Consider the following 56,547-nt stretch of genomic DNA (forward strand, 5'->3'; position numbering starts at 1 on the left):
AAATTCTTCAAAGTATTTTATATTGACCATCTTTTTTTCAGGGCACCATCCTGATCACTTGTGAAAACTGGTAAAGTAAAGGGTATAATATAAAACCTGATCATTGAAATTTGGAAAAGAGTGAAACAAAGAAAATAATCTGATACTCCTAGAAATGTCCAGTATTGTTGGCTTGCATGCTTTTATCCATATCTATTGAGAAGGGCAATATGAGAAAATCAAAAAGTATTTAGCTCTTGAGTCAGAGGAACTGGGTTTAAATCCTGTCCATTTTTATCTGTGAGACTAGATACTGATAAGGAATATAATTTTAGTAGCATTGAGTGCTTCTAGTCATCTCCTTTACCAACATATATTTGTTGGCATTTTATCTGCCACTTATAGATGCAATGAGTTGCCTAGAGCATTGAGAGAGATGAAATGGGGCACTGAACCAGACAGCATAAGTCACAGATGAGACTTGGCCACAAGAGTCTTTGGTATCAAGGTCAGATCCAATTTACTATGCCACTATGCTGTCTCTAACTTTCTGGATTTCTGTTTCCTTATCTGTAAAATGAAGGCATTAAACTAGATAGCTTTTAAGAACCTTCCAACTCTAAATCTATTATCTTCAATGGGAAATATATCCTTTTGAAGTCTGAGTAGGGTTAAAACAAGTCAAATTCGGAGTTTCCCAGGGACAACTCTGGTGAGGGCATGAGACAAAAAGAAATTATATAGACCCTCTTAGACATAGGGCAGAACTATGTAAGGTCAAAGTTCTGGACCCTATTTCATAGATTTCATTTCTGTCTAATCATATTTTGTAGCAGAAATTTGAGAGATGAATAAGGACATATAATTACCATAACATATGTCTAACCAAAGACTATTTCTAGCTTAAGTATGGTTTATAGATAAAGTGACTTTTTTTAAAAAGAGTAATAAGGACTTATGGAGTCCTGGTTTTGATTCTGGAATTTACTGTCCCTTGTTATCCATCCTAGCACTTAGTAATGTTGTTTTGGTTAAATGAGATAATATATGCACACATATATACATATATAATTAGTTATTATTTATTATTAACAATGAATATCAGAAATAGTAATATTAGTATTAGTATCAATAGTAGTAGTTGAAGAAGCAGAAATAGTAGTAGTGGTAGCAGTAGTGGTGCTAGTAGTAGTAGTAGTAGTAGTGGTAGTAGTAGTAGTAGTAGTAATAGTTGTAGTAGTGGTAGTAGTTATAATAGTAGTAGTAGTAGTGGTAGTAGTAGTAGTAGTAGTAATAGTAGTAGTATTAGTGGTAGTAGTAGTAGTAGTAATAGTAGTAGTAGTAGTAGTAGTAGTAGTAGTAGTAGTAGTAGTAATAGTATTAATAGGCGTAGTGATAGATAGAAGTCTTAGATGGAAGGGCTTCAAGGAATAGCAAACTTTTGGCCAAATCATTTTCCCCTTCCTGATCTCAGTTTCCTCATCCATGAAATAAATGGTTTGGATTGGATAAATTCAATTATTATTCCATCAAATTCAAAGATAATTCTATCTTCCAACTGTCACCCTGTACTTATACAGTGTAAGAAAGAAATATATCCCTTTCTTGAAGGCTGGCAGCTAAAACAGCAGATCTACCTTTTGTTTGGAGAATCTGGAGGGAAAAGGTATTTAATTTAAAAATCTTTCTTTGGAAGTTCCTGAGAGGTTAAAACAAGGTTTGAAAGAGTAATGAGTTATATTACCCTTAACTTAAAGACAATAACCTAAGAATACCAAAGCTCTGATTTTAAGTTTGTCATGTTTTCTTCTCCCAATTTTCTTCAAGCAAAAACTACCAGCTGTAATTGGCATTGAATATTTTCCTCACTGATGGTTCTGCCCTCCTTACACATGATTTTAAGAAAGCTTGACAAATTTAATTAGTGCTTATCTTTCCCATTTGGTTTTGTGGGAAAAAAAATGATGCTGTCTTTACTGTATCCATTGTCACTGACCAAGTTGAGGAATATACTTTTCAATTTGTAGCTCATCATATATCTCTTGTTGCTAACATATGGTGTGGATGTGTAGCTACATCTCTAATGACATTTTTATTCGTTGGTATAAAATTATAGATAAAGGCTATTCAGCCTCTTCAGTCTTGGTTCAGAGTACCATATCTAGAAATAATCTTTCAAATAGTGTTCAGTCAGCTTTAAAGAGAATGTCATAATGAGTTTGTTTTCAGATTTCTGATCTTTAGGGAACAGGATCCCTGTGGATTTAGAATTAGAGAAGAATTCAAAGGTAATTTAGTATCTTATTTTACATATGAGAAAATTAAGGCCAAAAAGAAGAGGTTTCTTGCCTAGGGCCATGTAGGTAGCAAAGCAAACAAAGACTGGAATTCAGATTTTTCTGACTTCAGATATAGGGACTTTCCCACTCCCATTGGTTTCTGTAACACTTTTGGCAGGAGTGTCATTAGCACAAAGAACCTGGCTTAACGTTAGGAGATAATTCATCACTCTAAAAACCCAGGGAAATTTTTTAAGTGGATAGTTTAGTGTGATGACACTATTCTAAACTTATAAATCTGTTACTTAAAATACGTGGAAGAAAATGTCCAGAAAGAAAAACGTGATCTAATGCAGTGGTAACAAACTCAAAAAACTCCCATTTGTTTGGGAAAGAGATTCAACATATTAGATGAATGACAGTTAAGATCCTGAAAGATTTGAGAGGCTAGAACATAGTGTCAAGTCTAATAAAATCAAGTTTGAAAGGGATAAATCATAAGATCATAGGTTTATGGGAAATTTAGCAATTGTCTAAAGAGGGAAATGAGTTCTATTATTTTACAAATGAGGGAATTAAGGCTTAGAGAGATGTGATAGTATGTTTGAGATTACATAGGTAGTAAAGACAAAGGAGAGATTTGAATTCAGCTTCTCAAAATCACAAAAAACAGCCTTCAAGTGGTAATTTTATACCAACGAATAGTGAGGGCCACTAAATTGTGCATAAGGATCTCAGTGGAATCATATTGACTTAGAAAACCACATTTTGAAATTATCTCTTTTATTGTATTTTTATTCATTTATTTTTGACAAGCATTTGCAAATTATTTTTTAATTTGGATCTGTAGACCTGGGAGACACTCAGAAGTATAGTGAGCTATATATGACTCAGGGCCATGTTTTTGTCACCTCTGGTAAAGTGAAAAATCATGCTGGAATTGCAAAATGAATGATTAAAAAGTGTATATTATACATTCTTTGTGGTAGAAACAAAGTACTGTACACAAAGTAGGTGCTCATTAATTGGGAAATAGGTGAACAAGCTGAAGCATATGAAAGCCATGGAATACCGTCGTGTTGTAATTCTGAGGAAATGTGAGGAATTCCAAGAAACATGAGATTTGTAGAGAGTGATCAGACTCAAAATAACAAATATGTATAAATATATGTATGTGTGTATATATATATATTTATGTTTGTATATATAATTAATACAAAGGCATATAGTGATTAAAACCATGTAAATTTAAAAATATTGCTAGAAGGAAGCCACTGTGAGAAATTAAAAAAAAAAAAAAACACACACGCAACAATACTGAAGAATGGATTTAGAAATACCCTATTTACTTGTAGTCCAAGACACCTATTCACTTCAGAGAGTTGAGGGCTACTTTGAGCAACAGGTGAATAGCTTATCAGACTTGGTTACTTTTTGGTATGTTTTGCTTATTTTTTTTTCTTTATTCAAAGGGAAAATTTAATGGTAGTGTAGATGATAAGGGTTATGGTATTGGGAGGAATTTTCTAGAAATGTTTGTTAGAAAAAGACCAAGGTATCAATAAAAAGTATAAAGCTTTCTAGCTTCCCTGGATTCCTTCATATCTCAGGTAAAGTCTCATCTTCTGCAAGAAACTTTTAATAAACCCCCTTAATGCTGGTGTTTTTCCTCTATTGATACATATGATTCATGCAGAGTTGTTCTTCCCTGTTAGACTGGAAACTCCTTGAGGGCAACACTTGCCTTGCCTTCACATGTCTAGGGTTTAGCACAACTGGCAAGTAGAAGATAAATTAACAAAATATTTATTAACTAAGAACTTTTTGACTGATTAATTATCTCCCATAGTTGGAATGGTCTTCTTCTTTCCTTATTTCTATATCCCAGAATCCTTGATTTTATTTAACATTTGACTCAATATTTGTCTTAATTAAAATTCACTAAAGAGCTACCCACTTTCTTTGTCTTTTCAGTTACTCGTGTTACCTTTACACACATACACACATACACACATTAGAATGAGAATGTTAGCTCCTTATGAGAAGAGGATGCTTTACTTTATTTTTTATATTCCCAGAACCTACCATAATGCCTGCCATATAGGACATACTTAATAAGTCTGTATTTGCTTCATGGCTAATATGTACACCTTATTGAAGTTCCATGAAAATCCTCAAGATATTAGTTAGGATACCAAAAACACTTAAATCCTTTTTTCCTTTGATAACTGAGATAGGTTTTCCCTAAACAAGGAAACATTCTCAAGTTGTCCAAAGATATGGCCATTTCCCATTTGTTTGGGAAAGAGATTCAACATATTAGATGAATGACAGTTAAGATCCTGAAAGATTTGAGAGGCTAGAACATAGTGTCAAGTCTAATAAAATCAAGTTTGAAAGGGATAAATCATAAGATCATAGGTTTATGGGAAATTTAGCAACTGTCTAAAGAAGGAAATGAGTTCTATTATTTTATAAATGAGGGAATTGAGGCTTAGAGAGATGTGATAGTATGTTTGAGATTACATAGGTAGTAAAGACAAAGGAGAGATTTGAATTCAGCTTCTCTGAGCATAAATACCTAGCAACATATCTAGATAAAGCATTTATTAAGTTTTTACAAATACAAGTAAGTAAAATAGTCCCTGGCCTCAAAAAACCCTTATATTCTAATGGAAAAAGACAATACATAAAAGGGCATTGGAAAGGGGAAGGAATATACCACCAAGCTTCAAGGGAGAGAGAGAAGATTTCTTATCTTCTGCAGAAGTAGCCAATCCTAGGCATAAATGTAAATTTTATTTGTATTACTATTTATATTTTAATTAACTAGTTAATTAATATTTTTGAGTATGAGGCAAAGTATCTACTTACCTCATCATATTTTCCCCCATTTTTAATGATATTATCTGTAGTGCCCTATTGTTACTTCCATATTCTCCATGGCTCCCCAAAGTTCATCCTCTTTTCTCTAGGTAACTCCCCTTATCCCATACTTTTCCCAACCTCTGCTTTTCCATCCACAATAACTGTTCCCATATCCCACCCTCCTAAGGAAACAGCTTTTTGCTAAGCAGGGAGTAGTAAATCTCATAAGATCATAGATTGTCAAAATTGGAAGAGACATTGGATCTTGTTGAATCCCATTATTTTGTAAATGAGAAAAATCAGAATCCCAGCAATTATTTGAAAACTATAAGAATGTAAAAAATAATGGAACAGAATCTATATGATTTCCCTTACTTTATCTAACCATTGTAATTCCCCTGGGGAATAGAATATTTATTTGCCTCTTTTCTGCATTTACTAAATATTTAATTCAATGGAACATTCAATTTTGTTAAGAAATTGGTTCTGGCCACGCATGAGATTTAGTTAATTTTATTTATTCTCCAATCCTGGAAAACAATGTTTTTAGATTAATTCTCATAACTTAAAACTGAGTTTTTAGTTAATTTATTTTATTGCTTTGATTTCAAAACCAGGAAAGAGTCCAACTTTCTGGACTCTTTCATTGGAATGAGATTTGCAGCTTGCTCTCTCATACAAAGGATGCTGAGATTTTTAGGAATTTTTTTTCAGTAATTGGCAGATCTTTGATTAGAATACTGTATTTAAGAGCACTGAAAGTCATATTATCTCAGAATTAGATAGAACCTCAAAGATTATCATTTCCAATGTATATCTTAACTTTCTGTAATATTCCCAATGAATGTCCTTTAGACTTCACTTGAAGAGCTTTGGTGAGGAGAAACACGTCAATTCCAAGGGTGTTTCTCTTCCTATTTAGGGTATTTCTAATTGCTAGGAAGTTGTTTTTTTTAAACAAGTAACAACCTACTTTTCTACAATTTCCACCCAGTTGCTCTTACCTAGTTCAGCACTCTAAGACCAAACAATCAATTAACTGATTAAACTCTAATAAAGCATCATGCACTATGCATGTGCTAGGCATATGATACAAAAATAAAACCATCCCTGTCCTGGAGTACCCTACATTTTATCTGTCTGTCTATCTATCCATCCAACTCTCTATCTTATGTTATATATATATATATTTTTTTTTGTGTATATATATATATATATATACACATATATATATACACATATATATACATACATATATACGTAAATATATATGATAAATGCAAAATAATTTGGCAAAAGAGAGTTTCTAAACTGTGACTTCTAGATGTGGCCTGATTGGGTCAGAATACAGAGGAACTATTGTGTCCTCATTCTTGACTCTAGACAGATATTAAAGGATATTAGGGCTTACTCAGTGCTGTTCTCATGGAAATTACTCTTGAGACATACTATAATTCAAATCACAAATTCATAGGATATCTTGAAAAGTCACATAATGCAAGAAGAGTCAAGATAATGTTAATATAGGTCAATATTATGATGGACCTACTTAGAAAAACCTGTCTCAGACATCTACTCTCTATATGACTTGGACAAGTCATCCTTTTTATTCTGAACTTGTTTCTTCACTTGGAAAATGGGGGCATTATATTCAGTAAACTTTATGTCTCTTTCAGCTTTCAATACATGATTTAATTACATTTGAGAAACAAATCTCTTTCTACCTTTCTGCTGTCCATTTTGATTTCGTTCAGCATGAATAGCATTGATACTTACTTAGCTCAAAATCTTGATGTTCTCTGTTTCTTCCTCTCATTTAAAAAAAAAAAAAACTTTATTTTTATTTTCAGTTCCTAATTATTTCTATCCATTTCCCCTTTGCCAGGAAGTAAGAAAAACAAAACCTATACAATGTATAGTTCTACAAAACAATCCCTACATTAACCATGTACCCTCTATTCCCTCATTGTCTTTCCAAAAAAGAAAGAAAAGAAAAAAGCCAAAGAAAATGTGCCTTTATTTGTACACTAAACCATCACTTTTCTATATATAGTTTAATCATGTTTCCTTTGGAGCTGTGGTTGGTAATTGTATTAATCAGAATTCCCAAGGCTTTTAGAGGGGATTGGCTTTTTCTTTCATTTTATTTCTTTAATTTCTTCACTTGACATGCTATTGCCAGCAGTGGAGAGCAAACCTTCATCAGCTTCTACATGTGCCATTGCAACAACCTCTTAATCTGTCTATGACTCTCTATGTAATACAATCCATTCTTCACATTTTTGTCAGATTAATCTTCTTTATTCATGAACCTAGTCATGGTACTCTGCTCAAAACTTGTAGTCTTCCTATTGCAATTGAATACAAGATTCAGAGGACTCAGTCTGACATTCAGGATCTCGCTATAATATGGTGTTATTCCTTCTTTCCTGTCTTTACTCATATTACTCTCCTATACATTCTCTATATTCCCTCAAAATTATAATTTTCACTGTTTTTCATGCATGTTTTATTCTTTTCCACATGTGCTTTTGCTTATAATGTTTCCTGTTGAGGAATGTTCCCCTGTCACTTATCCTTTCAACTCAATTCAAGGAACATCTCTTCTATGAAAATTTACCCTACTAGTCAGTAATGATCTTCCAATTAGGTGGCACAATGGATAGAGCATTGGGCTTAGAATCAAGAAAATTTTTTATAAGTTCAAAACTGACCTCAGATAATTATATGACTCTGGGCAACTTACTTAATCTTGTTTGCCTCAGTTTCTTAGCTATAAAAATGAGCTTGAGAAAAAATTGCCAAACCACTCAAATATCTTTGCCAAGAAAATCACAAATGGGGTCATGAAGAGTTGGAATAACTGAAATGACTGAGCAACTATTGCAATCTTCTCAGATCTCATTAGTACTTACCATCTCTTTCATGACTTCATGTTTTCTTGCTGATTACAGTTATTCTGTAAGATATGGGTATGATCTAATGAGTACAAAGCCCCTACCTTATTTAAATTTAGTATCTCTCACAGCAGCACTGTGCCTATATCAGGGTACTTCACTAATATTTATTCAAAGGAGAAAAAGAAAGAAGAAGAAAAGAGAAAATGAAGGAGAGGAGGAAGGCACCAAAGGGATTATTTTAACTTAAAGCTAAATATGCTCAGTTACAACATAAAACAGGAATTACCAAGTGACAAAGGGTATCCTATTAATTCCAGATCCTTTAAATTTCTTCTGCCCTCTACACTTGATGTTTTATTCATAAGCAACAATATTCACATAAATAATAAGAAAGAGATTAAATACAAATCCTATTATATGGAAATTGGCTTATGTTTTAGCTAGGGCTACAACATTGAATGTTTAAGTCTAACTTGTGATTGGTGTTTGCCCAAGTTGTTCTTCCTCTAGGTTTATGTTGACATAAAGAAGAATTTATCCTTTCCTTTGGGGAAAAGAAAAATAGTCTTCCATTCAACACTATAATTCAAAAGAAGCTTTTCTAGAACAACTCTATCTGTAGCAACATTATTTTCCCCCAGAGCAGTTGGCTAGATGATTTTAATCAGTGTTTGTAAGACCCTTTGGCAAAAAAAGGGGAGCATTTGGTGATTTTCTAAAAGGGTTTATAAAATACTTGTAGCACTGGGACCCTGGATTTATGGCTTTGATCTGAGTCATAATGTTTAGAGGGCTGAGTGTATGGGAAGCAAGCAGAGGCAGCCTTAGCCATAGATAGTATAAATAGTAGAACTTTTCAGCAAAATCATTGAGGAAGGGATTGCTTTGAATTTTGTTTTTCTATTCCAAATACCTAGAAATGCATCTGAACATAAAAGGTAATCAATAAGTATTTAACAAATTGGACTGGTATACCAAAAAGTCTTTGCTGTCCAACCCTCTCCCCACTCTCAGCCCCCCCCCAAAAAAAAAATTCCAAACCCAATCTCTTCTCAAAATTCCTTTAGAAGTGATAAACTTTCTTTTACATTTAGAGATTGGCTTGCATCTACTGACTTTCAGGAGTCTGATTTCCCCCTTGGGAATTGTTAGTTGGGAAAATAGAGAAAAGCTCAGAAGGAATTGTAAAGAACCCAGCTGCAGCTCATATAGTGATAGTCATTTTCTTTCCAGCTCGCTGGTTATACTACTAGTATTAATAGCTAAATTTTCTAAGGATTGCAAGCACTTAACTGAGGTAGAGCGGGGTTAAGTATTTTGACCAGGATCATACAGTTAATAAATAAATGTTTAGATGGGATTCAAACTCAGATCTTTTGTCTAATATCTATACATCATGTTTTTTTACTATGGTCCTGTGTGGTTCAGAAATGGTGAGGGGTCCCCATTTAATAAAAAAAAAAAAAAGCTGAAGAGATCTCTAGAAGCAAAGCAAAGTTTATTATACATTGAAGGGAGGAAGCACCTTCTGGGGCAGGGTTAACATTTTAATCCCTAATGCAAATACCCACTCCCACCACTGACCTTCATCCTCATTTGCTGAGGGTCTCACATTCTAAATGGTGGGAACCACCCAAGAAATTGAACTTGACCAATAAGTACATAGCTACCCATATTTGATTGAAATAGGGAGAAAATGATGTCATAGGAGGATAGTAGGAAGGGGACTTAGGTATGCCTTTGGATCAATGTATAGGGAATGTTTAGGGGTGAAGGTAAGACAATGAGTCCAGTTTGCTGGAAGCATATTGCTCATTTGTTTTCAGCCATGTTTGACTCTTTATGACCCTGTTTAGGGGTCTCTTCATGAAATACTGGAGTGATTTGGTATTTCCTTCTCTGACTTATTTAACAGACGAGGAAACTGAAGTAAACAGCGTTAAGTGATTTGTCTAAGGTCACATAGTTAGTGAGTGTTTAAGGCTGGATTTGAACTCAACAAGATGGGTCTTTCTGACTTCAGGCCTGGAACTCTATCCATTGCCCCCTTCCACCTAGCTGCTGATGAAACATAGATTATATGGGAGAGAGAAATGTGAGAGTAGCCTAGGGCCTGGATCTGTGATTCCAAAGTTATTCCAAACTCCCAAGAGAGGAAATTCCTTCTGCTAATGATAGTTAACACCTTTGCAACTTATAATTTTTGACAATTGCCTAGATAAGTAAAATGACTTGTCCTTGGTCACAAAGCTAGAATGTTTTAGAGGTCTTCCTGGTATTGAAACTGTATCTCTAGCCAGGATGCCACATTGAAAATTGGGTAGCCTAGAAAAAACAATACAACATTATCCTCCCATTCTGTGGATCTAGCCTTTCTGGCTATTTTTGGTTTTTCTATAGATACTCCTTTCCCCCTACCTACTAATCTCAGTCTTGTCCCTTCTCCAGAATTCCCATTCCCACCATATATGGAATGAATCTTCCTTGCTAGAAACTTGCAGTTTCCTTTCAATTCGACAATTACTTGTCTCTTACACTGAAAGGAGAATTAATCATATGTTCCTAAATGAGGCCCTGTTCTTCACAGAACATGTAGCCCTTTTCAGCATGGCAAAGCTATCTTGTCATATGGAAGACCCTAGGTTTCTTTACTGACCAAGGATAAGTGGACATTCTTATATAATTTGGTTGTGGGGTCTGCTAGAAGTCTTGCATAAGCATTAACCCCCTTCTTTCTCTTGCTGTGACCCTAAGGTTGTCTTAGGCAAGTTCCAGACTGAATGGAATACATTTCCTTCCTGCTTGAAGAACCTGATGTCACCTTGTTCTTCAGGAGTCTAACATATTCTTGTCCTTTTCTTGCTTCTTTTCTTTGTTCCTCCCAAGGGTATTTCAAGCAACTTCTATTGTGTAAGGTAAAATGTTCCATGATACAATAGGTATTTATCTATTATATATTTATTTGATAAATTTATAATTTGATAAAATTATATTTGATATTATTGGCTGATTTGCTTCTTTTTTTTTTTTTTTAAACAAATCAATCCATCAGTTAATCAACAAGAACTTATAACATGCCAGGCACTGTGTATACAGAGAAGTGCAAAAATAATCCTTGACCTCAAAGAGTTTACATCTTAAGTTCCAAAAAGCAGCTATACTAGATGAAGATAGAGATACCAAGTACCACCAGATGGGGTGATGCCAGACTGTAAGCAGCCTGGAATATTGGGTTAAAGAATTTGATCTTTCTTTGGTATGGAGAAGCAATGCAAATTCAAAGGAGCAAAGTGATCTATGTATCTATCTATGTATCTATGTATCTGTCTACGTATCTATGTATCTATCCAAGAATTTATTATTTATGAAAGAGATTTAAAATTTCCTTAAACTGGCCTTTCTTGCAACTCCAACTGCTCAGTTTAAATATGTCTTACTGACTGCAGGAGACTATTTTTCTTGATGGTGACTGAGAAAATCATGATTTGTACATATACGTGCATACAAACACATACATATATAGACATGCACACATATAAAAGTGCTGAAAGTAAAACTTCTTCTTCAGTCATTATTTGAATCAGTTTTTCTATTTAGCTAGTTCAAATGGACTCTTTCAGGTGAAATAAACATTTTGTTGCCTAATCCTAATAATTGTAAATGATTTTCTACAAAACTCAATGGTTCCATCTGCTGTCAGAATCATAGATCACACCCTATTTATCTTACAGAGGCTTGGATAGCTCCATCTAGTGAAATCGTTTAAATCAATCAACATGTTTTTCCAACATTGCACCTCCTCTCAACCCCTCTCCCTGTTGGCAAGAAATCTCTCAAAGCATATCAGCAGAGTTTTTTTCTTTAGCATAATCCTAACACAATGAATCAAAGAAGTGTATTGTGTCTTTTGATTTCTAGGATTTCACTTTACAATTGAACTCAAAAGAAATGTGGAAGGCAGATTACTAACTGGATATTTAATGTGGAACTTCACATTGCCCACCTGAGGTCTTGCCACTTTTCTCCCATTCAGACACATATCTCCAGAACTTATATGCTGTATTTGTTCTCATAGAATCATAGGATGTTGGATTTGGAAGGAATTTTAGAGATGACTTAGTCATCTGGAGATCTTCAATTCTTACTCTCCTTTGAAGATGAGGAGTTCTATAATTTACTCAAGATCACAATCTAGTCAATGACAGAGGTAGTATTCAAAGCAAGATCTTTTGACTCATAAATAATGCTTTTACCCACTAAGCCATATTTTTTTTCTCTAAGCACTTAATTTTATTTAGAGAGAACAGATTTAGTCTGCATGTGGGTTCTACCTTTTAGAAGGACATGAGTAAACTGAAAATATACAAAAGAAAGTAGAGAAGCTAATGGAGGAGATAAAAAAACATGATGATTGGTTGAAGGAAGAAAAGAGTGTTTTGCCCACAAAAAAAAAAGAGAAAACTTGGGGTTGTCTTGGAGTTGAGGTTGAGACAAGGAAGATCTTTTATCTTCATGTATTTGAAAAGTTGTCAAAAAAAAGATTAAATTTGTTTTGTTTGAAACTAGAACTAGGAAAACTATGTAGATGTTGTTGAGAGATCAATTTTGATCCAATACAAGGGAAACTTCCTAATAAATAGAGCTGTTCACAGTGAGTTTCCCATTACTGGAGGTCTTCAAGTACATTTGCTAAGTCACATTTATTTAATTATTTATACTTTACCATTTATTGTAGATGTTGGAGAGTAATACGTTGTATTAGATAAACTCTAGGTACCTTCCAATTCTGATATTTCATAGCCTTGCTCTATAGGGAACCCCTCTTTCTTCTTCCATCTCTCTTTCCATTTCTTTCCTTCCTTCCTCCCTTCTTCTCTCCCTCCCTTCTTTCTTTCTTCCTCCCTCTTTTCCTTTTCTTCCTTCTTTCCTTCCTTCCTTCTTTCCTTCCTTCTTTCTTTCCTTCCTTCCTTCTTCCTTCCTTCCTTCCTTCCTTCCTTCCTTCCTTCCTTCCTTCCTTCCTTCCTCCTTTTCTTCCTTCCTTCCTTCCTTCCTCCTTTTCTTCCTTCCTCCCTTCCTTCCTCCTTCCTCCCTCCCTTCCTTCCTTCCTTCCCTTCCTTCCTTCCTCCTTTTCTTCCTTCCTTCCTTCCTTCCTCCCTTCCTCCTTTTCTTCCTCCCTTCCTTCCTTCCTTCCTTCCTTCCTTCCTTCCTTCCTTCCTTCCTCCCTCCCCTCCCTCCCTCCCTCCCTTCCTTCCTCCCTCCCTTCTTCCTCCCTCCCTCCCTCCCTTCCTTCCTTCCTTCCTTCCTTCCTTCCTTCCTTCCTTCCTTCTTCCTTCCTTCCTTCCTTCCTTCCTCCTTTTCTTCCTTCCTTCCTTCCTTCCTTCTTTCTTCCTTCCTTCCTTCCTTCCTTCCTCCTTTTCTTCCTTCCTTCCTTCCTTCCTCCTTTTCTTCCTCCCTTCCTTCCTCCTCCCTCCCTTCCTTCCTTCCTTCCTTCCTTCCTTCCTTCCTCCCTCCCTCCCTCCCTCCCTCCCTTCCTTCTTCCTTCCTCCTTCCTTCCTTCCTTCCTTCCTTCCTTCCTTCCTTCCTTCCTTCCTTCCTTCCTTCCTTCCTAATATCAAGTAAGTCTAAAGGTAGATTTTGATGGGCCTCTTTTTTAAAAATCTGGTTCTATCTTGGAAAAAATCCATCTCAATCTTCCTTTTTTCTTCTTGGCCAGCAGAGTTGGCCCTTGACAAAACTGAAACAGTACAACCTGTTTTTGGTACACTCTTCTTACTTGCACTTAAACTTTTTTGATGCTCTCTTCCTCTTCTTCTGCTTTCCTTTTTTTTTTTTTTCCATTCTGTGCTCCTTTTCTTTTTTCATTATCATTATATCATTATACTACTTGTAGAATATGGCTAAAGGATCCTACTAAGGCCTCCTATTCAGGCCCCTTATTACTCCTAGAACTTGTGGCTATCATGCTCTTAATTACACATCAAATTTCCTGCCTTTTATCTTATACTTTTCACACTAGATAAATTGAACTTTCCAAGGCAACAAAGCTGAATGCAACAAATGAAACAAAACAAAAGATGGCTATGGGACTTCTAGAGAACACATATATTTTAATAGGAACATTCTGCAAACAATGCCCTCATCTTTGTTGCCCGATCTTTAGTAATTCCAATATTGAAAATTTCAGGCCAGGTAGGAAGGAAGAAAAGCTCTATGGTAAGGGATAGTAAGGCAGATATGTTTGGACAATTTCCTCAACTCATCCTTGTAGGGGGTGGTGTGACATCCTTTTCCTGTTTCTTCCTCTGTTTCAGGAGTGGAGTCCCCTTCCTGTAGTGTACTTGCTCCTCCATGGAATCATATGCAGTGTTCAAACTCAGAGTCCACTTCCCTCCTTCTCCTCCCAGGCAGCATTCTTTGAGCTTATTTAGAACCAGGATTATTTAGAGCAAGTTGACTGAACCTGTAATTAAGGGGATTCAGAATGCAGCCAATCACATTAATTTCGAAGTAACCAAAATTGGCCTCAGTTAAGAACAACAGCAGCATAATTGTCTTTCCTGACTTAATGCACTGCAGAGATCTTGCAGGCTAAGTCAAAAGGAGGATTAAAATTAGTTATGATTTGTGATTTGGCCTTCCTAAGCAGCTTCTACTTTGGCAGAAACCCCCAAAAAATAAAGGGTCCTTTTCTTTTTTCTTTTCTTTTCTTTTTTTTCTTTTTTATAACTTTTTATTGATAGAACCCATGCCAGGGTAATTTTTTACAGCATTATCCCTTGCATTCACTTCTGTTCCGATTTTTCCCCTCCCTCCCTCCACCCCTTCCCCCAGATGGCAAGCAGTCCTTTACATGTTGAATGGGTTGCAGTATATCCTAGATACAATATATGTGTGCAGAACTGAACAGTTTTCTTGTTGCACAGGGAGAATTGAATTCAGAAGGTATAAATAACCCGGGAAGAAAAACAAAAATGCAAGCAGTTTATATTCATTTCCCAATGTTCTTTCTCTGGGTGTAGCTGCTTCTGTCCATCTTTGATCAATTAAGGCTCTCTTTATTGAAGAGATCCACTTCCATCAGAATACATCCTCAAACAGTATCGTTGTTGAGGTATATAATGATCTCCTGGTTCTGCTCATTTCACTCAGCATCAGTTCATGTAAGTCTCGCCAGTCCTCTCTGTATTCATCCTGCTGGTCATTCCTTACAGAACAATAATATTCCATAACATTCATATACTACAATTTACTCAACCATTCTCCAATTGATGGACATGCTTTCATTTTCCAGCTTCTAGCCACTACAAACAGGGCTGCCACAAACATTTTGGCACATACAGGTCAAAGGGTCCTTTTCTGAGGCAAATCTTTTTGTTCTTGAAAGAGAGGAAGAGAATTCCAGGATTCAAAAATATATCATTTGTTTTTCAGTCATCCACAAACCTATCACTCCTAGCAGACTTGTTTGCTCATCTTTCAACCTTCTTGTCTTCATTCTTTCTTTTCCTTCTCATTCTCCTTTTTAATTCTCCTCTTTTTCTTGCTATTATTCTTTTCTTATTTCTCATCTCCCTTTCCTCAGTCCATTGCATCTCAATCATTCAATATTCATTCTATTAGGGGAAATATCAAGCTCACATATACTATAATAGGTGAATAAATAAAAACTAAATGAATAAATAATTTTCCTCTCCTCTCATCTCCTTTTATCCTTTCCGCTTTTCTGCATTTTTTTCTAGCTCCCATTCTCACTTCCCTCTTCTAATCACTATTTTTATCTTTATCCCTAACCTATCCTTTCTATTACGTTCTATAAGATTTGCAAACAGAAGGAGAAAAGATTGTTTTACTGTTTCCTTCTTTCTCTGACTACCTTCTAGTGAAAAAGTGATTTAAAGTGAGAAATATAAGGGGATTGTAAGGAATTGGGGCCCACGATAATTTGCAAACTAGAAAAGTGAGAATTTGATTGCATTTGGGTTGTAGAATAAAAGGATTATTTTGCTTATGAGTTAGTAAAAAATCATTTCCCAATGTAATCAAAGAACTTGGACTTTTTTTCTTCATTTTTTTGAAGAGTAATAAAGATTCAACCTTTACTGACTGATTGATTGTATTTTGTACTTTTTAATCTTACTTTTGTTGTCACCCCTTCAAATGGAAATAATAATTATTATTGTTATAGTAAATGTAATAATTATAAAACAATTCACATTCACATGGGTTTTCATAGAAAATTTGAGAAAGAGGCCATATCTAGGATCTTTTTATTGTCCTCTAGAAAAGCATATCATTATAAGTAGTGTGGCATTTTAATGATACTTTCCAATGAATGGAAAAGAAAGCATTTTAAGAGTTTGTTGTGTATCAAGCACTGTGTTATGTACTGAGCATACAAATAGAAAAGATAATCATTGCTCACAAGGAGTTGATATTTTAATTGAAGGATAGCTGTACATCAGATGGAAGGATGGCTTTAAGATATGGTGGCAAATTGATGGTAGTAGAAATTAATGTTTCTACCTTAACCATTGCTACCACTTCTAGAGCCACAAGGGCTTTAAAATCTTAATATAATGATACAGTTAAGATAAATAGAAAAAACATTCCTGCTCAGAACACTTACACTTGTGGTTTTTAGTTATCATCCTTTTAACTCAGTGAGATACTTATAAACAAGGAAGTATATATAAAAGGAAGCACAATTTTGTGTAAAAACAAAGGAAATCAGAATAGAATATGTAATGATATATGGTTCATTGGAAAGAATTCTGGATTTGAAGTCAGAGAATTTGGGTTCAAATCTTGTCACTGCTGTTCTGACATTGGGCAAGCCATGTAACTTTCTTTCTTCCTTTCTCCCTTCCTCCTTCTTTCCCTCCTCCCTCCTTTCTTTTCTTTCCTCCCTCACTCCTTCTCTCCCTCCCTCCCTTTCTTCCTTCCTTCGTTCCTTCCTTCCTTTCTTTCTTTCCATCCCTATCCTTCCCTTCCTCTTTCTTCCTTCATTCCTCTATTCCTTTCTTCCCTCTTCTTCTTTCCCTCCTCTTCTTCCCCTCTTCTTCTTCTCCTCCTCCTCTTCCTCCTCCTCCTCCTCCTCCTCCTCTTTCTCTTTGTTGTTGTTGTTCTTCTTTATGTTAAGTGAAGTGAAAAGTGTTCAGACTAGATGTCCTTGAAGGTTTCCTTCCATCCCTATACTATGAAATATATATTGATTCCTAGACCATTCTTCCTTCTTCTACATGATACCTCCTATTTTTATAGTTATTATTGCTGCTATGTGAATTGGAATTATTAAATGGTCACTGACTAATTTGATGTTCTATTTTTAAAAAAGTTAGCATATCTTACTGCCCCCCCCATGAGTTCTTCATTAGTTTCTTAACCAGTGAAAATGCCTAGCACTTTTTTCTTATGATGATTGTTTCCAAGTTCTTAGGAAGCATTAGAGTGTTGGTATTTTAAGTTGGTTTATATTAATCTGCTGAGAACTGTTTTGATTTGCTTTTCAGATAGATAGTGTTGGCACAAGAGCAGCATGGCATTAAACCACAGTGTCCCACCTCAAGATGACTACATTCCACACTATCTTCGGGATGGAGACCCTTTTGCATCCAAACTCTCCTGGGAAGCTGACTTAGTGGCTGGTTTCTATTTAACCATAATAGGTAAGATTTCCTGATTCTTTTGTGAAAGGGAAGCAGGAAACATGAATAGATCATGAAAAGTCTTAGGGGACAAGTCAAAAGTCTCTTTACAAAAACTCCATTGTGGTGTATTATTGTAATTTGTGGGGGAAAAGAGGTGTGTGTGTGTGTGTGTGTGTGTGTGTGTGTATGAATGACAAATTAAAAAGAGGAGAACAAAAAAGAAAATTGGCATACTAGTCTAATGGGAGAGAATTAGATTAGAAAAGCATTATGATAACAGTAGGAAAAAGTCAGATATTGTTGTTCAGGCATTTCATCTGTACCTCCTAGCTGCCCCATTATGAAGTCAGAGGACCTAGGTTCAAATCCCAACTTTGCTTAATAAATGCTTGTGGATTGATTGAATGTTGACAATATCAATAACAGTCACACATCGATTATGTATATAATATAGATAATTTTATCCAAGTACTTTCACATGGTGTCAGAGAATCACAGAACATTAGTGCTCAAAAGGGAACTTAGATATTATCTAATTTAACTTCCTTATTTTAGAGGGCTAAATACTAAGGAGCAACTAGGTGGTACAATAGATAGAATGCTGGGCTAGGAGTCAGGAAGGTTCACCTTCCTTAGTTCAATTTTGGTTTCACACACTTAATAACTTACTAGCTGTGTGATGCTGGGCAAGTCACTTAATGCTGTTTGCCTCAGTTTCTTCATCTGTAAAATGAGCTGGAAAAGGAAATGGTAAATCAGTCCAGTATTTTTGCCAAGAAAATCACAAATGGGGTTACAAAGAATCAGATATTACTGAACAGCAACAAAAAATTGAGGAAAAATATTTTGGTGAAGGTCAGTAAACTACATATTACTTTTGTTTAGATTAATGATAGGTTGGCATTCAAATTCAAAAACATACTAAGTGATAGTTGAATCAGAAGTATTGTAGGAAATGAGCAGAAGACCTTCTAAGGTTAAAGATTTGTTATGTTCTAATCTGAAAAGTGGACATCCTGCCTCTAGATCATATGTAACTAACCATAGAGATCTCTAAGAATTACTATCATTATTTTTAAGTTCAGAGAACAATGAAAGGGTAGACAGTGCCTATTAAGTTTATCCTCTCCTGAGCCTGTCAAAGGTGCCAAGAGGTATATTCAGTTTTGGAGAGGGACCAACTTGGAATTTTTCCAGGTCTTTGAATCAATAAAAAGCACCACAAAAAGTGTTTTCAGGGTCTCTTAGGCCTCAAGGACAAAGCAGAAATATTTCCTTGAATTTGACTTAAAAAACAAAACAAAACTCTTTTACCAAAGTGATTTTACAAAATCATTGATATAAATTTGGAAGCAACTTTAGAGCCAACAAGTCATTAGATATTAAGCATTCATTATGCTCCATATCCTGTGCTAAACACTGAAAGTAGAAATTTTAAGAAGCAGAAAGAAAGATACCTGTTTTCAAGAAGCTTATATTCTAATAAGGGTAGACATGACATAAAAAGAAGCTGAAAATGAACAGGCTGATCCTGGTAAGGTACCTGTCTGAGCAAGGTTGGAGAGTCAAAAGTGAAGTCTGGAGGAAAATGGGGACATTTATATTTAATTCTTTAGAATTAGAGTTGGTCATTAAGTTGGTCATAATTCTTAAATCCTTCAAAAGAAGGTTTCTTTATAAAATTATTATTGTACAGTGTTGTATGAATTAATATAGTTCTGTTTACTTCATTTTATAATCAATTCATACTGGTATTCCTAAGATTCTCTCATAATTTCTTATGTTACCATAGTATCTATTACATGCATATCTAATAATGTATTCAGACATTCTCCAATTGAAGGGCACACCTTTACTTTTCATTCTTTGCAACCACAAAAAGGTCCTATAATTATTTTTGTATTTATAGGTTCTTTTCTTTTTCTTTTGATCTCCTTAAGGCATAGGCCTAATAGTTCTATCACTGGATCATATAGCAATGGTGGTAATGAAGGGTACTTTTCAAGAATCTTCATATTTTGCAGAATTTGTAAAAAACTGATTTGTTAACTGGGTGATTATAATCACATAGCTAATCAATGTATCAAGTCAATTGTAAATGGGCATATGGAGGGGTTGGGCAGGCAGCAACATATCAAGGAATTATGACAGTGAAGAAGGGAAAAGGATGAAGTTAAATAGATTCTTATGGTAGAAAAATAGAAGAAAAAAGACTAGTTGAGAGATCCAGTGATAATAGGCTCCATTGATGTGTGTGTGTGTGTGTGTGTTTTAAATTGGGCATATGATTTAATTACTATAGACAATGATGAGAAAATGATATTAGTGTAAATCAGTATCCATTCTGCAATTTTATTAACTTATTAACAAGCCTTTAGTAAATTGTGTGCCCCCCAAACTATTTTATCAAATTTCCTATTGTTGTGAGAGATTAAATAGTTTATTCAGTGAAACCACACAATTAACAGGTGTCAGAAATTACCTAAAACCAGGTTGAAGTTCAACTTTGAGGCTGGCTTTTTATCTACTATTCTATTCTGCCTCTCATTCTCTGAATGTCAGGATAATAAGATTCCATCTGGCTCAGGGAGTGGAGAGGAAATGTGAAAAAAATAGAAAGAATATTTGATTTGGAACCAGAGGACCAGGAAGTCACTTGCTATCTGTGTGGTCTTGAGCAAGCCACTTTACCTTTCTAGGATTCAGTTTACTCATTTGTAAAATAAGGAGGTTAGACTAGATCACCTCTCAGGTGCCCTTCAGTTCTAAGTGCATGAAGTTGTGTCTCTATGAATACAAAGAGAATATTCACTGTCAAGGCTTATTTGTGGGAAATTAATTCAAATGTTTACTAAGGACATTCTATGTACAAGTCACTGAAATTCTTCTAGCTCTATATTTATGATCCTTAAGCTCCCAATGGTGAATGTATGGGAGGGGGTGGATGAGAATCATAAAGTGAGACAGATATGGATGGGTTGAAATATGTATTTTTGGAGGGAATATTACCATTATCAGATTCAAGATAATAAAGTGCAAAATAATTTGTACTGGCAGACACTCAGTAAAATTCCATATCTATGATGAAAATTTGCTCTTATGATTCATAATATTGAAAAGCATCAATTAAATAGTTGCATTCATTTAGCTCAGAGGACATAAGTCAAGGGGGAAAGTCTATGGTGAAATATAAATAGAAGGAGGTCTAGAAACTATTGAATTGAAACTGCAGGTACCTTAGCTTTATCTTCCCTACAGCATTGATGCCTCGGGATGCCAATTCATGCTGGATAGCTACCTAATACAAAGTATACCCCAGGCCTTTGAGATGCCTAAGAATGTCTAAATACTTTAAAAAGCTGACAATTATCAAGCTTCTCTGAGACTAAGCTCTTTCACCTATAATTTCTATCCTTCCTAGTCTACCAGAGGGCCATTATGATAGCCAAGTGAGATAATGCATTTAAATTACTTTGAAATACGCAAAGTGCTATATAGATGTCAAAATCATAGTATCATAGACTGAGATGTACCTTAGGGATGTTCTAATCATAGGATTCCAGGGTTAGAGATGGAAAGGACCTCAGAGTCTGGAATAATTCATTTTATACATGAAGAAAACTTAGAGGTTATTGAAACTAATTCTTTACAGATGAATAAACTGAGTCTTACAGAGATTGTGACCCAACCAATATCATACAGAGAATGTAAAGAAGTTCAAGGTCACAAGATGGAGAAGTTAAATGACTTCAAATTCAAACTCAGATCCTCTGATTCTAAAGAATCTGTAGTTATTATTATTATTATTTTTATAGCATTATGATAATCAACTCATCACTCAAGTAATTCTGAGACAGTGATTGGAACCTAGTGAACCAGGCCAAGTTATGCTATAATGTACCTCAGTTCTTGTGGGTGTTTACATCTCATTCTTTTCCATTTCTTTTACAAAGACAGTCGTGGTCAAATAAAAGGTCCAGAAGACTAAAAACAAGGCTCTACAGTTTTTCCAATAATATTTTATTTTTCCAAATACTTGTAAAAATAGTTTTCGTAAAACTCTGCATTCCAAATTTTTCTCTTTCTCTCTCTTACATACTGAAGACAGCAGACAATCTGATATAGGTTTAAATATGTGCCATTCTTTTGAACATATTTCCATATTTGTCATGTTGTACAAGAAAAAATCAAATCAAAAGGGGAAAAACCATGAGAAAGAAAAAAAACAAGCAAACAAGCAAACAACAACAACAAAAAGGTAAAAATACTCTGCTTTGATCCACATTCAATCTCCACAGTTTTCTCTTTGGATGCTGATGACATTCTCTATTCCAAGTCTATTAGAATTGCCTTGAATCACAGCATTATTAAAAATAAAACTCTACATTTTAGATACTTATTTGGATGGAAGAGAAGTCAGTAGGGTGGTTAGATTAGATAGTAGTGGAAAGAAGATGATTCTGAAGACATGTAAAGGAACTTATTACAAATAAACAAAGGAGAGAGAATAAGTCAAAATCCATTTTTCACTCTCTTCCAAATGACCATTGGTTTTTATTTATGTTGAATATAATTGATTTTCAATTATCTACATTAATGAGAGCAGGGATGGTGATAAACAATTAGTTTATATTAATCTTTGAAAAGTCTCATTTCTTTTTTTCCCTTAGTAAGATTCTTTCCTAGTCTCATTTTCCTTAGACTAATATGAATAAGGACTTTGCATTCCTTTGGTTCACTCCAGCTGATATTTGCCTAAGAGCAAGACTTGAAGCTAGTCTGATGTTTCAGATATGCTTCTGCTAGTTCACAAAATCTATGTTTTCAATACTTAAAAAAGCAATAATTAATGATTTTTATAAAAGAAAAATGGACTAGAAGGATTATTTCTTAGTCATGCATTGTGATTCTAATCCCAGAATCTCTTAAGAAGCAAAAAATGATAAGATCAGAGATTTAGCTCTGTAAGGGATATTAAAGGCTATCAAATTAAACCCACCTTATTTTTAAATGTGGAAACTGACGCATTGAAGGTGGAATGATTTGCCCAGGCTTACACAACTATTGAGCATGTGAGTTAGAATTTGAACCCTGTGTCTCTTGATTTTCAGTCCAGTGACCTATTTATTATACTGTGTTGTTTTTCAAAACAGGCTTTTTCAGGAAGCTTTCCTTAACCTCTCAATTCTAATGCTTTCCCTCTTTTAATTATTCTCTATTTGTTTTGTATGCTGTTTGTTTTTACATATTTGTTTGTTTCGTGTTTCTCCCCATTAAATTGTGAGCTCCCTGACTCAAAGGCTGTCATTTGGCCTTTTTTGTATCATTAGTGCTTTAACAGAGAGCCTGGAATATATTGTAGGCACTTACTAAAAGTTTAGGAAGCAGCCTAAGTGATTGGAGTGGAGAGAGTGGATAGATCTTTGAACCTGGAGTCAGGAAGACCTTAATTAAAATCTAGCTTCAGTCCTGTGTGACAAACTGGACAAATTAGTTACTCTCTGTTTTCTTTAAATCTACTAGAGAAGAAAATAACAAGCTACATTAGTATCTTTGTCAAGAAAACTCCATATTTGGGATTTTCAATATAGTCCATTGATTGGGTCATGAAGAGTCAGATATGATTGAAAAACAACTTCAGTAGTAAATGTTTATTGATTGATCAAAACTATTTAATGTTTCAGAAGGAGGATTTGATTTGGCACCAAAGAACCATTGGTCATCCTGATTCTAGAGGGAGTAGTAATGAGTGGTAGAAATAGATCATTTAGAAATTATGGTTTCTTTCAGCTCAAAGCAGATTAACTTGTCATAGAACAAAAGAAACCATCTAATTTGGAGCCATTAGTATAGACCAAAAAAAAAAAAAAAAAGATTCAGTCTGGATTGGGATGTTGGCCATGTGAGTGCAGGGAGAGGATGGGAATGAATAGTGGTGTGGAAGTAGAATTGATAAGATTTGGGCAACTGAAAAAGAAAATAGAGAATTGCCGAGTATAGTGAGTTTCGCCTGCCTTCTATTAAAATTATTTATCCCTTTTTTGTTTTAATATCATCTTCATTTCCTAATATAATACAATACAATAAAATAATACATCTCATCCAGAGAACCATCTCTTGTAAAAAAATTAAAATGAGAAAAAATTGTTGCAGAGTCAAATTAACCAATATATCAAGCTTAGTGTTATAGGCACCTTTCCATCCACAGAATCCTACAATCTTCAAAGAAGGAAGATAGCTAAATGCTCCTAACTTTTCTTCAAGATCAACTTTAGTTCTTATAATTTCACATCATTTTCACAATTCCATTTATTTTGGATTGTTCTTTCTACTTATATTGTTGTAGTCATTATATACATTGTTTTCCTATTTCTGCTTATTTTACTAGGAATCAGTTATATAGCTTCCCATGCTGCTTTGTATTTTTTATATTCATTATTTTTTTTTTTACAGAAGCACTATTCCATTACATTTAGTTAGCATGATTTGTTAAGCTATTATCCATTTAAAGAACATTTGCTGTGTTTCTAATTCTTTATTATTATTTGAAAATATTTTGGAGGTCTGCATAGGACCTTTCTGTCTTTGATCTTCTTGGAATATATAAAAGAATTTTGTTTTTAACAAGTCTTTTGCATTGTTTCTAGGCTTTGGATGTTTCCTTGGAGAAAAAAAAGAAAAGCACATTTTGTTGATCATTTTAAAAAATCTAGGTCTGAAACTTTTCCTTCTCCCTTTTGATTTTCTTCCTGGTTTCTTTTAATGAGGTCTGGTTTCATTAGAATTGGGCAACTTTAAGTCTATAACCATTTTTATTTTTTTCCTTCTAACCTAAGAGAATTATTAGTTTTAATGAAACATTCAGGCAACGTTGACTCCTAGGATTTGAAATTTTCTAACAGCACACTCGGGTTTCTGGGAGTTTCACAATTATTGAAACTGGTTTTCCCCTTCACAATTTTATTGTGGGAAGTTTTATTGTGCTCAGGCAAAACAGAAAATTCTGTTTCTCCCATAACAAAATCAGCACATTTTCCTTTTGGGACTAGATAGAGCTTGGAGTCATCAGCATAGCGCTCGTAATTAAAGTTAAGCTAAAGAGTTTCCTGAGAGAGTGTGTAGAAAGAGAAAAGGAGAGGGCTGAAGACAGAGCTTTGTGACACAACCACAGGATGAAGGCAGGTTATAAATGATGCTCTAGCAAAAGCAGACTGAAGAAATGGTCCAATAAATAATAGGACAATCAAGAGAAAGCCATACTATGAAAATCCAGAAGGGATCATAATAATCAGAAAGAAAGAGTAGTCAGAAGTGTTAAATTCTGCAGAGATGTCAAGATGCATAAAGTTTGAGTAACTTCAGATTTGACAATTAAGAAATTATAGGTAACTTTGGAGATGTCAGTTTCTGCTGAGTGATTAGGTCAGAAACCAGATTGAAAATGATTGAGAAATAAGGGAGAGCAAAGGAATAGTGGGTAGTTTTTTGGGGTGGTTGTGCCAAATTCGATGGACACATGGCTTCAGAATCAAGCAAGACATTGTGAGACAGGGAAGAAACCCTACTATATACTCAGACATGGAAACTCAGCATTTTCCATTATAAAAGAAGTAAATAGAGTTCAGGGTGTTTCAGACTTTAATTGGATATATAAGGAGATTTGTAGATAGCTCTGTATAGGCAGTGCCAATTAATTGTAAAATATTCTTAGGTGGATGTCAAAAGTTAGTTCTTATTTATATTAATGATAAATAGTGGTTGAAACTGAAATGATGTTTTTATGGCTTGGTTTGACTTCAGTGATTTATTATTCATCTTGTCTTTTGGTTGTCTTGGTCATTCGATGCTTTGACTTTGTATTTTTCTTGTAGGTGTGTTGTCCACCTTGGGAAATGGCTATGTGATTTATATGTCTTCAAAACGAAAGAAGAAGCTGAGACCTGCTGAAATAATGACAGTTAATTTAGCAGTCTGTGACTTGGGGATTTCAGGTAATACAGCAATAATAATTTCTTCTTGGTGTTTTTTAACTTTTCCATTCCAATTTGACCAATTAACTTATTCCCTTTACTCTAGTTCTGTCCACACAAAGAATTTCTCCCTTGAAGTTAATAAGAACTCCTGATTAGAAGCAATGGAAAGGTAGACTTGAGACTATAGGGCTGTCTCTAATGGGTTTGGCACCAGGAAGAAAAATGATACTATGTGATACCCTATTTTTCCTTGTCCCTCAGTAATTTTATATTGGTTTATTTAGAAAAGAATTGAAAAATGAACACCCAGGATATCCTTGAAGAAGAGAAGAAATCATGAACTGGCAACACAGAGAATGAGAGATATGTGCAGCAGAGTAGAACAGTCTTTGTATTATTGATTTACAGATCTAAGAAGTCATCTAATGCAATGCTCTCAATTTATAGATGAGAGAATAGAAACTCTGGTAGATTAAGTCAATAGTCAGTAGCCAGGAATTGTTAGAACTACAAATATATAACAAAATATAAAATATAAAAAGTTAGAGTTCCTACTCTTAAAGAGCTAGTAGGCTAATGTGTGTGTGGGGCGAAGTTTAGAGAGCAACAACACACAAAAGTTTGCAAAAAGGGTGGGGGGAAGGTTCCCAACCAGCTAGGAAAGGAGAGGATGTATATAAGCTGAGCTTCATCTTCAAATAGAGGTTTTAGAATAAAGTGACTTGTGCAAGGTCATATAGGTCATACAGTAAGTAGGAAAATTAGCATTTGAACACTAGTTTTTAAAATCCAAATTAATCACACTTTCTACTACATTACTCAAAGAATAATAGGTTCAAATGTCAAATCCCATAAATTAAACTCCTATTGCATGCTCAGCACCATGCTAAGGCATTGGAGAGCATATAAAACAATCTTCTACTATATTCAGAGCACTTACTGTCTCTACCATTCATTTGGCATTTATCACATGCCATCTCCCACTTTCTCCACTCCAATCTTATTCTTAGCTAAGTAGAACAGTGGATGTTACAAATTTCAAGGATCTATAGTACCGGCCACTTTGGAAAGCAAAGGAAGCATTTAGAATAAAAAGAACTAGGTACAAACTCCAACTCTAAATGCTTTGGGTAGAGGAGTAAGTTGGTTGGATGTGCATTAAGGGGAATACTTTGGCTGTTGTCCAAAGAGGAGATTGATGGTAGAGACTTCAGGAAAGGAAGGGTCAGAGGATTATTGGAATAGTCTAGTCTTTAAATAGGGCAAATCAAATGGAAAACAAACAAGATAGGATAAAAGTGAAGATTTTAACTCAGGTCCTAAAACAAAGGAAGATGGCTTTTTGTGGGTCTCAGAATAATTATTTCAATGAATAAAATTATCTATATAGGATTACAAAGGAAACTAAAGGTGGTAAAGATGTAATTCCATCTCTACCCCCCCCCATCTAAATTTACTGATCACTGAGATCTATGTTAAGAACACTAGCCCTAAGATGTCATCTTTGCCCTGTTGGTGATATATATTGTAGGAATTTGGGGTGAATTATTTAGTGGTTTTTGTCTGTATTTTATATATGAAATATATGTAATATGTATATGTATATATGCATACAGTGTATGTATATATGTATATGTGTATATATAAGTATGTAATTTGTGTGTATACACACACACACACACATACATAAATGGATATATGGAATGTTTAGGAGTTTATAGTTCAGTTTTGCTTGTCAGAGCTGCTTCCTCTCCTGTTCTTGTTATCTCTCTCTATATATATGTACAGGGTGGGAATTTTGCATCATTATGATAATTTTTTGATATTGAATCATTTCTCTGGGTTTCATTTTTCTTCTGTAGAAAAATGAAAGAATTGGATTTAATGATACCTAAGGGTTGGTGTATTTAGCTTTGACATTTTGTGATTAGCATTCTGGCCTTGGAACTAAGATTTGGGTTTGACTCCTGCTTTAGTTAAGATTTAGGGTTTGTCCTGAGCAAGTCTCATTTATCATCAAGTCATTCTCTTTATGAAAATCGTGTTCATTTCTCTACTGTTTGAAGAAGAGACATGAACACCCAATATTGTCAGGAAAAATTGTAACTATTGTTTCCCTGCCTTACATCACTTTTTAATGATGCTTCATGGAATCAGCATTTCTTCCTTCTAAGTGTGCTTTTCTGACTCTGCCAGTCTCTTAAGAATAGGATCAAAAAAGCTCCCCGTGAGTCTACTCATTGCTCAGTAGATTAGTTGAACTCTTGCTGAGTGTTTGGCTGTCCAGAATTCTTTGTGTAGGACTCACTCAGTGGGTGGATTTAAATCACATTACTGCTTCTGGGAATTACATCAGCACAGGAGAAGAATGGAAAACTATACCCTTCAGGAAAACATTCTTGGGCAGAGCAAAGGATTTAGCTACAGTCTTGTTATCACTTGCAATGACCACACGATGGTGGTATTGGAGCATGAATAACTGCTTTCATTTTCAACCTTAATTAAGAAGCAATGTGTTTTAGTAATGTATTGAAGTTTGAATTATACTACTTGGATTCAAATCCCAACTCCACTGCTTACTACATGTGTGACCTTCAAAAGCTATTCAATCTCTCTGGACTTCGGTTTCCTTATCTGTAAAATGAGATGGTTGGACTAAATAATCTATGAGAACCTTTCCAGTTCTAGGTCCATGATCCAATAATCTCCCTAAATGTTATTTAATACACATTTTAAAATTCTTTATTATGTTCATTGTGATAAATCCTAAAGATACAAAGCCATTCCTGTTCTCAAGTAGAGGTAGACAACATGTAAATAAATAGCTCCTCTCAAGTAGAGGTAAATACACACATACACACACATATAGACATATATATATAAAGAGAGAGAGACAAAGAGACAAAGAGAGACAGAAGGAGAGAGAGAGAAAGAAAGAGAGAGAGAAAGAGAGAGAGAGAGAGAGAGATTGATTAAATAGGAGCTAATCTAAGAGGAGAAGGCATGAGGATTGGTTGTGATGGTGACAAAATAAGATTTGAAACTTTTTCTGTCATATTCAGTGTAGAGATTGCAGTCCATGACCAAAACCTGTTTTATCAGCTATCCTTCACTAGTAAATAATGATGGGTTTATAGGAATTAGATGAGACCTAACTATAAAATAGTCCCTAGTTGATCTGATTCATTGAAAATGGCTTCTCCTAAGAGAACTTGCTCCCCATTTGGACAAGCAGTCTGCTTCATTAGTCAGGTAATGACTCACAAAAAAACCTTTCCCTTCTCAATGACAGAGTTCTCAGACCATTCTCAAGCCTATCATTTCTCACATTTTTTTCCCCTCAGCACACTTTCATAAATTGGCAGCCACAATTAGTCCTTCCCCTCAACAGCCCTCAAGGGCATGTGTGTGTGTGTGTGTGTGTATGACACATACGCATACATACACACATACACACCCACCCACATATATATATATATATATATATATATATATATATATATATTATACATATATATTCTCATCACCAGGTACATCACTGTATATCTGTGAAGAGATGTGAGAGACTCTCATCCTTATTGATGAGTTCCTTTGATGAAGTCTTACTTCAGTGCTTAATCATAACATGTAGATAGTCTCTAAGGAATAGCAAAGCTTGGAAAAATTTGAGCAATCTGCTTCAATAATGAGCCTGATAATGGATTAAATTCTAGTGGTCCCCAATTTGCTAATTTTGATCACCACATATTTCTTAGGATAATGAATTTTATAGCCACGGAAATTTTCTAAGACTGCCTAGTGATATTTTGTCAGGAAAGCTCATCTTCCTGAGTTCAAATCTCTCTCAGAACACTTTCTCTCTGTGTGACCCTGTGCAAGTCACCTAATCCTGTTTGCCTTAGTTTCCTTATCTTTATAATGAGGCGACAAAAAAATGGCAAATCATTCTAGTATCTTTGTCAAGAAAACCTCAAATGCAGTCACAAAGAGTCAGAACTTATTCTGTTCACTGTGTATCAGTTTGTGATGCATGTTCCTTTGAACTCATCAAATTCATCATTTTTTAATAGTACAGTCATATTGCACTTTATTCAACTACCATAATTTGTTTAGGCATTCCAATTGGTAGGCATTTTCTACTAGGAATTTTGTAGTATTTATAGGACCTTGTTATTTTTGACCTTTTGGGGTATGCATGCATAATCATGTTATATGTAGAAATATATATTCAAAATGATTTTAAGAATGATTGGACAATTTTTCCAATTTCCTTAACATTTATATTTATTGGGAAAATATCTGCTGGACATGAGGTGAAACTTCACAATTGTGAATAATGCCTCATCTCATCTCTTCTAATTTTGTTTTTTATAGTGTGAAATTTATTTTTCAAGTTGTGTTTTTTTTAGTTTATGGTGAAATATATTGAAAGTTGCTTGTCTGAACTTATTTTCTTCCCAATGCCTTTTTAGTTCTCTCCATCAGTTCTTGTCAAATAATGAATTCTTTCCCAAATAATTTATATCATATACTTGAACATTGAGTTATTTAACTGCTCCTGTGTTCTTCTATACTTTGTCTGTTTCACTGATTTACTTTTCTATTTTTAATCAGTACTAAATACTTTTTATGATTACTGTTAATAAGATAATTTAAGATGTGGAAATGCTATTTTCTCTTAATTCCTGCCTTTATTCCCCTTTTTTTCCTCTGTAGATTTTAGACTTTTTGTTTTTCCAAATAAATTATAATTATTTTGTCTTAATTCACCAATTTACTGATACTGTATAGGCTGATACTGAATATATTCTTCATTGGTAAGGAGAGCACCCACACTGATGAAATTCTTGTCCTTGATGTATTGGACCTTTCCACTTATTCTCTTAATAAGCCCCAGTGTGAGAGAATATTGAGAAGAAAGGTGGTAAAGGAGAATGTCAGAGTAATGAAATAGCCATCTTTTCAGATTCTTCCCTATCTTCCATGAGGCTAGTCCATACTATGGTCCAGTTGGAAACTCATTCATTATTTCTTTAACTCGATAAGCAATTCATCTGGCACTATTTAGTTCAATAGTTCTTTGGTTGCCTCTGTCAATTCAATTCAATCCAGCAAACATTTTTTAACTAGCTAATAGGCACTACTAGGCACTGGAAGAACTAAATTTCTACTTTGTTCTCATGGAGATTGGTATTGGTGCTAATGAAGACTGTCCTTACTGCCCTTCCCTCCCAATGTTCTCCCTCCTTACCACATATTAAAATTACTTACTTCTTCAAAATTCAGTTTCTTGAAGACACTTTTTCTGAATCACCTGGTGTTTACTTTGCATTTATAAATTTTGTACTTAGTTACTTGAATGCATGTTATTTTCCAATTAATGGTAAATTCCTTGAAGGCAGGAACTGTTTCACTTTTGTTTTTGCATTTCCATAGCCTGGCACATAGCAGACTTCTGATAAAATTTATTGATTGATTGACAACATCTATATTACCTTGTTTGGCTAGAATGCAGTTCTGATGAAGCTACAGACTATACCCCTAACCTTCAGCCAAGCATCCAGCAAGTCTATGTGATTGAACACAATGTGGAGCTAATGAGGAAGGGTTCAGATGAATTGGTGAGATTGATATCTAAGACTGAAAACAAACAAACATGAAAGTCTATTTTTTGCCCTGTTGATGGGGAATCAGTAGTAGTAATCTTAGCATACAGAAAATAGCTTAATTGTTTTGGGGAGGGAGCTATCAATTAATAATTATTCTGTTATCTCTCCAAATCTCAGTTTCTTCATCTGCAAAAATAGAACTTTCCATTCTAAGTTATGGGACATTTCTAGTATCACAATAACTCAGACTTATACAGTCTTTATTCTACAATTGTCTTGTGAGGCAAGTAGCACAAATATTATATGCCCATTTTACAAATGAAGTAACTGAGGCCCAATGAAGATGAATTAATTGTTCAGGTCAAACATTTAGTAAATAACAAACTTAGGAGTTGATCTCAATCACTAGGTTATTCTATCTGTCTAATCAGCTAAAGCAGCTTCTTTACTGTTTGTAAAATATTTTTTTTTCTTTTCCCCTTTCCTATTCAGGGAAGGAATAGGCCATTAAATTTAACACAGTAATTGAATAGGAAAGCCTGGATGAATCTAAGCAGAAGGATGTTTTTAAGAGAGTCAAAGAAAATGATGGAGCTCTGATAAATAAATAAATAGAGCTTGAGCCCAGCATTTACTGAAATTGCTTTCTTAACTTCACGGAAATATAAACATAGCATAGTAAAATATGTGAATAGCAAAAGGAAAACCCAGGTTTTAAATCTAGTGTCTAGTGATGAAACCTCTTCAAATCTTCCTGATGCCAAGTCTGGTGCTCTGCTCATTGTAGCAACTGGTTGCCTCCGTCTAGTTCAATACTCTATTTTTTTCAGATAAGGAAACTTTTGCTTTTTTTTTTTTTTGTATTTCTAGTGCTTAGCACCGTTTCTAACATATAGCAGGTGCTTAATATATGCTTATCCACTGACTAACTGACTGACTGTTATCCTTGGAAGATGAATTTCCCAAGGAATAACAAGGAGTAAACATCAGAGATGTAATTTTTAACAGAATCCTTTGAATACAAAAAGGGTTGCTAAACAACTTAGAATAAGTAGGTCAAATTCTCTTGTGACAAAGAAATTTTGATAGGTCAGAAGACAGAGAGTGATATATCCCACCAAGTATCTGTAGGGCACTGACCATCTTTGTCTGTTAGGGGAACCTGTACAGTCCACAATTTGCTTCAAAATCATTGGCTGGGACTGGGAACCATTCCCAAAACAGGGCTAAGTAGGAATGAGTATAGAGTGGGCCTGAAGACCACAGGTCCATTGACCATGGCCCTTGCTTACAACAGAATAGGTGTTCTTTTAGGCTTTAACACAGATAGTCTTTGGGCATGGGACATCTGAGGGGGGAGGAGAAAGATTATAGACCTGAAGAAAAAAAACAACAACATTCTTTTCTTTCAATACTTTGCTTTGGTTCTCATTGTTTTTTGTTGAATAAACCTCTTCAACAACAAGATGTATCATGAACTTCCAGAATACATATGATTTTTTAAACATTCTGAAAAGTGTCATTAAAGAATTTTTAGCAAGGAACCTTGAACCACTGATGTAAACTAGTGGCCTAAGCCACAGTTCCATAGCCTGATTCTCTGAACTCTCACGAGTTTAATTTTAAATAACAAGCAGAATTGAAGTGGTAGAAAAGGTAATGTAACAGAAGCCAGGAGCCCTGGGTTCTGATCCTTCCTCTATCCTCCTATGACTTCTTAATTTAATCTCAGTTGTCTTAAATTGCTTCCTTTGCAAAGTGGGGAGGAGACTATCCCAATGGCATGATGGCAAAATGTTTTTGAATAATTTTTCTCCTAACAATCCTTCTAGCTCTAAGAACTTCAGGGTTAGATCTGTGATTTCATGGTATAGAAAACTTCTGATGAGGAGGCATCCTTTACCAGTACAGATTGCCATCTCTTTTGCAACTTGCACTCTTAGGAAGTTGCCCTGAGCGATTTAATGACTTTTCTAAATTCACCAATGATGTATATGTCATGTATGTGTCAGCCAGGGATTTGAATCTAGATTTTCCTCAGTTCCTGGCTGACTCTCTATCCTCTGTGCCAAAATCATAATAGTAGTTATTAACAGTCAGAATTGGAATTGAGGTCCCTAGCTGCCCATTGTGCTACTTAGAGTTTTTGTTCCACAGGTTATTTCTCATTTACACAATTTAAGAAAAAGGAGGAATGGGATAGTGCCAACAGAAGAAATAAAGTGATTGTTCTTTCAATATCAACATTTCTCATGGTAAAGTGCTTTTTGTCTTTTCTAGTTGTAGGCAAGCCTTTCACCATCATCTCTTGCTTCTCTCATCGCTGGGTGTTTGGCTGGGTTGGCTGCCGCTGGTATGGATGGGCTGGTTTTTTCTTTGGCTGTGGAAGTCTTATCACCATGACTGCTGTCAGCTTGGACAGATACTTGAAAATCTGCCATCTGTCTTACGGTAAGTTGGAAGGTTCCTGCAGAAATATCCTTCTCCTTTCTTGGGAGGCAGGGCTGGAGATCAGTTTGGGAGGACTGAGTCAGATCTATAGCTCTTTGAATGTGTCTCTGTAATCCCATATAGACTCCCTTGACCCAACATTTTCTAATTTTTTTCCTTAACATTATCTTAAAATGTTTTCTGGTACAGAGCCACTATACTGGAGAAAGTATATCATTTTTCATCAAGCAGCTTGTATTGTAGTTTCTTTTTTATGTGAAGGAAAGGAATACAATTAAATGGTGTAATCCCTGGGTAATAGATCCTCAGTCCATCTACCTCAGAAAAAAAGTAATAATAATTAAAGATGGACTTGATTAACCCCTCAGTCTCAGTCTCACTCAGTTGTTGAATCAAGGGGGATTTAAAAATGGAAAACTTTATCTAGGGAACACTCTATCTACAAAGCTTTGAATATCTCTATATGTCCAGGCTGGGTCTATATAAGATCACAAATATTTTGGTCAAAAAAATTTTTTTTCCTTCCTCTGCATGTGGAATGGGATGGGGTTATGAACATTGACTCAGCAGGAAAAATTTATAAAAATTGATAAAAGTTTTTAGAGATTGATAAATGTCTTTTCAAGTAAACCCTTTATTATTGCTGAAAACATTTGAGTCAGTGGTTTTTCCTTTTTTGGACACTGATGACTTGTGGGATCAGAGGAGCATCCTCTGAAGGTTTAGGTTTAACCAATTAGACTTAAGTTTACTTACCCTTAAGCTGAAGTTTAGTCACTAATGGAATTCTCAGGTAAGTACAATGCTTACAATGCTCTTTAGTAAGATCAGTCATCTTTGCTTCACCTGTCAATTAATTTTAGCCTTTAACCATCAACTAAAGCTTTGAGATCTTAGATAAGGGAGAAAAATGGGTCAAACTAATTTTGTCTATTTTAATGTGATAGAATCTTACCTTTTAAAATTAATTGTGAGGGGTGGAATTTGGATCTGTGATTTCATCACAGTATTTTTAATAAGCATTGGATTACTTGTTTGATCATTCCTAAAATCCTTGCCCATTAAGCATTTTGGAGATCCAACACAAGTCAAAAGATCAAATACAAACCAGTCAATGTCTATTTGTGATCAGTAATCAGTGTTCTGGATTATTTCAACTTGAATGGAGGGACACTACTTTCAAATTTTTTGAACTGGTCTCAAAATCTGAACAATTAATTGTCTGATGAATATAAACAGGATTTGTTTGCTCTAGAAGAGAAGAAAGCTTTTTAGGATAAAATAATACCTTCAATTTCTCAGGGAAGGTGTGATCAAACAAGTTCAGAATGAGTTTAAATGTTAGTTTCTCTCTTCTCTAAAGATTCTGCTTTAGCCTGTGGCTTTGCCTCAGTCTAAGGGATGATGCTATCAATTCCCAGAAAACAGTTGGGGACAGGGGAGGCATTGAGCAGAGAAATGGTATGGACACTGGCTAGCTTTTCAGAGTCTTCTTTATAGTCTGGCTTCACTGTTTTGTTTGAAGTTGTTCGGACATCCCAGAACATCTGAAGCACTCATAGCATCACAGAATCATAGAATATTAAGATTGGAAGGAATTATAGAGGTTAATTGGTCCAACTGCCTATCCAAGGCAGGAATCCTTTTTACAGCATCCCTGATCACAGGACATCCAGCGATCTTGTTTGAATGCCTCCCGTGATGGGAAACTTACTACCTCACGAGGCAGTCTGGTTCCATTGTTGTTAAACGGTAATTTCTATTGTTGAACCAAAATCTGCCTCCCTGTAACTTCCACCCATTGGTCCTAGTTCCCTCTGGAGCATCACAGAACAAATCTACTCCCTCCTGTATATGACAACTTTACACGATATCCAAATGTAAGTACAAAACACCTCACAAAGTCACTTATATATGTTTTTTATTTAATTATCTGTTTTGGATGATCTGTGCCAATGCTCCCTTCCATTAGGGTGGATAATTGAGAGTGGATTGCATAAGAGTTACTTAGACACATTATTGCCACCACTCTGTTCCTAGATTGTGAATTTTAAATCATTTGATCCAACTCACAGTGTAATCCAGCTTGATAAATGAAGATTTAAAAATGACAACAATTGTGTAAATGCAACATAGACTCTAGTCACTAGACAAGGTACGAAATGGAAGTAAATGTACAAGTTCTTTGCCTATTCTTTTGGAATTAAATTAATTCAACAAACACTCAGTATGTGCTATATGCGAGATCCCATGCTAGGTGCTGGGCTTACACAGAGAAATAAGACCTAGATCCAGCCTTAAAGGAGTTTACAGTCAATTAGGAAACATAAGTCATGGACATTAACTATAATATAAATTAGACTGTAGGTACAAAAGAATGTAGAATGCTATGAAAAATTTCAAGAATGAGGTTACTTCCAGCTGGAATTGGGGGAGGAATGAAGGATCAGGGGAAATTTTGTGGAATAAGTGACATGTGAGGTGGGGTTCTTGAGGAGCTCAAATAGATCTAGAACTGGAAAAAACCTTAGAAGCCATTGAGATCTATCCCCTCAATGTACAGATGAGATACAAGGAAGTTAAGTAACTTGTCCAGGATTATACAGTGAGTAAGTGCCACTCTATGGAGTTTAGCCCTCATTTGTAGAGGTTTCAGAGCAGGGGAGGGATGTGATTCAAGTCTTATGTTTGGTGCCCAATTGAATGGAAGAAAGAGGAGAGAATGGTAGCAAGGAGAACAGTTAGGATTCTAGATTAATCAAGGCAAGAAATAATTTAAGACTTCATCTGAGTTTGATTGTGGGAATAGAGAAGAGAGGTAGAATAAGAAAGCCAATTTATTTCAATTTTAAAAAAATTATGAAGTATCTGCTAGGCTCTAAGAGAGAGATACAGTTTAGATGTATGCAGGTTCTAGTCTAGAAATATAATAGTGCAACAATTAGGTGAAAGCAACTGATTGAATGTGAGGAAAGAGAGACAGGGAGGACCAAGAAGATTAAACAAGTAGACTCTCTGATTCTGAGGGTGAATAGATTAATCTTTGAAATTTATCTTCATGTTTAGTTTTTCTGATACTTTAGATTCAGATAAATACCGTAATTCCACTTCCTTGGATCTATCAAAACTTGAATTTATATGTGTGTATGTGTGTGTTTGTGTGTGAGTAGCCCTCTTTTCAGGTTAAGGGCATAGCTTAAGCCATCCATTATTCTGTGGTAGTGAACTTGAACTCCTAAAATGTTCCCTGGTATAGTGCTACTGCTCTTTCAATATGGCAGCACTTCCCTTTTGGGAGATTCTATTTTGGCTCATAGAAGCTAGTGCTGGAGAATAGAGGGATATTCTCAGAGAAGCTTTCTGAGCTTCCCTTTAAGATATTCTGGCTCTCTCATGACATTTAGGTGAGAGAGATGGTTATTCTAATACAAACAGGGAGGCTGTGCTGCCAATTTTCACAGAGGCAATTATTTTAGTTTTGTAATATATAGTAATGATCCATGTCTCCTCCTGCACATACATACACATTTCCTGACAAGGACATTAAGAGGTCAAATGAGATAAGAAGGTGCAAAAGCTTTTTGGAAGAAAGGTGTTCAATAAATACAAGGTATGATTTATTCTTTTTTCCTCACCTGATGTGGATTTGTCTTTGAGTGCATTTGGGTGCTTGGTGGAGTAAAACATCTGAGGGGTCCCATTAAGGTTTCCCTGCCCTGGAATAACTTAGATTCATAGGCTGTCAAAGTTGGAAACTGTTTAACCCCCTCATTTTATAGATGAGGAAATAGAGGTCTAGAGAGGATACTTACTGAAGGTTAGTCAATATATGATCTATTAGTGGCAGAGTTGGGATTTGAACCCACATCACTGCTAATTCAGTGTGTCTTCCATGGCACCATGGTAAGACTCCTGAGTACATGAAATTCTACTGTTAGGGAGTCATTCTTTTGGCATTGTGTCTATAAGAGACCTTTATTAAACTACAATATCTCTGGAGAAGGTAATGTATTGAGTCTCATCAATATCTTATTTAGTGTTAATGCTATTGAATTTGTGTATGGGCTTAGTTTCTATGGGGAGCTAGATGAGAGGGATCCCTAGCTAAACTATTTGAGGGAGAGGGTTGGGAAATCTACAGAAAAGAGGGTACCTTCTGGGGAGATGCCCCAGTTGGGGTGCTCTGATATCCTTTCCAGGGAGTCTCCCATGTTCTGGTCATAAGTAGCTCCCTATATATAAAGCTGACTCTTAGAGCTTCTAGATAATGCTTTTTTCCCCTCCTACCCAGGGACTTGGCTGAAGAGACATCACGCCTACATCTGCCTGGTTATCATCTGGGCCTATGCCACTTTCTGGGCAACCATGCCCTTGGCGGGTCTGGGGAACTATGCCCCTGAGCCTTTTGGAACATCCTGTACCCTCGACTGGTGGCTCGCTCAGGCCTCTGTAACCGGACAAACATTCATCCTGAACATCCTCTTCTTCTGTCTCTTGCTCCCAACTGCCGTGATTGTCTTCTCCTATGTGAAGATAATTGCTAAGGTCAAGTCCTCCACCAAAGAAGTTGCCCATTTTGACAGCAGGATCCAGAATAGTCATGTGCTGGAAATGAAACTGACCAAGGTACTGGAGTTCTATTTTTGAAGGAAATGCATTTTCCTGGTTGTAAAAACTTAGTTGGAACAAAGAGAAAGGGGGTCAAGTAAAAAAATGGGTAAGGAAGCAGTAGAAGTTAATGGTGAAGATGCTAGACTCTCTCATTTCTCCTGTGTTATTTTATTACTCTAGTTTTTAAATTTACATTCCTCTACATATTTCTGTTGTACTGGATTTGGATACAGAATTGGAATTAGAAGAGAAGGGGATAAGTATTTCTTTAGTGTCCACAACTTGTCAGGTATTGTATTAAACACTTTTTAAATATGTTATCATTTTATCTTCATAACAGTCCTATGAGGTAGATGCTTTAAGCATCTTTTTTTTTTTTTATAATTGAGGAAACTGAGGTAAAGTGACTTGTCCAGGATCACACATTGAAGAAATATCTGAGGCTACATCCAGATTCAGGTATTTCTGATTCCGGGCCTAGCATTCTATTCACTGTGTCACCTAGCTTAATTTTAAGTCTTGCCTTGATGAAAAATTCATCTCCAAAGACCCCAAGATGATTTTGGATAGCTCTGATTGTTAAGGTTTATATTGATCAAAAAATCTACTGCCTGAAACATGGTCCTGATTCTTCTTCCTGGAACCAAGTATAACCCAATCCTTCTTCACCATGATTTTAAGACAGATATCATTTCCTCTCCTTCACCTCCCAGTTTGCAACTTTTTTCATGATTAAATAACCCCAGTTCATTTGATTGTCACTCTCTATTTATGCTTTGTGAGGTTAGTTGGGATAAAATGATGCTGCTAGATTTAATGACCCCTAAAATCCCTTCTAGTTCTGATATGCTGTGGTCCTATGAGCCAGCGATTCTTATGAGATTGATTGTTTTCTCTTGAACCCTATACTTTTAATTCAGATTGCTATCTCTAGATGCCTGAGCTTGACTGTGCTGATTACTAGTAGATGTTAAGAATAATAATAACAATTCTTGGCAATAAAATAGCTCTTACACTTTGCTTTGTACTTTGTCATTTCATTTTGATCACCAGAATAATGCTGTGAGAGTGATGCTATTATACCCATTTCACAGATGAAGAAATAGAGGAAGTGATTTCTAAAGGGTTGTGCAGTCAATAAGTATTTGAGCTGGGATTTGATTACAACGCTTTCTGATATATCCAGAAGTTGTTCGTTAAACTACATTGACAAGATCTTTCTCCTCCCTTTCTCTCTCTTTCTCTTTTTCTCTCTCTCACATCTCCTTTAAGAGATAATATCATAAACATAAATTGATTTCTAATCATTAAATTTGCATAGTAAGGTTAAGCAAACAAGAATTTATTTTTTAATGAAATTAAAAGGATTTAATTAATGAAATTAAAATTTTTAAAGTTATGACAAGTTAATGCTTTCCACATCTTGGGTGTTAGGGGTTTAAACTGCCCTTCCCCAGAAATCTAAAAAATTCACATAAATTTTTTGACCTTCCCTACATACTAGAGAAGTCTAAATATTTTCTTTTTCTTTTTACAATACCTTATTGTAAAATTTGAGTTAAATATTTGATTATGGCTCTGTTTCATCTGCTAGCCTTCACATGTCATCTGTGGCTTTGGCAAAATTCCTCCCAAATACCTATTTAGTTTTTTATGCTGATCCTCAACATATTGAAACTGCAGTAGGAAAGTCATTGTTTGGAAGAAATAACTGTATTTGTTAAGCCTACCTGAAAAGATGTCTATTGGTATTAATACCATAGTGACCATTGTTTTTGTTTTCATCATCTTTTTGATATTTTCTTTTTATTTAAATAATGTCTATCTGTGCAACCATCTTTCTATAATTTTATCTATCTATCTAGATTTCTTTCTTTGTTTCTTTCTTCCTTCTTTCTCTTTTTCTCCTTCTCTCTTTCTCTCTCTCCTTCCTTACCTTCCTCCCTCCTTCCCTCGCTCCTTCCCTCCCTCCCTCTTCTCTCTTTCTTTCCCTCTATCATTTATTTATCAACTATGTATCTAGTTGTCTGTTTATCATCTATCTCTTCAGGTACTTATTATCTCTCCCAATTGAATGATAATAATAAAAAAGGAAATCCTCAGGAAAAATATTCATTGTTCAGCAAAACAAATTCCCACATTAGTTGTGTCCAAAAATATATGTGCCATTGTGTATTTTAAGCCTACCACCTCTATAACAAGGGATGGTCAGCATGTTTCATCTTAACTCTCTGGATTCAAGGTTTATCATTCCATTCATTAGAATTTTAAGTCTTTCAACAATTTCAGAGACATACCAACATCTTAGTATACTTAATACGTTGTAGTATGGATGGAGCAGGAAATCCTACCTTTGATGCACATTTGCTGTGTGACTCTGGGCGAAGGCACTGAACCTCTCAGTGCTCAAGCCAACTCTCTAAAACTACACATTGCAGAAAAGGTGCCAACATGCTTTGGGAGAGGGAATTTCCCTACCTTGGCATTTCCTAATCATAACTACAATTAAATCTATTACCTCAATGACACAACCTGAACTATTTTTTAGTCATTATTTAACCTCATTTTATCCTACCATCATTGAGGTGAAGACAAAATTATGCTAGGTCTTTCCTTTCCTTGGAGACAGAAATCTTCAAGTAATTAATTCCAAATCAAACTAAGCTTCATATTAGATCAGTTCACTTTGGTGTTTTCATGCTTTCTTGTGTCTTGGCAGGCTGCATCAGCCAGTTTGCTCTGATTCATGTGTCTGAAGCATTTTTGCTTACTACAAACACTGCTAAAACCTTATCTGCACCTGCATCTTGCTAATCTTGTTTAGAGAAAACTCAGCTTCCAAACGGCATATAAAAGTCCTCAGGTTGGCAATTTAACCCCATTCATTTTTTTCTGGATTACTTTTCCCCTCATGTTAAAGCAGAGAGAAAGAGAAATAATGCTAAAGGAGTACTCTCTGAGTTGGAATAAACCTGCAGAGAAAGTCTTCTGAATAATAATAATAAAAATTCTTGGCAACAATGATTCTATCTCATAGATTCCAAATAATGTTACTACCAAGCACTCCTGATTTTACCCCGAATTTTTCAGCTTCTGCAGGTGTCTATTTGGATTTGTCCTCCTGAAATTAAATTCTTATTTTTTTTTCTTTTTATAGTTTAAATCCATTTTGGCAAAGAATGATTTTTGAAATAGTTGATGCTGTGGTTCTCTAAATTGATTTGGGCCTTAATAGTCCTTAGGCTGCAAGGTTCTGTAGTGGCAAATTTGGTTTTGGGTGATCTAGCTGATCAGCTGTGTGAGCTTTGATACATGATCCCATAGTTCTAGGTGCACATTTTCCTCCTCTGTGAAAGGAAGGGGTGGATTTTGCTTGATGATCCTTGAGGTTCTTAGCAGCTACAACTCCTATACTCTTCTCGCTAGGTTCCTTCACTATTGTTTCCTTTGATGGATCATTGTAATTAGGGCTGATAAAGGCAAAGAGCATACCATCCAAACCAGCTTTTTTTTTTATGGTTGGTTACCTTAAACAACAGCTATTTTCTGGGCATCTGTCCAGAATAGTACAGTTAAACCTCATTAATTCAGATCCCATTAATTAGAAAGTTGAAATAATTTAGAATGGAACTAGGCTGAATTTGATCTTTAGACTATACATAGGGAGAAAAAAGGCTCGTTAAACATATTAATAGTACACACAAGATGGACTAGGAGAATGTTTAAAACTACTTAAAAGGACAAATGATTTTGTTCTACTTTAAAGGTCTTTAAAGATTCCTTCTTATATATATAATAGATCTATATTTGTAAAGAATTTTGTACAGTAATAAAATCAGATATGAATAGTGTGGGGAGATAGTGGTACAGTGGATAAAGTGCCAGAAAGGGAATCAGGAAGACTCATCTTCAGAGTTCAAATCTGACCTCAGACACTATGTGACTCTGGGTAAGGTACTTTGCCTAAATTCCCTCATCTGTAAAGTGAGCTAGAGAAGGAAATGGCAAACCACTTTATTATCTTTGCCTAGAAAACCCCAAATAGGGTCACAAAGAGTAGGACAGGACTGAAACAATTGAACCACAACAGAGAAGTATTCATGAATGTATATGTATATGTTTGAGAATATATATGTGTGTGTATGTGTGTGTGTGTGTGTGTGTGTGTGTCTACATTAGTAGAATTTTAAGTATATATGTGATTATTCCATATATAGTATTATGTGTACTAATATACATACACACATTTAAAGTTTTCAATAATTTTTTAGTTGTGTCCGACTTTTTTATGACCCCATTTGGGATTTTCTCAACAAAGACATTGGAGTGATTTACCATTTCCTTCTCTAGCTCATTTTGCAAATGAGGAACTGAGGCATTATATCAATTAATGAAGGTAGTCCCCCAAAAGACTATTAGGAAATATTTATTTTGCTTTGTTCTTGTTACTTTCTGAACTCAGAACTATTAAAACTCCTTGTCTTACTTCAATTCAGAAGGGGGATCCCTTATATTAGTGAGGATTTTGCTAAATATGTAGCAACTCTAAGGGACAGCTAGGTGGTGCAGTGGATAGAGCAATTTGCTTTGGAATGAGGAATATCTGAGTTCACATAGGACTTTAGACCCTTACCAGCTGTGTGACCCCAGGCAAGTCACTGATTGATTCCAACATTAAAAGATAAACACATAAATTTATGTATAGATACCTTGAATCATCAACTCAGTGCTTTTCAGTTCTTAAATATCATCTAGTCTCTTTAATCTCATCACTGCAGGGGAGTGATTTAGGATTATTGGTGGAGTGATAGTAGTGATCTCAAAGGCTTCAATGCATTGAAGAACCTAAGACCTGGAATCATAAATGATATGCCCAAGATAATACAATTCAATAAAAATTTATTAAGGACCTAGTAGGTATCCAACACTATTCTAGGCAATGAGGTCACAGAGATCTAAATGAAATAGTCCCTGATCTGAAGGAGTTTATGTTCTATATGGCAGGCTCTTTGACTAACAAACCCTGATCTTGCTAGAGCACCATAGTATGTGTAGAGAGCTTTTTCTTCCCAACAACACCAAGGAATGTTGGATTTTGTATCCTTTGTGACCCTTTGATTCCTGGCTTCAGCCCAGCATGATCCTCTTATGCTATAAGAATGAAAATTCTGTTCCACCTTAGACACTCCGCGTTCACTACTTAGAGGGTTTTATTTTTCTTTGTTTATTTTGTTCCTCCTCTTTGTGATATTTCAAGGTCTGAACATGCAATCATGCTTTCCCCTCTAATGAGTCCCTTCTTCTCCACTCCCCTTTCTTCTATTATCCAATGCTGTTTATAGCAGGTGATTGCAACAGAACCTTATGTGATTCACATAGGGCTGCTTTGGGCTTGCTCTGTTAAAAATTACCTGGCACTACATCTTGTTTTCCCTTCTACTATCCCCTATAACCTGGCCTTTCTTGCTCAGAGCAAAACTGATCATAGCCTGGGGGCCCTGGTTGGACTGCAGTTGATGGCCAAAGCTTCCAGCAGAATGGTGGGACCACTGTCCTAGATATTTAAAATCTAGCTCCTGTGCCTTAAGTCTGTTCCTGCCCAATGGGGGTATATTGTGCTCAATTCTCGACCTAAAAATGCATGGAAAAACCTGACCTGATTTGCATCCTTTCTTCAGCCATTTCACTATAGTTTTTACTTTTCTTCAAAATTTGGGTGTGAAGAAAATTGCAACTAGAAATTAGCTGCAGGAGAAATTTTAATTTTTTGCAAGTAAAATCAACATTTTTGATTTGGATTATTTCCAGGGTGAACAAACACAGGGTAAGACAGAGTTGGAATCAGAGGGCAGGGGTTCAAATCTTCAATCTGCTTTTATTCACTGGTATATTGTTGGATAAGTCTCTTAATTTCTTTGGGTCCCTCACTTTCCTCAGCTGTAAAACTAGGGGATTGGACTAGATTGAACTAAAATCCCTTCCAGCTCTAGACATATGATCTTACATTTTTCAAGTTACTTCTCTCCCTGGGTTTCAGTTTTCTTACCTATAAAATGAAGGATAAAATTAGGTGATCACTGAGATTTCTTTTAGTTATAAATTTTTGATCTTTTAAATATGTCCAGAAGACTCTTGGTCTCCAGCCTGCATTTCCCAGATGATAACAGTATCCAAAATTTGCATCATTATTTTGGGTTTAGGCAATAAGCCTTTAGTTAATATCCACATACATCACTTTGGTAAGTAATATTTCTGCTTGACATTGAAGAATAGATGATATCTAAAATCTCATTCAGTTCTAAAGCTATAATCCTCTTTCTCAGTATCTCATGACTATTTTGTTTTCCTTTTGAAAGAACAAACAAAATGAGATCTAGGGAAATTAACTATCTTTAGCTGACCTCCACTGCAGAATTGACTTGCACCAAATCACTTAACTAATAAGTGTCAGAGCTAGGATTCAAACCTAGGTCTTTTCTGACTTCAAATTCCATAATATTCATCTATCTATCTATCTATTTATTGATATATTCATATATATACCTATATTTATATGTATACACATATTTCTATATAAAACATATGCATTCACATGTGTATACATATATGGGTATTCTTTGCATATCTAAAAATTCACATAAATGTATGCGTGCATATATACATGTATTTAAAACTTTTAAATAACCATTTCCCAACCCTCTTCTCTTTCTCTTAGAGCCACATTATAATCAATTAAATGTATTTGATATTACTTGGCTTTTATTTAGGTCTGGGGGAAGTAGGGACTTTGTTGTAAAATTACCTCATTTGCTTTCCCTGGGATCCACAGTATATCTAATTTTTCAATGTGCCTTTTCCAAAGGGGTAAAACAGTACAAATGTTTTAAGTACTTCCTGAATTCCATTGCAAACTCCCATACAACAAAAAATACATAAAATGTAGGAATAATATTTGTTGAGTGTTAATTTATTTTCTGTCATTGACTTTGGCAGGAGTGCACAGTACATGGCATAGAAAATGGTTTTTGAGATATTGTGAAATCAGCATATGAGTCACCAAAGGAGAATGCATGAGAGTAATGTTAAGCTCCCAGACATGTGCTAAAGCAATGTTTATTTATATATTTATTATTTATTTGGCAATTAAAAAAAAAAAGGTATTCACTGCAGAGCCTTTAAGCAGTCATTTCATATGAAAACAAAAAAATCATCACAGAGCAAACAGAGTAAAACTTCAACCTGACAGGTCTCCAGAGAAAGATGGCAAGCAAAGTCTAAAAGGAAATTTGCATATTATTATTAGGTTTGTTTTAATTCTTGGTAAAACAGGTGAGCATCATAGGTGCTGGAATGTGAAGCAGCAATGTCTGACTCATCTGGCTCATTCTGAGACCTAGGCTACATTTCTTAAGCTCCCTAGACCTTAATATAAAGGTTGCTTGAGAAAGTAAAATTTACACTGATTTTAGAAAGTGTAAATCTGATTCTTAGTTCTGCTTTCCCACTATCTGTATGCCCTTTTTTAGCTTCATACATGAATTAAGTATCTGGTGAAGCATCTAGAGCAGGGGTCCTCAAACTACGGTCTGTGGGCCAGATGCGGCAGCTGAGGACGTTTATCCCCCTCACCCAGGGCTTGGAAGCTTCTTTATTTAAAGGCCCACAAAACAAAGTTTTTGTTTTTACTATAGTCCGGCCCTCCAACAGTCTGAGGGACAGTGAATTGGCCCCTATTTAAAAAGTTTGAGGATCCCTGATCTGGATGATAAAGCAGACTGAGTGCTAGGCTTGGAGTGAGGAAATTTTGGTTTAACTTCTACTTCAGAAACTTATGAGTTGTGTGAATCTGGTTAAGGATCTGAACCTTTCTGTGCCTCAATTGGGCAGGTTGAATTCTGTGATAATGTGATAGGATCAAAGAGCTGGAAGAGATCTCAGAGGCCATGGAATGCCTCATTTTAGTTCTAAATTCTACAATCCATGTACAATTAACATGCATCCCTGAATAAGATTCATATTGAAATTTCAATGAGGGCAAAGTTTTCCCTAATGGCAAATCTGGGTCACTGAAAATTTCATCGAGGTGAACAAATCCCCCAAGTAAGTTTTAAGTGTATGTGGGCTGAGTAATCAGGACAAACTCAGGCAGCAAACACACTATTTGGCATGGTTCCTTTTCCCCCAAATTGAGTACATCTTAGTTTATTTTCGATTTTGAGCACATTCATATCCTTGGTTGAATTTGACATGGAAAGAGCAGTAACTTATGGTGAATAGTATAAAAAAGATTCAATGATGTCTTGGCCATGGTAGAGGATGGCAGGAGGATGGGAGGTAGCATGGAAGTGACACTGAACTCTCAAAGACTATGTTAGTAGGATGAACATTCTAATGTATCCTACCAAACTAGAACGGTGTGAAGGTGGGGCTATGTGTTTGCCTTTCTTTATTGCTTAGCAGATTTTCGAGATTTGATATTTAATTAAAGTTTGTTGACTGTTCTTGTTGTGAAGGCAATCAGTATTCCATTTTCAAGAATTTTTTAAAATTATCTACAAGCTGTAGAAGATTTAGATTTGATCTTTGCCCCTTACCCTCAATGACATAATCATGGAATCTTAAAGAAATATGGCAATAGGGTACAGAAGAAAGTACATTGACTCACAAGCTATTAGAGTAGCTAAGTGGTGCAATGGATAGAGCACTAATTCTGGAATCAGAAAGATTTGAGTTTAAATTTGGCCTTGGAAACTAAATATGTTACTTTACCCTGTTTGCCTGGTAAAATGAGCTGGAGAAGTAAACGGCAAAGCACTCTAGTATTTTTGCCAAGAAAACTCCAAAGGGGATCATGAAAAGTTGGGCACGACTGAAATTATTGAACAGCACCTGCCTCACATACTACACATACCACAAGTCACTTAATCTCCTTGGGTCTCAGTTTCCTCTTTCATAAAATGAGAGTATCGGACTAGATGGGCTTTGAAGTCTCTTCATCTATAAATCTATGATTCTATGACTTGCTTTGCCATCTGTGTCCTATTTACTACATGTGCAACCTTGGCAAATATTTCCATGTCTTTGGGTTTCAATTTTTTCATTTACAAAATAAAATGGGTTGGACTTTATGGTCTGTGATAGTCTTTTCATTATATGTTGTGAAATGTTAATGGCTGATGCACTGTATGAAGTACATGCAAAATAAGCCTAGTTTTATGGAAAGAGGGGACAAAGATATTGGGTGGCTTTGCCAGGTGGTATGTGATCACTATTTTTTGTTTTTTTTCTTTTAATCATTTTATAGTTTTCCATATTTTGGGCCCTGTTCTTTGTACAATCTTCCAATTGATTTTCTCATTTGTTGTCTTCTCTCACCAGGTGGCAATGTTGATCTGTGCAGGGTTCCTAATTGCCTGGATCCCCTATGCTGTGGTGTCAGTGTGGTCAGCTTTTGGACAGCCTGATTCCATCCCGGTTCAGTTTTCAGTGGTGCCAACCTTGCTTGCAAAGTCAGCAGCTATGTACAACCCAATTATTTACCAGGTCATTGACTGCAAATTTGCCTGTTGCCAATCTGGTGGGCAGAAAGCAGCCAAGAAGGAATCTTTGAGGGATTACAGGTAATTTCTATAAAGCGCTGACAAGATTTACAAGATTTACATTATATCTTCTTAAGTCAAAGATAAATTTTTGCTCAGAAACCAATAGATAAGATCAGACCATATGGGTCTGATGTTGTCTTATGGTAAAGTGCCAAAGTCAAATTGCAATCTAAAAAGGATGTTATATGCTATGGGTAAAATAAAATTCTAAACTTGGGACCAGAAGAGCTTGACTTTCTTTGGGTCCTGGCTCTGCCACTCAGAGGTAAAGAGAACTTGGGCCATCCTTTCTGAGCCTTGGTTTCTCCATCTGTAAAATTGGGTAAATATCTGTCTCACATGTCTGGCAATAAGTATGAGGCTAAGATGATATCATGATGACACTTTAAGGAATTCATGTTTTATGTCCATTATTTTGATTGAAATGCACAAAAATCTGTGAGGCAGATACAATTATAACTCTCTTTTAATAGAACCATAAAACAAGGTTTCTGGAAGTTAAAACTACTTACCTAGAGTCATACAGCTATCTGAGGCAGAGTTTTCAGACTCTAAATCTAGAATTCTATCATGCTATTCTGCCACTAAGAAAGCTTTGTTAAATACATACCATAGGCTAAGCAATATTCTAGGCATTCTAATGTTTGTAAAATGTTCTACTGATAGAAGCATATTGCTTACTACTTACTAAATAGCATTAAATCAAGCATATCTGGACAATGTTTATGTAAGGAGGTGAGATTGGTTTTTTATTGGGGGGAGGGAGAAAGGAGGACTCACCATTCAATTTTTGATTCCTGTCACCAAGGTCCATATAATTTCTTTTCTTTTCTGAGCAGCCACTATATCCTAACTTGCTATACTCTTGGAACCATGCCAATTTTCTTCTCTTTGTTGTTGTTGTTTTGTCATTCAATCATGTCTGACTCTACAAAGACAAAGTCCATGGGATTTTCTTGGCAAAGATACTAGTTTGTTCTTTCCTTCTTTAGTGTATCTCTATTTTATAGATAAAAAATCAAGGCAAATACAGCTTAACTGATTTGCCAAGGGTCACACAGCTTTTAAATGTCTGAGGTCTGATTTGAACTCATTTTCCTGACTTTAGACCAGTAGCTCTATCCACTGCACTCACCTTTCTCAGTTGTCCAAGTAAGTGACTTTTCACCAAAGTAGTTCTGTTGTCTAGTACTTGACTACATTGATTTCTAAGTTAAGAATATGAGACAGGTTTAGGGGAGGGAACAAAGCATTTTGGCTTTGTTTTATTTAGCTCTGTCAAGAGGACTCTCATCTCATCTTTTAGTGAGGTTCAGAATACTTTAGAATTGTTAATCTCTTGAGGAAGGACAGGACTGGGTTATATTCTATGACCTTTCAGGATTTAGCTTTCAACAAAGGAATTATACGTGACTGCTCCCCCCATTTTCTCAAAAATCCTGCTCATTTGTTGGCAAGTATACTCTCCAAATGGCCACTACAAAATCACTTTATATTGTACTTTCTTTAAGTATCATAGAATAATGGAATAGTTAGAAGATCTGGATTTTAATCCCAGTTTATCTCATACTAGCTAGTCTTTGAGATCTAGTTTTCTCAATCAGAAAATGAGCATAAAGATATGGAATCCAGATTTTACTTATCATGCATTTGTGGTATATACTTAGATGACCACCCACTGTTCAACCATTTTACCTCTAGACTTTTATCCCAGGATGACCTTAATCTCTCTGGACCTCAGTTCCCTCATCTGTAAAATTAAGGAATTAATCTGATGACTTAGCCTCCTACTTTACTGAAAAGCCAGTATCTTTCTTTTCCCTCCTCTTTTTTTTTTTTTTTCCTGCACCATTACTGCTCCTTCCTGTAACAGTAGTATTACTAATCTTCATTAAGGCCAATTCTTCTATCTATCAATGAATTACTCGATCAAAAAATATTTACTAAATGCCTATTTTGTGCCTAGCACCAAAGGGATTAAAAAAAATGGTCTCTGATTTCAAGAATCTCACAGATTACTGGGGAGATATACTTTATAAATATATGCTAAATATATACAAAATTAACAATAGGATTTATGTACTATTTTAAAGTTTGCAATGTGCTTTACATATATTACTTGCTAAAAATAACTTCAGAACAATGTTATCTATATGTTAGGTACTATTTATTATTATTCCCATTTTACAGATGAGAAGGCAGAAGCATAGAGAGGTCAAATGATAGCCAGGGTCACACTTCTAGTAAGTGTCTGATTTCTGACCTCAAGTCCTCTCAAGTCCAAAGCCTGAACTTTGTCCATTTTAACACAGAGTTGCAAATTACATGATAATTTGGTCAAAGGAGGCACTATACTTCTATATTTTGGGGATTTTTTTCTTGCCTCAACAATTATTCTTTATCTTTTATGCACTTCCAGTCTCTTTTTCTATTTCTTTCCTTCCCAATTAAAAGAAAATGTTGTTTATAGATTTATTTTGGACACTATTTAAAATTTTTTTTTCTTTTTCTAAACTTCTATTTATTATTTACAGACTTATTTTGGACACTACCATCCTTCAAAAAAGTTTTAATTTTTTCCCCTTTCTAACTTCTAAGCTCTATCCCTCTATTTCCCTTCTCTCTTAAATTTCTTGAAATAGCTATCATTACCACCTCCCTCTATCACCTCACCACGCACTCTCTCCTGAATCCCTTTTCATCTGGCTTCTGCTGAAAATCCTCTTTCAAAGGACACAGTAATTTCCTAATTGTTAAATCCAATGATTTTCTTCCTCTTTATCCTCTCCGACTTCCCTGCTGCCTTTGATACTAGTGATTCTGTAGCTTTTATTGGGTACTATTTCCTATATTATCTGTAGATATTAGCCTTAACTTGGTTGATTTGAAGTGCTAGTCCTGGAGTCAGTAAGACCTGAATTCAAATACAGCTTCAGATACTCACTAGCTATATGACCTTGGTAAAATTCTCTTACTTTATTTGTGCTTCAGTTTTCTTATGTTTAAAATTGAAAAGATAATGATATCTTCTTCTCAGGACTGTTTTCAGAATCAAATGAGAAAACAATACAAACCTAAAAGCACCATAGAAATGCTAGCTATTATCACATTATTTTTTCTCCTTCCCTGATGCTTTTTTAAAAAGTTATCTATTTTTTGTGGTTCTTTTTGTTGAACTTTTTGCTTCACAGGGTCATTGTGAGGTTCAAAGTAAAATAGAAACTGGAAATTTCTATGCCAGAGGGGCAGTAGTATTTTGTGAAAGCAAAGTAGGGATGAGAGATGGCATGTCTTAATGGATAGAAAGTTGGACTGGAAGATAGGGACAGGAAAACATGACTTAAGTCCTGGTGACTTGGGACATGTGACTTTGCCAATGTCCTTGACAATTCTTAAGTAGCAGAGTGGGACAATCTGCTTTAGAGGAGAGAGCTTCTGCCCAGGGGCTTCCTGTGCTGATGGATTCTTAGGTCTGATTTTTTTTTTTTAAGTGCTATATAAAGGATGCTACTATTATTTTAAAGTTATGTAAAGGTTTAGTTAAAGGGAAACTTAAATGGCTATTGTTCATTTTCTTCTCATCACAAATAAATGTAGCTCTTAATAAAGTATATACATATGTAGCCAAATGGTCCTTTTACTATTCTTCACACCTTGTATCCCTTTTTGCTTCCTTTTTAGTTGCCTTTTATGACTTGCTCCCATGGCTGGAATATATTTCTTTTGCCTTTATATTCTAATATCTTTGTTTCAAAATTATCTTTTATATATTTTGTAAATATATGTATATATTCATTTTAGATGGTAAGCTTTTTAAAGATAGAGATTTCTGTCTAAGACTTTTGTCTTAATATCCTCAGGGCCTATATACTGTGATGCCCGATGTATAGTAGCTGATTAATGAATTCTTATTGTTCTGTAGATTAATTAGGAAAAAAGGACATTTCAGAAGAAGAGGACAATATGAACCATTAGTCTAAAGAGTATTTGGATGCCATTTTTTTGACAGTGGTTTCTCATATTTGTTAGCTTTATTTGATTAAGATCAAAAAGCATTTTGATGAATACTTTGAATGTCAATAAAAATTTAACACATCAAATATATGATTATGTCCATGGGACAGGGTAAAGTTCCTAATTTAATCTTTGTATCTGATTCAGCACTAATTACATAGTAGTTATGTAGTAGATGGTCAATAAGTGTTTAATTTTGTGAATGATAAGAATAATAGCAGCACTATATAATTATACTAAACTTCTGATATGAGATTGTCCCCAGCAAAAGGAAAAACCTGGGATTACTGACCTCTATTCTTTATTTTATTTAGGAAATAAAAAAAGGAAGAAGCTAGGAGTGTAGGTTCCTTATCTACTAACTTCATGGTATCAAATATATATTATTCTCAGTTTCAGAAGTTGCCTAAAGAAGATGCAGCAGTGCTACCTGTTTCACTGGGAAAGCAAAATGTTATGAATGACCATTTTAAGGTGTGATAGAAGCCCCTTTTGTTTGGTATCCAGGGAGAATGATGCATCTTGCATTTAAATTACCATATGTCCATGACAAATGTTACGTGCCTGGATTTAAAGTGAGGCTTCTAGTTGGCACAGTGGATAGAATGCCAGGTCTGAAGGCAGCAAGACTTGAATTTAAATTTGACTTCAGACACTTATTAACCTGGGCAAGTCATTTAACCCTGTTTGCCTCAGTTCCTCATCTGTAAAATGATCTGAAGAAGGAAATGGCAAGCAACTTCAATATTTTATCCAATAAAACCGAAAATGGGACCACAAAGTCAGACATGACTAAAAAGAATTAAACAACAACCAGATTGAAATGTTTAGTTTTGGGGCCAATTTTGGAAGGGGAAAATTGTTCCAGAAACATTGAATATGTTAAATGAAATGTCAGTATAGTCAGGAAATAAGCATTTGTTAAGAATTTACTATCACAAGCACACTGCTAAGTATTGTAAACATGCGCACACACACACACACACACACACACACACACACAAAGAGGAGAGGGAGAGAGAGAAGAAAAATTAGTTCTTGCCCTCAAAGAATTTAAGTTCTAAGAGAAATGACAAAACATGGCCATGTTATATGGAGGAGTTAGCATGAGAAATTTTTGATTAAAAGGTAGAATTTGAGCTCAGTCTTAATGGAAATCAGGGAAACTCAGAAATGGACATAAGGAGGGAGAGCATTCTAGGCAATATGGAAAGACAGAGAGATGAAGGATGGAATATTATATCTGAGAAAAAGAAAATAGGCTAAAGGGCTAGATTGTAGAATGGATAGAAAGTGTAAGAAGACTGGAAAGGTAGGAAGGGGCAGAAGATTTTTGTATATCTATATCTCTCTCTGCATACACACCCATAAGAATATTATAAGAGCAGAAATGACAAGCTCTATCAATGGATTGGATATGTGGGTTTAGGGTAGAGAAGTATGAAAATAACACAAAATCCTGATTCAGGATAATTAAGATGTTGTCATTAACCTTCACAATTTTTATAAATTATATGTAGATTTGATTTCTTTATATCCTTTATATAGCTGCCTCTTAATATCCTTTAATAATAGCAAAATTTAGAAAAAGGGCGTATTTGGAGGAAATGAGTTTTATTGTTAGACATATTGAATTTGAAATGTCTAATCCAATATATCCAAAAGGCAATTGATCATGTAGAACTGTAATTTGCAACAGAGACTAAGACTAGATAGAAAGATCTGGGGATCATATACATAGTGATAATAATTGGACCATGGGAGCAGATTAAATCTCCAAATAAGATAATATAGAGATAGAAGAGAAAAAGACCCATGATGACCATGAAATGGATGAAGAGTCAACAATTAAATGATCATAAAGACAGAAAGAGAACCAAGAGATAGCAGAATCATGAAAACAAAGGGAGGAGAGAGTGTCCAATATGGGGAAATGATACACAGGACCATATATTATAGAGTATACATAATAACTATAACTTTTGGGCATTTTGAGCTAGAGTTCCTCAGTCTTTCTAAAGCAGAAATAGATTTTTGATGTAGTACATACTGGTGAATAGGAGGCATCACTGTAATTTCCTTCATATTTTAAAAACAAAGTACTCTGAATACACACACACACACACACACACACACACACTCTCACACACACACATACATAGAAAGAAAGAGGGAGAGAGAGAGAAAAAATTAGTTCTTGCCCTCAAAGAATAATCTGGATGACTAATTGGCAGATATATTGTACTAGGGAATTTTATTCAGGTAAGGGTTGGGTTAAATGGTCTCTGAGTTCCCTTTTCTCTCTCTCTTTTTAAAGTAGTATTTCATTTTTTCCTCCTGTTATATGTCAATAACATTTTTAATATTCATTTTACTAGATTTTGTGTTTCATATTTTTCTCCCTCTCTGTTTCCCCTCCTCACTTCTGAAGATGGATATAATTTATATATGTGCTATCATGCAAACATTTCCATATTAGCCACATTTGTTTTAAAAAAAAACAGATCAAAAGAAAAAAAACACACATAAATGAGGAAAGTAAAAAAAAAAAAACCCTTCAATTTGCATTTAGAGTTCATCAGTTTTTTTATCTAGATATGGATAGCATTTTGCTTTGTTAGTTTTCTGTACTTGTTCTGGATCATTGTGTTGCTGAGAACAGTTGGATCATTCATAGTTAGTTTATTATGACACAATGTTACTGACACCATGTGGAGTGTTTTCCTGGTTCTGCTCATTTCACTTTGCTTCAATTCATACAAATCTTTTCAGGTTTTTTGAAATCTGCCTGTTGATCATTTCTTATTGCACAATAGTATTCCATTACTTTCATACACCACAGCTTATTCAGGTATTCCCCAACTAATACACATCTCCTCAATTTCCAATATTTCACCATTATGAAAAGGCTGCTATGAATATTTTTGCACATGTGATGTCCTCTTCTCTTTTTTATGATGTCTTTGGAATAAAAACCTAGTAGTGCCTGATCAAAAAGTATGAACAATTTGGTTGTCCTTTGGGCATTGTTTTAAATTCCTCTCCAGAATGGTTGGATCAACTCACAACTTTAACAGTATATTATTGTCCCAATTTTCCCACACCCTCTTGCACATTTCACTTTTCTTTTTCATATTAGCCAATTTGATAGGTGTGAGGTGATATGTCACAGTTGTTTTCATTTACAATTCTCTAAGTGACTTAAAACATTTTTATAAATTATATATAGATTTGATTTCTTTATATCCTTTATATAGCTGCCTCTTTATATCCTTTAAGCATTTATAAATTGGGGAATGATTTTCATTCTTATAAATTTGATTCAATTCTCTATATTGAGGCATTTATCAGGGATACTTAGTGTAAATTTTTCTAGCTTTCTGCTTTCCTTCTTACATTGGTTTTATTTGTACAAAAGCTTTTTATTGTAATATAACCAAAATTATCTACTTTGCATTTTGTAATGCTCTTTATATCTTGTTTGATCATGAATTTTTTCTCTCTCCATAGATCTGACAGATAAACTATTCCTTCTTTTCTAATTTGATTATAGTGCCAACTTTGATATCTAAAAAGACTCTGAGCTCACTTCTAATTCCAGAAATTCTGTGCTGTCCACATTTCAGCAGTAGTAACAAGTGTTTGTTTTTCATGAGGCTTATTCAAAGACTTCTTTATATTTGTAGGCTTTATTATGATCATTTTACTGGAATGTGCTGTCTTTGAGATCAGAGACTGATTTAGTTTTTGTCTCCAATTTTTCAGGATAGTACTCTGCACATAGTGGTACTTAATATTTGTTAATCAATTGATTCTTTTATTGGATACATTCCAAAAGTTGTGAAAGAAATTTTTATGTTAATTAAGGCTGCTTATGTGATACCATTTCATTTTTCTCCCCCATCACAGGAGGCATACCGTGTCCACTATCAGGAAATCATCATCAGTGTCTGAAACCCATCAAGAGGTATGAAGATGGATATGCATAACAGCATGCAAAATTACTTCTATGGATTTACTTCTTTGATCCATCTTTACCAGTATTTTCAGTTATGAACATATTTTCCTTTGTCTTTAAGTATTTCTTTTTTATTTTATTTTCTCTATAAAATTTCTGGAGATTCAATTTTTTCTCAATCAGAAGGTATTGGGATGCTTCAGTGGAGTATGGAGACAAGAATCATAGGTTTCCATGGTGGCTTATAATATTAGGATAACCATTCACTGTCAAGTTTTTTGTTTTTATGTTCTTTCCCTCAGACTTCAAGATCAAAGGTGGTAGAGTTAAAATTCAAAGGGACTTTAGAGGCTATTTTTCCCAGTGGTCATTGCTGATACTTAGCTTTTCCAGGGGAAAAATCAATACCCCTGAACATTCTTTGGTTAGCCTCAGAAACTGAGAAAGGCATCACTGCAATTGTATGGAGGAATGGATCTGGGTTTCCCAGCTCTGTCCTTTTTTGCATTTCCCAAATCTAGGTAGGTATCTGTGATCCCAGCATGTTTTCCCTCTTGACACCCAGAAGAATCTCAATTAAGAAGCTTAATTTAAATTGTATTGATTTTTAGAAAACATTAATTATGTAGTTCTATGCCACAAAGGATCTAGGTGAG

The 56,547-nt window shown here is 35.1% G+C and overlaps 1 protein-coding gene across 1 annotated transcript; it reads left to right on the forward strand.

Annotated features, from left to right (window-relative positions):
- The first annotated feature begins 17,561 nt into the window (after window positions 1-17,561).
- On the forward strand, window positions 17,562-55,906 carry OPN5 (opsin 5). The gene is made up of 6 exons (XM_051993002.1): window positions 17,562-17,691; window positions 25,545-25,664; window positions 33,536-33,706; window positions 37,998-38,332; window positions 47,696-47,937; window positions 55,843-55,906. The coding sequence occupies exons 1-6, from the start codon at window positions 17,562-17,564 to the stop codon at window positions 55,904-55,906; spliced, it is 1,062 nt and encodes a 353-aa protein (XP_051848962.1).
- Window positions 55,907-56,547: the final 641 nt, after the last annotated feature.

Source organism: Antechinus flavipes, chromosome 4, assembly GCF_016432865.1.
Source record: "Antechinus flavipes isolate AdamAnt ecotype Samford, QLD, Australia chromosome 4, AdamAnt_v2, whole genome shotgun sequence".
Lineage (NCBI taxonomy): Eukaryota > Metazoa > Chordata > Mammalia > Dasyuromorphia > Dasyuridae > Antechinus > Antechinus flavipes.

Bases quoted from the DNA above. Each gene is read 5' to 3' on its own strand.
- OPN5 (XM_051993002.1), top strand. From the start codon at position 17,562: ATGGCATTAAACCACAGTGTCCCACCTCAAGATGACTACATTCCACAC. The intron at 25,665-33,535 runs GTAATACAGCAA...TGTCTTTTCTAG, and splicing joins CTGTGACTTGGGGATTTCAG to TTGTAGGCAAGCCTTTCACC. The intron at 38,333-47,695 runs GTACTGGAGTTC...TTCTCTCACCAG, and splicing joins TGGAAATGAAACTGACCAAG to GTGGCAATGTTGATCTGTGC.